This window comes from Notamacropus eugenii, chromosome 2 (assembly GCF_028372415.1).
Source record: "Notamacropus eugenii isolate mMacEug1 chromosome 2, mMacEug1.pri_v2, whole genome shotgun sequence".
Lineage (NCBI taxonomy): Eukaryota > Metazoa > Chordata > Mammalia > Diprotodontia > Macropodidae > Notamacropus > Notamacropus eugenii.
In genome coordinates, this window is record NC_092873.1 from 87,336,064 (window position 1) to 87,408,152 (window position 72,089).

A 72,089-nucleotide genomic window follows, 5' to 3' on the forward strand; every position below is an offset into this window, starting at 1 on the left:
CCTCCTTTGTAAAATAATATTTGTACTATATGATCTTTAAAATCCCTCCTAGTTCTAAATCTGTTACATTATGATCTCATATCTCCACTTCTGAGCCCAACCGTGTCTGACTACCCTGCCCTTGTCTTCTGTAATCTTGGAAATTTAACAGACATGAATTGTTTCTCATCCGTACCTAATTAGCTGTTCTCCCCATTGAAGTGAAGGGGGACCTAGAGACCCCCTGTGATTGTCCTTCAGTCCCCATCTCTGCTGCCCATTCACATCCTGGAAACTGTTCTAAAACAAATAAATACCTGGGCATGTCAGTATTAGAATCTCTTTTGTCTGTTTCCTTATTCTTAAAGGATTTTCAAAAAATCATAAGGGAAGGATTTGGGTTCTAGAGAAATTTGAGATTGTATTCATGATTGGGCCTGACAACCCCTACAAGCCTGGCCCAACCTGATGACGAGGACCTGAGGTGAAGATGGGACTGGTGTTGGATGGGTTCTACTTTACTATTATCCCTACCTCCAATCTGAAAGTTGTTGCTCCCAAGTCACTTTTTTACTTTATAGCAATCAGCCATCTATGATTTTTTTTTTATTATGATGAGGTTAGTGGTGAATATGGAATCAAGATATTTATAGTTCAGTTCTGGGACTTTAGGTGAGTGATATGGGGAGAGCTGGCTAGGGGAGGGCCAGATTTGAGTAAAACGGAATAGAAGAATAGACATGCAAAGAACACTGAACAAAGGAACAGGACACCTGAATTTTTCTGCTGATCCTCTCTGTCTTTGTAAACCTCTGTAGATCTTATTTCCCTCCTCTTTAAAATAAAGATCTTTACAGGAACTTCAGTATTGCCATTCTATCATTCCTGGCTCTTTACTTTTTTCAGTCAAGAAGGGACAGAGCAGCAGAACCTGGGGACAACCTGGGTAGCTTTGAAACAGTGAGAAGTTGGTCATTCTTCCTTCTTCACAACCCTCTAGATTGAGCAGCTATGGTTCTTCTATTAGAAAACCAGCTTGGAACCCATAGGGATTTACCCACAATATGACTTTACTGTGCATGGTCTGTGTTCTGATAAATGGATCCAAACACAAGTTTGTAGTAAACTGTTAAGCACAGAAAATAACTTCCTGAGGGAGGAGTCATATTACAACAGTACATTTACATAAGATTTTAAGGTACTCAAAACACTGTGCACACATTTTCTCATTTGGCTCTCAAAATAACCCTGTAGACAGGTTCCAAACTTCTGATTCCCAGAGCAGCCTACAATACTTCCCAGCTGTTCTAGAGAAGAACATACAGCAGAGGTTAATCAGTTTAGGCTTGCATCTACTGCATTCCTGGCATCTTGAGAAGGAAATACTGCCATTACCTGAATTGGATACATCTAGGGAGACCCAGAAAGGCCAGTAAGCCAAAGTGCAAGGGATGTTGGAATTTGCTGATTGTCATTGTCAGCATCCAGAAGCACAGAATGAGCCTTTTTTTTTTTTTTTCCATCTGTCCTGTTTTGTGCTGGAACCATCACTGCTTTGGAATAACAGAAGTTGCATCTGTAGGTTAGCGTTATAAAATCTCAAAATTAGGAGAAAATTTAGAGATCATCTGACCCAATCCCAAACAAGAGTTCTTGGATTAATCCATGGAGAAAGAGGTTAATTCTCTGCCCTAAGGGCAAATGCTCCCACAGCTACAGGTGGGATTTAAGATCAGAAGACCATAGAGTAAAAAGAAAGTGTTTAAACAATCCCAGACTCACTCTTCCCTAACCCCTTGTGTAGAAAAAGCAATATATATCCATTCTCAGAAAGTCAGCCTATTCAGTGCTCAATCTTAAAGAAGGAAAGAGGATCATTCTCCTTTTCTTCTTCTTTCTCCTCCATCGTGGTCTAAGCATTACAGGAAGAGATCTGACTTTCCTGAAGTTGTTAGTCTAAATCAAAGTACTGGAATCACTGTCAACTTCCACATGTGGGAGAGGAAGCCAGAAATGTAACCAAAAGAACAACTCCTGAAATGAAATCCATTTCTAAGACAAAGGGATAGGGCTCTTCTACCTTAGAAAAATGTGGAAATATATGTATACTTAACAGTAAAAGCTAATATTTACAAAGTTCTTTAAGGCTTAGAAGTAGATGCTGGACCTCCCTTTTACAAATAAGGAAACTGAGGCTGAAAGAGATGAAGTTATTTGCCCAGGGACAAACAGCTAGTAAGTATCTGAGACAAGATTGGAAGCAGGATTTCCTAATTTCAGGTCCAATGTTCTATCTACCTTGCCATCCATGTTGCCTCTAGGTCTTAATTGTTGAGCAGTGTGGTTAAGGTGATGGGCAGAGAAGGTGGTCCTCTAGAAAGTGTAATTTAGTTCACCCAGAAAGGTATTATCTATCCTCAGAGGCAGCTAGGTGGTGCAGTGGATAGAGCGCCAGTGTAGGAGTCAGGAGGACCTGAGTTCAAATCTCGCCTCCGACACTTGACACTCACTAGCTGTGTGACCTTGGGCAAGTCACTTAACCCCAATTGCCTTATCCTGGGTCATCTCCAGTCATCCTGATGAATATCTGGTCACTGGATTCAGATGGCTCTGGAGGAGAAGTGAGGTTGATGACCAGCACAGCCCTCCCTCACTCAAAACAAAGTCAAGTGCAAGTCATTTCATTATTTCTCTGATGGCATGGTCTTCTTCAGCAATGGACGAACACACACACCTGTCCTCAAATATCTCCCAGGCATATGATCTTAAATTTTTCAGGAGAGTAATTCTGCGCACTAGAGAGAAAAAAACACCAAGTATTAACATAATTACCCATTAACACCTCTAGAAGACCAGGGTTTTTTTGTTTGTTTGTTTTTGCTTTGTTGTGTTTTTTACCTAGCTGTTCTCTTGTAAATGGGAAATGGGACATAAAACAAGTTAGTCTGGATAAGGAAAGGGGGAGGTAAAGAGCTGGGGTATGAGGACAAAGCAGGGTAGGACACCATGGTCATAGGGCCTAGGGCATCAGGATAATAGCAAGATTTGAGGGGAGATTCAGTTAGAAATTTGAAAGGATCTTTAAATGACCAACTAGATCAAAAGTCACTGATTACTCACATTTTCTCTTTGATGTGGGTCCTGTGCGGTCATTTATTAATTCCTTATTGTTGTTGTTCAGTCATTTCTAATTCTTTGTGACCCCATTTATTTTGGGGGGTTAGGTTGTTTTTTGTTGGGTTTTTTTTGTTTGTTTTTTGTTTCATTTACTTATTTATTTTTTACAAAGATACTGAGTGGTTTGGGATTTCCTTCTCCAGTTCATTTCACAGATGAGGAACTAAGGAAAACAGGGTTAAGGTCACATAACTAATGACTAGTGACATAACTAGGCCATATTAGAACTCAGGTCTTCCTGACTCCAGGGCCAGTGGCCAGGGCCACCTATGTATCCGATTTCTTATTAAAAATCATATAATCATAGACCTAGCAATGGCTTTAGAGACTTTTCTGTCTAACTCCCTCTTATTACACTGATGAAGCAAAGGCCTCGCAGGGAAGAGTGACTTGCCTAAGTTCATACAGCATTTTGTCAAGGTATTAACTAATTGTTCCTTGGCTATTGTCCTTCATTCTCAAAGTGGACCAAAATGACATCATTATGTTAGAGTCAAGTTATAATGTGTCCATCTGTGGCAGATCAGACCAAAACAAGCTCAGAATGCTCTACCACTGGTCAGGCACAAAATCCACGTGAACATTTTGGGGTGGATTCTCTAAATCTGTGCCTCTTACATTTCTTTTGAGCTAATTCAATTGTGCTTTGCTCATATAGCACAGCATTTTCTCTGATGAAGGCATGCCATGCTAGGCAGTCCTGCACCATCGTCTCCCATGTCACACAATCATTTCCAAAGTTCTTTAGAGAGATCTTGAGTGTCCGGGTAGCTCTTGTTTGCCACCATGTGAGCGCCTGCCTTGTGTGAGTTCTCTATATGATAGTCTTTTAGGCAAGCATACATTTGGCATTCAAACAACATAGCCAGTCCATTGGAGTTGGGCTCTCTGCAGGAGAGTTTAAATGCTTGGCAGTTTAGTTTGAGAAAGGACCTCCGTGTCCAGTACCCTATCCTGTCAGGTGATGTTCAGAATCTTCCTAGGACAATTCAAATGGGAGTGACTCAGTTTCCTTGCAAGGTGTTGGCAGATTGTCCAGGTTTTGCAGGCATATAACAATGAGGTCAGCACAATGGCTCTGTAGACCTTCAGTTTGTTAGACAGTCTAATAGTTCTTATCTCCCACACTTTCCTTCCAAGCCTCCCAAACACTGAGCTAGCTCTGGCAATACCAGTGTCAATCTCAATTTTAATGTGTATATCCCTGGAAAGTATACTGCCAAGGTAAGTGAATTCATACACAGTATTCAAAATTTCTCCATTTTCTGTAACTGATGGTTCCACATATCGATGGTGTGATACTGGGTGGTGGAACACCTGTATTCTTAGTGTTAATCATTAGGCCAAAATTAGCACAAGCAGCAGAGAATGTGTTGCATCTCAGCTTCAGCGGTTACACTGAGTGTACAGTCACTGGTAAGCAAAAAATTAAGCACTAATTCACTCTCCACATTAGGCCTTTTCAAATTGAATAATATACCATCAGTGAGATAGCTGTCCTTGATGGTATGGCCCTCATTAAAGGTGTCTGATTGAACAGCATTTCTTAAAACATCATCCTAGAAAGCATGGGAGCAAGCACACTCCCCAATCAATTTAGGACTTGACCATTCTTTGAAGCAGAAGATAAAGAAAGACAAAAAATAGTTATATATTTAGCCATGCATATAGTTCCTGACAATATCATAAGGGTAATGATAATAATAGCTAATATATATTTGAAATTAAACATATGTTTTCATTTGAGCTTCATGACGACCTTCTGACTTAGATTGTAAAAAGTTAAGTGACTTGTCAACACTCAGCTAAAAAGTGTCAGAAGCAGGAATTCAAACCTGGTTTCCGACCACACCATTTAGGTGATGTTCATAACTATTCATCAGCAACCCAGAAACATTTGTTGTGGGGGGAGGGAGAGATAGGAGATTTTTACTGGTTAAAAAATGTAATTAAAAAAAAATTAAACCAAGTATTTATTAGATGACAATGAGTTGGCAGTCCCTGTATTAGTGGTAGGGATAAAAGATAAAAAGACAAACATGAAAACAGGCCCTGCCTTCTATGAATGGGTGGTATAACCCTAGCAGAGGTGTGAAACCTCAGACTTCGGGGCCACGTGTGGCCATCTAGGTCCTCAAGTTCGGCCCCCCCTGAAGCCCTCAGGCTCCCCACCCCCATAAGAACCGAGGACAATAAGGGAGAAATGCAGTGATTTGCCCAAGGGCAAACAGCTAGCATACAGCAGTGCTCTAATTAGAACTCAACTCTTCTGACTCCAAATCTGGTGCTCTTTCCCCTACACTGATTCTTCTAAATTATAAATACACACACATACGCACAGGGAGGGGAAGTTGGGAGAGGAAGTCGTGTTTTCTTGCTTCACTTGCCACAGCTTTCCCAGGACTCACTTTTTTTTTTTGAAGGTTAACAGAAGGGAGAGGCACGAAAGGGGTTCCTTCAAGTAACACTTTCACTTGGTAACTAATGATGCCGCACATCTTTGGCTCCTGATTGGTCAATATGGTCCTGCTCCATTAGAGATTGGAAAGTCCCTGATAAGAGAAACTGTAAACCTAGAGCCGAGATTCTGCCAGTTGTTAGCGCCTCCCCTCATTACTTTGAATTTATCTTGCATGGATTTTGTAGTAACTTGTCTGTGTGTAGGTCGAACCCACTTCTACCCCTCTGTCTTTGTCCTACCCCAGCACAAAGCAGGGCATAAATTTGGCACAATGTTTGTTATTGAAAAAAATATCTATCTATCTATCTATCTATCTATCTATCTATCTGTCTGTCTGTCTGTCTGTCTGTCTGTCTGTCTGTCTGTCTATCTATCTATCTATCTATCTATCTATCTATCTATCTATCTATCATCTATCTAATCTATTTATATCTATCTAATCTATTTATATCTATCTATCTATCATCTATCTATCTATATATCAACCCTGCATGAAATCTATTTCTCAGAAGCCTGACTCTCTCTTTCCAATTTTTTTTCCTGGATGTTCATTGTCTATTCCTTTACAATGAGAACACTTTTTCTTGAGAGCCAACTTTTTAAACCTACATCATATTCCCTGCGTTTTAGCTTCAATTCCTTCTCTCTTTTGGAGACAATTATCCTTTTCTGATTCATCTCCTGATGGGGATGGAGGGGAATAAGAAAGGTGATTCATAGTTTGAATATAAAGGAACATGGATTTTAGAATTAGTGAAGGTTTAATGTGGAAGGGACCTCTGAGTTCATATTGTGCAAGTAGGATTACAAGGTTAGATAGAAGAAATGAGGCAAAATGTTTTTTAAAAATTAAAATAAAAATTAAATTTTAGGAGAAAAAAGTGGAAAGAGAATAAATAGCTTAAAACAGAAGGTAGAAATTCTTACATAAGCAGTGACAAACAGAATGGAACAAGGAGAGCTAAATGAATCTAGGAGACAGGAAGAAATATTAGAAGAAAGTCAAAAGATTGAAAAATAGAAGAAAATGGGAGGTATCACCTATGAAAATCAACTGACAAGGAATACAGGTAGAGGAGAGATCATTAAAACTCAGAAGAAGCCTTGAAAACCATGAGTAAATAAATAAACTTGGAAACCTAAAAGAAAATTTATTAGAAACAGGGGACAGTGTAAAAATATGAAGAATTCAATGATTACTTTTTGAAAGTGACTTCATACTGAAAATGGGAAGGGGAACATAGTTGTAGAGGGGTGCTTAATTAGAAGAAAGGGATTTGAAGCATCCCTGATGACAAGAACTTCAGAAAAAAAAAAAAACAACAACTTTGAAAAGCAAATAAAAAGTCAGAAGAAATCCAGAAAGCTAACTACAGTTGAGCAATAGGAAGGGCCTATATGATAAAGAGTATATATACATAGGACTACAATCTTTCTAGGGCAGCTAATTGTGCAGTGCATAGAGCTAGAGCGCTGGGCCTGGAGTCAGGAAACTGAGTTCAAATCTGACCTCAGGCACTAGTTACTAGCTATATGATCCTGGGCAAGTCACTTAACCCTGTTTGCCTCAGTTTCTTCATCTGTAAAATGGGCTGGAGAAGGAAATGGCCAACCAATCTGGTATCTTTTTCAGGAAATCCCAAAAGAGGTCATGAACTGAACAACAATCTTCCTAGAATTTCCTTAGGATATTTCAGGCCATGGTAGAGAACCTCCCAAGACTAATCCAGGAGGCTGATAATCAGTTCCTCATTGTGATTTATGTGAGAGAAAATGATAGCACTTTATGAACCAAAAAAAGAGTATTGCTAGAGATTATTAAATCCTTGAGGGGGAGGGAGATACCAAAAAAAAGAAAAAGAAAATCCATATCTGCTCCTGGTTGAATACAGAAAAAGGCCAAAGAGAATGCAAATGGCTAACTAAAAAGACAGTATATTAGAATGCTATTTAAATTTTAGTACCATAGTTCAAAATATAAGAATGACAGTTTCTTTCTCAAGGATAGAGTACAACCAGAAATAACAATAACAACTGAAAATAATTATAACAGCTAATGTCTACATATTGTTTTAGGATTTGCTAAGCACTTTACAAATTTTGTGGCATTTGATCCTCATAGCAGCTTTCCTGAAGTCTCTCTCTCTCTCTCCTCTCTCTCCCCCCTTCTTTCCCCTTCTCTCTCCCCTTTTCTCCTTCCTCCCTCCCTCTCTCTTTCTCAACCCCCACTCTCTCCATCCCCTTTCTCCCCTCCCTCTCTCCCCCCATCTTCTCTTCTTCCTCCCCTTCTCTCTCTTTTCTCTGTATGGGAGTGTCTATGTGTTCATATATTAACATATATGTACATATGTATGCATTATGCCAAGCCTGATGTTATACAAAGTAACAGCTACTGAAAAGAAAAAAAGATAGGAAAAAAGTCAAAGATAGGAAAAAAGTCAAAGAAACCAACATAAATTATGAAAGACAATGTCCAAGAAGAGGGATAGTAATAAAACTCATGTCATCAGATATCTAACGTACATACAAGATACAGGGTTAAAACTGAGCTTGAGATCTGAAAATAAGAAGTCAATGTGACCTCACAGGTCACAACCACAGGGTGGGACTCAAGACTATAATTTAGTTCTGTAAGAGTATAATTTATTCAAAAGTAAAAGATTAGATGGCACAGCTAGGTAGTTCAATAGTCAGAGCTCTGGGTCTGGAGTAAAGAAGACTCCTCTTTCTGAATTCAAATCTGACCTCTTACTAGCTGAGTGAACCTGACCACTTACTAGTGGTGTGACCCTCAGCAAGTCACTTAACTGTGTTTGCCCCAGTTCCTTGGTCTTAGAACTGGAGAAGAGAATGACAAACCACTCCAGTATCTTTGGGGTCACAAAGAGTCAGACACAACTGAACAACAACAAAAAAATTAGAAAAAAATGATGATGCAATGAATTGTAATGAATTGGCCATGTAACTAAAAAACTAGAAAACTAACAAATTAAAACCTCCAACTGAATACCAGATAGCAATTCAGAAAGTCATAGAAGGAATTAATAAAAATGAAAGCAAAAATTAAAACCCTCATTGAATTAATGAATAAAAATAGGAACAGTTTTTAAGAAGAAGAAAACACAATAAAATAGATAGACCACTAATTGATTTGGTTTCAAAAAAAGAATAAAATCAAGGTACCAAGGTTAAAAATTGAAAAAAATATTAATTTATAACCAATGGAGATGAAATAAAAGAAATTATTAGGAAAAATTTCATTAAATTACATGCCAGTACAACAGATGATCTAAATGAAATGGATAACTATTTATAAAAAAATGAAATACTTAGATTAACAGAGTGAAAAAATAGAGGGTTTGAATAATCCAATCTTAGAAAAAGAAGCCAAAGAAGCCATCAATGGATTCCCAAAACATAGCACTGGTTATTAAGGAGATATATTTGTATGAAGAAATTCAGGAACAGAGAAAAGAAGCATAGTGATGAGTATTAGGGTAAGGATAAATAGGAGAAAAACATAAACACTGTTATTGTTTGGGTACAGTGCAAAACACCTAGAAGGAAGGAGGAATTAGAGGAGGAGTTTTGGAAACAGATTACAAATCCATGTGAGAGAATTACAATGATATTGTCATAGTGCATAGAGACCAGTACTTGAGTTATGTAAAACTGGGGTTCAGACTCCACTTCTGAAACTTACTGACTGCATGACAATGGGTAGGCCACTTGATAATTCCGTACCTCAGTTTTATCATCTTTAAAATGGGGATAATAATACAGGGCGTCCCAAAGTTTACTAAAGTAAACAATACTATACACAGAGTGCTCACTTCAAAGGGTTGTAGTATCAGTAAGTCAATAAACAGTAATTAAACACCTCTTATGTGGCAGGCACTGTGCTAAGACCTGGAAGCAAAAAGTTGCAAATGATGGTCCCAGACCTAAAGAAGATCACAGTCTAATAGGGGAGGCAACATGAAAACAATATTCACAAATGAGCTATATAATAGGAAATAATTAAGAGAAGGAAAGCACTAGAATTAAGAGGAGTTGGGAAGGACTTCCTATAGAAGATGGAATTAAAGTTGTCACTTAACATGAAGCCAGGGAAGCTAGTAGGTGGAGATGAGGAAGGAGAGCATCCCAGGCATTGGCGACAGCCAGAGAAAATGCCTAGAGCCAAGAGGCCAGTGTCACTGGATCAAAAAAATAGATGGTGGAGAGGAAGGTGTAAAAAGACTGGGATAGAAAGGGCCAGGTTAGGAAGGATCTTAAATACCAAACTGATACTGGAGGCAAGAGGGAGCTAGTGGAGTTTATTGAGTGTATATAGGGGGAGTGAGGGTTGACATGGTCAGACTTGCATTTTAGGAAAATCACTTTGGTGGCTGAATGGAGGATTAATTGGGGTAGGTATAGATGAGAGGCAGGCAGATCCACCAGTAGATTATTTTATTTTTTGGAATGTATAGTTTTGAAAAAAAAACACATTTTATTTATTTTTAACATTTTTTTTTTTAAAGATTTTGAGTTCCAAATTCTTTCCCTCCTGCCTGCTCCTCCATCATCCATTGAGGCTTAAGCAAGAAATGTGATATCATTTGTACATGAAAAATCATGTAAAGCATATATTTATATAAACCATGTTGCAAAAAGGAAAGCAAGAAAAATAAAGAAAGTAACTAAAAAAATTATACTCCAATCTGCAGTCAGACTTCATCAGTTCTCTCTCTGGAGATGGATAGCATTTTTCCTCATGTGTCCATCAGCGTCCTCTTGTATTTCTAGGTTACCAGCCTGGTTGACTGGAAGGATGCTGTTTCCCTTTACAGTAATAAAGAAACAAGGAACTAGAGGAGGTTTTGGGGAAAAATAATGAGTTTTGTTTTGGACATATTGAACTTAAGATGTCTACTGGACATCCAGGTCTAAATGTTTAAGAGGGACACAAAATTGAAAGTCAGCAGAGAGGTTAGGCCAGAATGTGTAGATGTGATAATTATCAGCATAAAGATGTTGATTAGTCCATGGGAGCTGAGAAGATTACCAAGTGAAATATTACAAAGGATGAAGAGAAGGGGGCCTAGGACAGAACTCATTGGGACACCTATGATTAAAGGTATGATCTAGAGAAGATCCATGACAGGGAACTAAGAAGGTGGTCTGATAGGGAGGAAGAGAAGCAGAAGAGAATAGTATCCTGAAAACCTAGAGAAAAAAGAGTATCAAGGAGAAAAGGCTGCAGTGAGGTCAAGAAGAATGAGGACTGAGAAAAGGTCATTGGGTTTGACAGTTAAGAGATCATTGGCAACTTTGGAGAAAGTGTTTCAGCGGAATGATAAGGTCAGATCTTAAGACTTTGCGAAGAGTGAGAGGAAAGAAAGTGGAGGCACCTATCCTTGATGGTCTGTTCAAGACATTTAACCAGAAAGAGCACTGAAGTAAAATTTTTAAAGCACTTCACGTACTTTCACATACCACATAAATATGTTATTATTAATAATATCTATTGAGCACTCTCTTTGCCAAAAGGCAGAGTAGTTTAAGTTCACGACAATTTCATCCTTCTAAAGATGGGGGAAAAACAAGGGATACTGTTGGTTTGTTCTTGATCCTGGTTGCTGAAGTAAAAATGATAAGAAACTTGTTGGTAAATGACCTCTGCATCATATAGTTTGCCACAGAGAATGACAGGAGAGCTATGCAACCTCAAATTTGAAAGACTGAATTTCAAAATGTTCAGAGAAAGTATTGGTAGGATTCATTAGTTTATTACTATACATAGCAAGTTGGCATGAGGGTTAGGAAACTGTCAGTCATGGTGAACAATCTATGAAATAGTGCAGTAATTGGTCCACCTTTTGCAGAAGTAATGGTACTATTGGTTTAGTCATTGTGGGCAGCGCAGGAAGTCAAAAGAGTGGGAGAAATGAGCATGACAAAATGGTCCAAGTGAATAGCCAGCTGAATGATGAATTTATAGTGAATAGATGGGATATGAAATGAAGCAGCATTTAGGGTTCATATAGCTGTAAAGACCTAAGTAAATTTTCACCTACTGACTTCACAATCCGGATGACTTGGGCCCAGGGGAGAGATTCTAAAACTAAGTGGGCTAATTTTCCCCAGGGACCTGGCATGGATTCTCCACAAGGCGCAGAGTGTGCTGGTCCAAGTGAGGGTAAGTAAGTGAAAGTAGGGCAGATCGTGAGATGTCTTGGACAGATGATTGGATGAATGGATGGATAGATATTGGGATGGGATGAGATAGGAAATATGATATAGAAGCCAGTTAGGTATAAAAGACTATCTAAACTGTACAAGGTACAGCAGAAAGTTCAAAGGAGGCTAAGGACTGATAAAATATTATTGAAATGGTTACCTTGGAGAGGAAAGTTTCAGTTCAAAGGTGAGATTGGGTGCCAAATTCCAAACGTTAAAGAATAAATTTTATTACTATACAAATGATGATTAAGGTCCCTGGGGGTTCAATGAATATCATTAATCATTCTAAAGACTCAAGATTGAAGTAGAAGATGAAATAGACCTGAATAGAATTAGGGTATAGGTAGGGAGGAAAGATCCTCAAAAAATTTTATAGGAGTCTGGCTGAATCCTCCTGAACCAGTCGGTTTTTCCAAGCTGAGAGGTGAAGGAGTTGAGCCTGAACTGAGAAAACACTGGAACATATGGAAGAAGAAGAGAAAAATCTCGAAAGGAGAAAATGACCTATATTCTTTTGTCTTGCAAGTTGTTTTTCATGTGTGACTGCAACCCTTACTGCAATAATAGCCCATTCCTCAAGACGCTCCCTCATGGCTTTTCCTGGTATATTTCCTCTAGACTTTCAGGGTGAAGGGCAATAGCCAGCAAGAGAAATAGCTAGGAGCACATGATCAACGATTGAACATATTTGGGAGAAAAGGTGTATGGATCCTTCATCCTCTCCTTAATGAACTTCTCTATCAACCACTACAAAAGAGGTAGGAAGTCATGTCATTTGTTTATAGCAGACAGAGCAGATGGGGAGGTTTTTCTGGTCCGTTTAGTCATGGAACAGTTAGGAGAAACCCCAAGTCATGAAATATGACTCTCAAGGAGCTGCCCTGATGTCACAGAAAAAGTGCTGTTCCCACCTCCAGTACTTAATGTCTCAATTTTTTTCACCAGTAAAATGGAGCTAATCATGCCTACAGGAGCATCAACATTAAAGAACTGTTCTGAGGACTGAATAAGATGATGTATCTCAAGTATACGTATTACACAAATGAATGCAATTATTTTTGTGACTGGAGCAGGCCTTAAAATCTAAAGAGCCAATCAGTCAAAAAACATTTACTAAGTGACTACTACGTGCCAGGTACTGTGCCAAGCACAGGAGATACAAAGAAAAACAAAAGACAGCCCCTAACCTCAAGGAGTTCATCATCTACTAGGGGAGACAATATGCAAACCACTATGTATAAACAGGATAGCTTATAAACAGGATAAAGTGGAAATAATCAAGAGAGGGAGGGTACTAGAGTTAAGTAGATTCCTGGAGTAAGAAGCACTGAGGATGGCAGTCTTAGCTTTCCCTGCTTCTGTGAACCTTACTGCTAGGGGGTCTCTGCTGGCTAAATCCCTCTAACTGGCTTGTGGAAAGGGAAAGTCAGAGGAAAGCTCGTGCCTAGAGCTTCCAGCAAACACAAATCTTCTATTTATGAAACAGTCATATCAGTACTCTTGAATGAGGTAGATAGAGAAGTGTGGGATTGATTGAAAGGAATGAGGAGTGCCTAGTACAAGTCCCCATCCATGCCACGGAAGCATGAACATCACTAAACTTTACAGATGAATCTGACTATACCTGTGTGCACACCTCACCTTTGTTAGACTACCCCCTGGGGCCTGTTCCTCTGAATGTTGGGTCCCATGCAGCAACATATGTAGCCCTAGTCAGGGACAAAGGAACAGAGCAATTCTATTTCAGTTGCAAAAAGGGGGTTCTGAGTTTCCAGATGGGGAAGGAGGTAGATTACAGAACTGGTTTTGGGGAAGTTGTGGGGAAACTATCTAATGTGCCTTGCAGGCTTTACCTTCTGGCCAATGGGAAGCAGAAGGATGATAGCATCATCTGTCTCCAGCAAATGGAATCACTGAGATTGTCCAAGCATCATGTCTGGCCTCAGGGTTTAGAGAAGATGGGGGAGGAATACAATGCTTGGGAGAGATGACTTAGGGAGAGAGGTAAAGAAGGAAAACATAAAGGTATAGAGGGCATTGATCTGTTCTGCGAAGGATCTGGAGGTGTAAAGGATCAGGAGCTCCACAAGTATTTAGAGAGATCTGATCTATATATGGAGCTAAGGAGAGAGAGAACTGAAAAGATACCTGGGTTCCACTGGAAGAACCCTGGCCAGAGTCCAAGGAAAGGATGTGGTAGTAACACTTTCATCTCCTTGTTGATCAGCTGTCAGGGTTTGTGGTTGGAAGATGAGAAGTGAAAGACAGAGGAGTCACTGTTCAGACCTGTCCCAGTCACCAACACCCTGGGGTCAGCAGCTAAGCGTCAACACCAGCACCAGCGTCAGCATAGCGTCCAACATTTACTTAGAGGTTTCAGTGATTCAAGGTCATTTGCCATTTCAGGGACTGAAGTGAAAGACAAGTCAAATCCTGAAGTGAAATTGACCTTGGAAATAGGAAAATTAGTCAAGACCGTGAAATCATCTCCCAGTGAGGTATCTAGGGCATATCATGTCTAGTAATAGCTTCCCCAGTGACATGGTACTAATGGTAGCTTCAGATTCACCCCTGAGGTGGATTCCAGGCAAGAATGTGCTGGCAAATTTAACAACCAGCTCTCTGAAAAAAATACTTTTTTACAAAAATTACGCAATACACTTTTAATTTTAATCTAAATTATTAACATGTTCTTCATTACTTTCTTAAGTCTATGCCATCAACAAAATAATCAACAAGCCTTGATTTGTAGCATTTGCAAATTTCCAAGTTGTAAATACACTGAACGTTTAACAATGGGCTTGAGAACAGATGTGAACCCTTGGTTCCAGCCATCTTGCTGTAATTTCTCTCCATTCCCATTTTACTTCCTCTATGTGTAAAAAGCAAACTTTTAAAATATTTAAATCCAAACCCTTATCTCTCCATACCTTCAGATCCCTCTGTTTTCCTGGACTCCAGATCTTTATCCATCCATCTACCTTTCTGTCCCATGCACCATGTCCATCTTCTGAAATAATTGGCTTTTGGGGATTTCTTGGGCTGTTTCATCCCTTCCATTTAGTTAACAAATATTTGTTAAGTCTATTATGCCCAAGGCTATATGGATGCAAAAGCAAAACAAACAAACAAAAAATAGATCCTGCCTCAAGAATTTATGATTTTTTAGAGATAAATTAAATATACATATTACGTATTCATTAAGTACAAGATAATTTGAGGATGGAGAGACTACTGCGGAGAGGGTACAGAAAAGGATTTCTATGGAAGATTATACCAGAGTTGAGCTTTGATGGCAGTTACAATGATTCTAAGGAATGGAGTGCATTTCAGTAATGCCATATGTAAAGACTTGGAAGGAGCATTTAAAATGCCAAGTAAGAGAAACAGCAAGTGGGTCCATTTGCTAGAACAAAATGGGTAAAGGGGAAGTCATTCGAAATAAGTTTGGGAAGGTAGCCTGGAGCCAGAATGTGAAGCGCTTTCCATACCAAATTAAAGAGTTTACATTTTATTTTACAAGCCATAAGAGACCCAGGTGTTTCCATTTATTAGCTGCATGGCTTTAGATAAGTCGTTTTTCTTCTCTGAGTACTTTCTTCCAAGTAAAATGGGGATAAAAACACTAATTCTTACCAACTTCACAGAAACAGTGTTAGGAGAGAATGAAATCATGTGAAACAGCACTGTGCAAACGTGAAGGCCCTCTAAAGGGGTAAAGTTCTGTGCTATTCATTATAACTGCCTCTCTTTAGGGATCTAATGTCCCTGTAAACTTTCTAAACCAGAGCCAGGGCTGCAGCTGGTTAGAGATGAGTATGTCAGAGACTGCGGTGGGAGGAATGTTAGGGAAGACACTTTATGGGACCCCTAAGAGTAGCTGTTTTCTTAAACTGGGGAGGAGAGAGACAGCTGCGGGTTCTTCAGGCACTCTTTTACCTGGTTACTAATGAAGCGTGCGGTTTCTAGCTGGTGATTGGTCAGTGCACTCCTTCCCTCAATCAAAGATGGAAAAACCCTGGGAGAACAAAGAGGTAGGAGATGGGAGGTGAGAGCTTGTGACATCAATCTAGAGTTAAAGGAATAAGTGGAAGGGTGATAACTCAAGATCCTAGGAATTTTTCCCTAGTTTTTTTCTTCATTCATTGGTTTTCTCATCTGTTTCCTGCAATAGTGACCTAGCCCTCTGATAGACAGGAAATGTTCCTCTTTACAATCTCCTTCATCAAGTCACTCTGAACAAGAGCACTCTTTCTGTTTTCACTGTGCTTCCACCCCCAAGAAATGTCCATTAGAGTAAAACTCACCTCTTTCCTCCTCTGGGAACATTCTTGTACCTTTATTCTCCTCCTCCATCTAGAAAGGGAATATTCAGACTCTGGTCATCACCTAGTTTCATTTGTCCAAATTGCTATTGATGCTGAATAAAGCTTGGGACAACTTTGGTTAAGATCTACCCTTATCTCATGAATAAATGATCTGTGTCAAAGATCAGTCATCAGGGAGGCCAGAATCAAATTCTACTTTGGAGCTGCTTCTCATCTGAGAGAAAACACATGTTAGAGAGATGGGGTGGAGGAGGGGGATCCAGCAGAAATATGACTGAAAATTTTTTCACCAATTCTTTCACCTGGGGTAAAAACATCTGGGGGTGGGTGGCTGGGGGAGCAGTGGACCACAACACATGGAGAAGAGGTAGGTCAGGGGTGGGGAACCTGCGTCCTTCAGGTCTTTTATTTTATTTATTATTTTTTTATTTTAAATTTTTTATTAAGTAACTTTATTGTATTTAAAAGGATGTTTCTCTAAAATTTTGATTCAATCAAAAGGCCACATGTAAGGATCTAGAAGGCCATGTGTGACCTTAAGGCCACAGGTTCCCCACCCCTGAACTAGGCTTTCTCACACAGAGACTAGCCTATGGGAAGGGAATGGTGGGGTACCCAGGAAAGGAACACCATAGCTGTGGAGATATGGTGGGGATAGGCAAGGAGACTAGTAAGACTACAAAGTCATATTATGTGGTATATGTCTGTGGAAGACCCTGATGTACAGAGATGGCAGTTCTAGAGAAAAGCATGGTCTAGGGAAAAGCCTCAGTTTTCCCACCCTAGTTACAACTATGGGATCTGAGAATCAAAGAAAAAAATAGGAAGCAGTCTTCCTTTCCCAATGTGAAAGGAAAGAACATTTTAGTCCCTGTAGCTTCTACTGTTAAAGGATAAAGCTGCAACTTTCCTAATGGTCTGGAAAACTCCATCATAGGAGCATATATTTAGAGCTGGAAAGTCACCTAAGCCAACATCTTAACTGCACATGAGGCAGCTGAGTCCCAAAGAGGATAATGACTTCTCCAAGGTCAAACAGATAGGAAGGAGCAGAACTTTGAAACGAAGTCTTCTAGTTCTGAATCTCTTGGTCTTTCTTTGGTACCAAGCTGCTTCTTATCAGCCTTACTTGCCTTCTGTTTCTTCTCTCTGATTCCAATTTTGTTCCAGTATCTTCAAATTAAGCCTTTTAAAATAATATCTCTAAGATCTATTCTAGCTCAGACACTCCATCCAATTCAACATTCATTAAGTACCCACTGTGTACAGAGGACTGCTTTCTGGAACTTAGTAGATGAATATGATGCCATGCAGAACAAAAGCTATAGGACAAAATGATGCATAATAATGTATTCAAGATGTGCCAATAAAGTGCTATATGAGTTTTAAATGGAGGAGATTGGGGAAGATTTCCTGGAAGAGGTGATATTTGAACTAGGTTTAAAAGAATAGACAGATTGATGATCAACTATGATTGACTTAGCTCTCTTCTCAGTGATACAGTGATTCAACACAGTTTTAAGACTCATGATGGAAATTGCTATCCACATCCAGAGAAAGAATTGAGAGAGTCTGTATGTACACTGAAGCCCTTTTGTCATGTTTTTTTTTCCTTTTGTTCTGTTTCTTCTTTCACAACATGACTAATGAGGACCCAGGTAGCTGGGTAACTCAGCTGCTCCTCTCCTGTCTGTCTCCCTGTCCCCTTCCTTCTTCTCTCCTAAGGGAGATAAAATTTGGATGGCCAGAAAATGCCCAGTTGACTTGGGTTTTACTCACTAGGTTCCTTTCCTTTTCCTTTCCTTTCCTTTCCTTTCCTTTCCTTTCCTTTCCTTTCCTTTCCTTTCCTTTCCTTTCCTTTCCTTTCCTTTCCTTTCCTTTCCTTTCCTTTCCTTTCCTTTCCTTTCCTTTTCCTTTCCTTTCCTTTTCCTTTCCTTTCCTTTTCCTTTCCTTTCCTTTTCCTTTCCTTTCCTTTCCCTTTCCTTTCCTTTCCTTTCCCTTTCCTTTCCCTTTCCTTTCCTTTCCCTTTCCTTTCCCTTTCCTTTCCTTTCCTTTCCTTTCCTTTCCTTTCCTTTCCTTTCCTTTCCTTTCCTTTCCTTTCCCAAAACCTTAAAACTACTGCACTCTGAAGCTTGGACAACACTGGGACTGCATAAGGACTCTCTTCTGGACCCTCTTGGCTTAAGACTGATCATCAGCCCTAACTGTTGCTGTTTTCCTCCCAGTCTGATATCTTACTTTTTTTTTGCCTCATTAAAGGGGCCATGCCCTGGCTACTTCTTACACAGGCCTTTTCAATGAACGACTCTTACCTCACCCTAAGTGAGTACCTAAATAGACCTTGGCCTAAAGGGGCCAAAGTCTCCCAGTGCATCCTGGGTCATCTCCATTCATCCTGATGAATATCTGGTCACTTGATTCAGATGGCTCTGGAGCAGAAGTGAGGCTGATGACCTTGCAAAACCCTCCTTCACTCAAAACAAAGCACAAGTGCAAGCCATGTCATCATTTCTCTGATGGCATGGTCTTCTTCAGCAGCGAAGGATGGATGCAACAGTGTAGAAATATGTTTTCATTACTGCACATGTATAACAAATATCAGATTGCTTGCCATCTTGAGGAGTGAGGCAGAGAGGAAAGGAGAAAAATTGGGAACTCCAAATCTTTCAAAAAATCAATGTTGAAAATTGTCTTTACATGTAATTGGAAAAAATTAAATACTATGAAAAAATAAAGAATGGACAGGGATTCAACAAGTATTTGGAGGAAGGCTATGAGGGAGAAATTGTGGAGAGTCAAAGTCATTTCAGGCATAGGAACAGTGTGAGGACAGAACCAGGAAAGTACAAGATATGTATAATAACCATGTAGTTCATAAAAATCATTCTTTCCCCTACTGTTCTCCCTTTCTCAGATATTTCTTCCCTTATCCATTGCATTCCTTCCACTTTTCAGGGAATCTTGTCTTCATATAACTTAATTTCTCATCTCCAGAGACTTGCTAAGTGCTTTGTGATCCTAAAAAGTTAATCAATCTCTCTGAGTCTCAAGTTTGTGATGCTTGAAATGTGGCTATTAATACTTGTACTAATTCTTGTAAACTATAGAATGTGAGCCATCCTGGTCAACTAGGTGCTTAATACTTTATTCATTCAATTAACTAAGCTAGCTGTTCTTCAGCATTTCAGCATCTTACCTCTTCACATTTCCTCATAATAATAGCTAGCATTTTTTGTCAGTCACGTCCAACTCTTCATGACTCCATTTGGGGTTTTCTTGGCAAAAATACTAGAGTAGTTTCCTTCTCTAACTCATTTTACAGGTGAGAAAATTAAGGCAAACAGGGTTAAGTGACTTGCCCAGGGTAACACAGCTAATAAGTGTCTGAGGTCAAATTTGAACTCAGGTCTTCCTGACTCCATATTCAGTGCTCTTATCCACTGTACCACCTAGCTGCCTCCAATTGCTAGTTCACTTAATACATGTTACTTCGTTTTATCCTCACAACCTTGGGTGGTAGGTGCTATTATTATCCTGACTTTTAACAGATGAGGAAACCAAGGAAGACAAAGATTAAAGGACTTGCCCAGGGTCACACAGCTGCTAAGTGTCTGAGGCTACATCTGAACTCTGGTCTGCCTGATTCCAGAGCCAGTGCTATATCCACTGTATCACCCAGCTACCTCTTCATTAGTCGTCCAGTCTGGACTCTTATCCTATCACTGATTCCATCCTATCCTGACCTCCTTATTCCAGACTCTCCTTTTGCTCAGTCCGGGTCATTTTCTCTCTTCTAGCTCTGTCCAAAGTCTTGTCCAGCACTTTCCCTGAGCCCCATTGATTTTATTCAGACTCTGGCCTCAACAGTGCCCTGCCTAGCCTAACAATCACCTCCCTTCCTTCTCTATTCTCACTACTTCTCAATCAAGTTTTCTTTCAAGTCTTCTAACTTTCCCTCAATATAATAATATGCCTTGGCAGGCCACATCCTTCCTCTGTAGACAGAGCCTTTTCAAATAATGGTTTCACCTGGCAACTGGTGATGTTGCAGATTTCTAACTGCTAAATGGACAGAACTATCTTTATGTTTTAAGGACTGGAAAGTCCCTGCTGAGATCTAATTAGGGAACCTAGAAGTGAATAGGGGAAGAGAAGTAAATAATCCTTGGTTTCTGCAGTCCCACACCCTGCTATCTGCTGCAGTAAGTCCCCAGCTGTTTGTGAACCATTCAGCGTCAGCACTTACACCCTGGAAATCTGCAAAATCTATTAAATCAGGGTTTGATTTATTGTTTGTTGATTTCTTAGACTTAAGAAAGGGATGCAGAAAGTATCAATGCAGACTAAATTTAAAAGTGCATCATGAGTGCACATTAGTTTTTAAAGAGTTAGTTGTCACACATTCACTAGCTCATTAGCGTTTGTCTTCCAGCTTCTTCTCACTTGGTCTCTGGTCTGTTCCAGATATTTGGAATTCATACCCATTTCAGCCCTGGTTTCTGAGCTCTCCTCAATCTGTCCTTGACCCCTTTCCTCTGCTGATGGTGCTTCTGAGTCTGAAATTTAGGGCATTAGAAAGTGGGGGAGGGTATTTTAGATCAACAGTGTGAGAAGGAAAGTGAGAGGGGAAGAGGCTCTAGAGATGGGGAGCTTCAGTTAGCCTGAGTGTAAGGGAAGCTCTTCTGTGTGGGGCCTAGCTCCACTTAGGATGGAAGTAGCTCTCTTTGGGAAGCTAGAGCAGGAGGAAAAGTCCTAAACTTGGTGACAGAAAACTTCATGGTGACGCAGATCTCCACCACTCAACCTCTGAACAAGGCACTTAACATGCTGTATCTCAGTTTACTTGTCTGTAATATAGAATGGCATAGAAGAAAGACTCCTATGAGTTTGGAAGTGTCACACTAAGGGAGCCTTCTTTGCATTACTGTCATATATAGCCAATCTGCTTTATGTCATCAGACTGACTGAGAAAACACCAATACTTGAGGTCTCTCAAGCCAGATAGGTAGGATGAGCTACTGCTGATACCCATTCAAGGCTCCTGCCCTGGACACTGTGTGTGAGGCTCCAGCCCTAACTTTTATTAGGAACTACACTTGGAAGCTTCCTCATCTCAGAATATCTTGCCCTGTGAAGAATTATCACCAACTCCATGCTCCTTAAATGAACCGTCTGAGAAAAAGCAATGATGCCATGGCCTTCTATAACCAATGAGTACTCATATATTAGGCCTCTAGCCTCCAGGATCCCTCCCAAAACCAGGGCCTCATTCACCAGGTCTGATCAGAAGCCTAGACCTATGCCACTATTCAGGTGTGTTCTAGGTGTGTACCATCCTCTGCCATCTTGAGAGGAGGACAAGGAATTCAAAGTGAGTATAGGTTTAGTCAGGGAACTGATCATCAGTGATTTAGCAAACCAGATGCCTGATTTAGTTTTACTTATTCAGGTCTTCATCCTGTTTTTTGGACCAAGAATAGACTGATACCCCTACCCTATATTATTCCCAGATGCTGAAGGATGGGAATCCCAGGCAACTGGCACTTCCCCAGTCCTATGACTTACCTGTGTTGAACTAACAGACCAGCTAATAATCAGTTCTGAAGTTTGAATTGCTAGGTACTAGCAGTCATGTACAGGAGAGATTAGCAAGGCTAAAAATGTTTATTGAAGGATTCACAGAATCAAGTAGAAATTCATTCCCCCTAGTCCTGAAAGGTTAACCCTATTAAACACAGCATTTCTCAAGCTCCAGAGATTTGCTGTCATCACAAATGATTATGAAATACGCATGACGACAGTAAGGATAGCTTCGCAACACTAAACGAGCCAATGCCTGCCCTCCAAAGGGAGGTTTTTATTCACAAAAGAAGGGATGAAAAACATAGTTGTCCTATCAAGACATCTGCAGGATTAGTCTTAGGCAAGAGTCTTTAGAGTGAAACAGGGGAAGTGGGAAAAACTCAAGACATGAGGGTATTGAATGATTCTATCTTTAGAATGAGCCTTCAGGAGCTAAGAATGACTGGCAAGTGCCTGACACAAGGGGGTTTATAGACTCAGGCCTTCCAGTCTCTACTGGTACAAAATTTTTGTAGACCTCTAAAGTAAAACATCTCCACCTTATCCTTATGTAATTCAGAATCATTATTGGCTCAGACAAAAGTCTTTCCTGCATCCACTCTCCATGTCTTCAGCCCTCTCACTCTCACATCCTCACTCTCTTCTACTCTCCTCTTCCATATGACCCTATGGAGCTCCATCATGTTATTCATGCACTTCTTTTCTAATTAGATACTTTCCTTTCACAATTATTCTGTCATTGAAACCCGAGTGCTTCCAAAAGACAGAGTATCTGTCTGCATCCTCTCCAGTACTAGACAGTGCCCTTTCTAGGCATAATGATGCATTAGACTGGAAGAGAAATGGGCAAGTATGCTCTTTGTTTTTCATATCCATTTCTAGTCCCTCTCTCTGTTGCCATAGTTTCTCTTAGCCCCTTACTCTGCTGCTATACCTTTTATTCCTTTGAGGATTATGCTGTCAGTCTCTCACCTCATCTAAGTCTCTGTCATGACTAAGTTGCATTTATCTACCAGCCTTCAAGTCACTCCTTTCTCACACATGTTTAGTGCTTGGCTCAGTAATCCTTTCTGCCTGACCCGTCTTCCTCAACAGCTTCAATATACCTATTAATGACCCCCTGGCAAAAGGGCCTCTTCAGCTCTTGTGATCTATGTCTTCATTTCACTTCAGCCACCCACAGAGATGGTCATATCTTAGATTTCACCATCCTCCCTAACCATGATATTTCCATGATCTTCAACTCTTAAGACATATTCTGATGAATGATTAAAAAATCATTTAACACTTACTCTGCACAAAACACTAGAGACACTGATATAGTGGATAGATTGCTGGGCTGGGAGAAAGGAAGATGAGTTCAAATCCAGCTTCCCATACTTTCTAGTTATGTGACACTGAGCAAGTCACTCAACCTTTGTTTTCCGCAGTTTCCTCATCTGAATTATATGGGGATAATAAGAAAACCTCCTTCCCAGTGTTGTTATGAGGATCAAATGAGATAGTAATTATAAAGCATCTAGCACAGTACCTGGCACATAGCACTATATAAATGTTACTTATTATTAATAATAATAGATAATTATTCATTATTATATTTTATATGTGATATATAACAGCATATTATATCTTATACAATATATTATTATAATAAAATATTATAATTATTATTAATAACAGGTGTCCTTGCTCTCTCCTTGAGACATTATAGTAGAAAAAAATAATACACATGAGAAGTTTTAGCTATAGGACACATGGAAAAGCCCAGTGGTCCTTTGAGTAATGCATCTTTTTAATGTCATATCCATTAATAAAATCATGTACGTTTCTTATGTTTACAATAGAACTTTCTGCCATAAGCCCAAGCCATACTATCCCATGAAATACACATTATCAATAGTAAGAGGGAGGCTTATATGAGGGGAGACTTGTGTGGAGGGGCCATTCATAATTCCAATGCTGTATCTCCCCATTGGTTCTATCACTGCTGATGCCAAGTTGTCTCCACTGGGTGGGTTGTTCCTTTGCCCCTTAGCTTTCTGAGCATGTACTCGCTTCCAGACTTTGCTTTCTACTTCTGTGTGCATCTCTTCCAAACCATCTCAGCTTCACTCTTCTAGAGTAGAGTGGACAGGACCTCTCTTAGATAAGGACAGACTTATAACACTTTAGTTGTAACCTCTACTTCATTCTAAAACAAGGTGAACCAAAGTGTCACAGACAAAGATTAATGCGTACAATTATGGAACTCACAAATCCCGTTGGGGAAGGTCAGTGTTCTCGGTCTTTATTGTGCATATTTGTCAGCTTCGAAGGCTGATTGGTTTAGTGCTATATTTTCATCAATAACAACATCAACAATAAAAATGAAATGAAAAAGCCACACAAAATACACATAAAATAAACAAAAACGTCAGGCGTCTACACGAATGAATGAATGACTTAAAAAAAAAGTCACTAACCATTTACTATGTTCAGAGCACTGTGCTAAGTGCTGGGGATACCAACAGAAAATTAAGATAATCCTTGCTCTCAGGAAGGTTGGAGACTTCAGTTGCAATTTAGACAGGAAGGTTCCATGGTCAGCAATTCATTTCTTTAATATCATTTTTACTGGTAAAATCATATTATTTTGATTTTTTATTTATTTTCACTTTTGTAAAAATGGTATTATTCTATGACCATTGGGAAAAAAAAAAGAAAGAAAGAAAAGAAAGACCTGATGAGTAAATATTTGCTTAAGGCATATAACATTAGGAGCTCACTAACTTTCCAACATACATTTAACAGGATGGGTGACCATCTATTTTCCAAGAATAGGTAGTTAACCAATACACCCATTTTGAAATTCTACTTGCTGTATATATACACCCAGACTACTACATACATATACAGGACTTGAGAAAAAGATCCTTACAGTTTGGCATTATAAGCCTTAGACACACCTCACTAATGTAATGCTCTGTAGGGATATTTTACTCTGTTCTCATTACAGTAGAACTCCTCAGTGGTGTCCAACACGTCAAAGGCAAAATGTGAAATTGCTGGCAAAGAGGAGCAGAATAGCTGCAGCCACCTCCCCCTACCTTCTCCCCATTTCCCCTCATTTATTAAAAATAGAGTCATAATATGAAGACTTTACGATTTCCTTCATAGGAGTAGCTATGAGTATAATCCAATCACTGTGGAAGATAGACAGAGCTTGTGCGTGTGTGTGTGCGTGTGTGTGTGTGTGTGTGTGTGTGTGTGTGTGTGTTTCTCTGTGTGTGTTTATGTTTGGAGCATGGGGTGAGGGATTCCTACCAAAGACAGAATTAATACTTCCAAACAGGAAAGATACTGCAGTTAACTGTATATAGACCATCTATATTAAAAGACCCAGTTTGTCAGAGGCCTCCACAGCAAAAATTAACTGCTTTGTTTTTTATCTAGCACTTATCTCAATAACGGTTTGCTCCAGGACATGTTTTTGAATTTGGAACAGTAAATGATACTGTCAAAAGTCAGTGGGGAAACTGACTGACAGAGAAGTCTAGTGGGTGAGGTGTGATTTGGGCTTACCATGTGTGTGTGTTCATCCTTTGTGCCAAAGAAGACCGTGCCATCAGAGAAATAATGATATGACTTACATTTGACTTTGTTTTGAGTGAGGGAAGGCTGTGCAGGTAACCAGCCTCACTTCTCCTCCAGAGCCATCTAAATCCAGTGACCAGATATTCATCAGGATGACTGGAGATGACCCAGGATGAGGCAATTGGGGTTAAGTGACTTGCCCAAGGTCACACAGCTAGTGAGTATCAAGTGGAATGTCTGTAATATAGCTGCTACTCAGTTGATATAAAGTGTGATAAACTGGGTTACTAAGTAAAACTGAATAGAAAGTCATGCCTAATAATTAAGCATGTATCTATTATTGGATAAATACTTATTAATCTTTTGTTAAATGAAGACATTTTCAACAACAGCCTTGTGAGCCACAGCCACTCAATGATCAGATCATGCAAATATAAATTTGACTATGTCTGGGCACCTTAGTAAGCAGAAATGTAAGTTCTTTCACCTTCAAGCACATGGTATTTAATTAGAACACAAGACAACCTTACATGCATTCTAATATAAATGGGGAAAATGTTGCTTGAACAATATTCTAGTTAAAATAACTGGGACCATCCATGGCCTTCTCCAGGTCTCATGCCTCCCTCATTACCACCTCAGTCCCTCCTCAGCCATCAATCCCTAGGAACCAGCTACACCCTACGACCTCCTCCCAGATTAGTTTTTGATGTTGAATCATTTGAGAGTGCTAAGGACTTTGGCATCAAGAACTTTCTTTTCTGGACCTTCAAAAGATGTGGTTGTGGCACCTTCAAGAGTAGTTGCCAGGTGACACCTTCCCAGGATGATGAGGGAGGACACAAAGCTGGAAACTTTGCTATTCCTGAGGCTCTTGGGTTCAGGGTCCTGGACTGTTTCTTTCAGTGTCAGAGGAGAAATGGTGGTCAAGGTGGTGATGGTAGTTTGATTTGCCTGGCACATGCTGCTTCCCTCCCTCAGAGTGCCTGGCTGTTTCAGCTAAGCTGACTTGCCTGCTCTGGGAGGACAGTTGGTAGACTGTCATCTCTTGATGGAGATGGCAGACCACTTCTCCACAGGAGTTACTTCCCTAACTATGGATGTGAAGTCTTGGGCCAAATATAAGGAAGACTGGTGGTGTATGGGATGCTGCCATTCCCAGGGCTCTTATGTTTATGTGACTGTTACATTCCCAGTAAATATTGATTGTATGAATTTGATTCCTCAATTTATAGTGCACTTCAAGTGTGTTGGACAGAGGACTCTCATACAAACAGGTCTAGGTTCTCAGGTTGTTTTGTCTGTATTGTCACCTGTAGTTTTACATTCTCAAGGTTGCTTCACACACTTGTCAAATATTTATTTTTAAGGCACATGGGACTATGTCATTCCCGGTTCAAGAAGTACTGTTGATCAGTGGGGTCTGGCTTTCACTTCATGGACTTGTCCTTGAGATTTTCTTGGCAAAGACACTGGAGTGGTCTGCCATTTCCTTTTCCAGTTTGTCCCCATTTTGCAGATAAGGAACTGATTGCCAACAGTAGTTAAATGACTTGTCCAGACTCACACAGCTAGTTTGAACTCAGAACTTCCTGATTCTGAGCCCAGTGCTCTCTCCATTGTGCCATGTAGCAAGAAGCACTAGACTTTTCCCATTTCTTTTGGATCAGTTACAAATTCCTCATTTGGCATTTGGAACACTTCACAGTATGGCTCCACTCTACCCTTTCAGTAGAATTTTCACATTATTCAGTTCACACACTGTATGGTACAGCCAAACCAGCTTATTTACTGTCTCTAATACCCTCCATTCCAAATTGTCTATCCCATATGCCTTGAATGCTCTCCTTTACTACCCCTATAAGGTGGAAAACTTTTAGAATCACTTCAAAGTTCTAGGATTACCTCCTGTATCAATCATTTCCTGATAACCTTCCCCCACCACCCCCATATTTATGCCACTCTCACCTCACAAATTGCCCTGTATTTCTTCTGGAAATATATTTTTACCTACTTGTGTTGTTTCTCCTCTAGTAAAATGTAAACTCCTTAAAGACAAAGATTGATTGACTTTGGTCTTTCTGTCTCCAGTGCCTGGCATACAGTAGGCAACTAATACATGCTTATAAATTAGTTGGATTATTGCTTGATAAGGGCTAGCTAGGCAAAGTGAATTTCCTGAATTGCCCTACAGGTCTCTTCCAGTACCTTTTTACCCAGCAACAGGGAGGTCAGCTGAAGAGATTTTTCTAATTGGTTTGCAAGTAGCTGATTCAGGCTTTGGCTCCTCCCTATGAAGTTTTGCCCTACCCCTTGCCTTCTAACTAATATCTGTCTCCCTGCTTTGTATCTCTTTACTTGGGGCTATTAGTAACTGATAAGTTCCTGATAGAATGGCTGCCAGCAGAGTGCTGATCCTAAGGACCCTGTCCCTGGTTGTGCTGCTGAGTCCCCAAGGAACTTCTCAGTCCATTGAAGGCAAGTTTGGGACAAAAGTCCCTGATGGCAGAAGGGAGGGAGGGAAACAGAGGGATGGGGAGGGAGATGTCAGTAAAGCAGATTGGAGAGACAGACGCCCTACAGGTCCCTTCCTGTGGGTCCTGAGGTTACTTAATATTTTTGACTTATGGGATTTCATTCCCTCAGGGAGGCCAGGACTGTGTCATAAACTCATCCCAGGCTCTTAAGGGGCAGATAGATATGAAGTGGTTGAGATTAGGAAAGTAGGGCACAGGAGGGTAGCTAAACTTAATTTCTAAATGGCCTTACATTCTGCCACCAGTCCTGAAAAAGAGGCCCAACATGGAAACAGGTGGGCAAGAGCACATAACTAGTATTCAATTTCCAACTTTTTCTTTGTTTTGAGTTTCATTTCATGCCCCACCTCAGCCATTCCCCACTCATGGATCATTTCTGGGTTGAAGGCATATCCCTCTAGTGGACTCTGAGCTCTATTTGAGAAGTCTTCAGTAATGACCAGTGAAATGCTCTATGTGCACAGAAGACATAAAAGACAGATTTTTTGAGGACTAATACCTTGCTCCTTAGTTTTCCACCCAATGTGTCCTCCCTCTGACTTGCACTCTACTGAGAAATATCATCCAAATAAGCCATAATAGGATGTTATAGGATGAAAAGAAAGGAGATATATGGGACACAGGATTGAAGGATCCAGAGCAAAAGAGGGAAGGGACCAGGAATAAGCATTTATATAACACCTGCAATGGGCCAGGTGCTCTGCTCAGCACTTTTATAAATATGATCCTCACAACAATCCAAGGAGGTAGGTCTAATAGTTGAGAAAACTGGGTCAAATGGATTAATGACTTTCTGAGAATCACACAGCTAGTGTCTGAGGCTGGATTTGAAATCAGGTCTTCCTGATTAATCACTAGGCCCAGAACTCTTAACAACTGCCCCAAGTCATTGGGACATGATTTATGCCTGTCCCCAGGCGATGGGTTTCTTATCATCTACACCTGTCTGGTTCAGGTGCTGTGGTAAACACCTGTCCTCATGTCCTCATCCCAGAACTTGGGTCCTTGGTATGTTGTGATCACAAGTGTAATCCAGTTTTTTTTAAATTTTCTCCCCTGTATATCCATCTTTCAGCTGACCATGTGGGGATCTACGGCACAGGTGTATACCAGTCCTATGAGTCCTCAGGCCAGTACACACAGGAATTTGATGAGGACGAGCTGTTTTACGTAGACCTGCAGAAGAAGGAGACTGTGTGGCGGCTTCCAGAGTTTAGCCATTTTAGCAGCTTTGACCCTCAGGGAGGGCTGCGTGAAAAAGCCACATGCAAGTACAACCTGGACATCCTGATCAAGCGCTCCAACAGAAGCAGGGCCATCAGTGGTATTGATCACTTTCCTTACTCTGTTTCCCTGGCTACACTTCCTATGGTTCCTCACTGACTTTAGAGCACTCTGCCATCATGGCTAGCACCAGAAGTCATCAGGCCATCCCAGACCTCCTCTCTCCATATTTCATTCATCATGCCACCCAGGCCCTGTGGGTCATCCTGACACATTCCCAGCCTCCATAGTAGGCCTCCTGTCCCAGCATTCATGCAGATTGTCTTCATAGGCCTTTTCCCTGTACAGAGCAGCATTAACAGAGGTGATGGGGAAACAGGCAAGGGGTTACAAAATGAAACCCTGGAGAAAGAGTTTTCAGAATCAGTCTTATTTAAAGGGCTCAATGGGGTATGAAAGCCCTTAGATGAGCACTTCCCCTTTCTGTTCTCAGTGCCCCCTGAAGTGACTGTGTTCTCAGAGAGTCCTGTGGAGTTGGGCCAGCCAAACGTACTCATCTGCTTGGTGGACAACATCTTCCCTCCAGTGGTCAACATCAAGTGGCTTCGTAATGGCCAGGTGATCACCACTGGTGTGTCTGAGACAGACTTCTACTCTCGGCCTGACCACAAATTCCGCAAGTTCTACTACCTCACTTTTCTCCCCAACACAGAGGACTTTTATGACTGCAAAGTGGAGCACTGGGGCTTGGAGCAGCCACTCCTCAAGCACTGGGGTATGAATCTTTTGTCCTGGTAAAGTGAAATAACTCTGGACTAGAAATCTAAAGAGCTGAATTCTAATCTTGTCCCTTCCACCAACCAGCTATATGATCTTTGGCAAGGAAATTAATTTGTCTGTGCTTAAGGGTCCTCCTTTGTAAGACAGAGATAGTGTTATCTCCTGATCTACACAGGGTCATTTTGAATGCTAATGATAAAATTATTTCTATAGATATATTACTGTAACTCCTCTTTTTCTTGTCTCTCCCTTTTTCCCTGTTTCCCTCCAAGGATCCACTAGTCCTGTGTAGCTTTCCTCCCACAAATAGCCTTTCCTATATGAATAAAGTGTCCTATATTAATAAAGTATCCCAATAATACCTTCCTCCAAGAATTTGAATTCCTGTACTCTCTACATCTCAAAGATAACATTCCTCTTGCTCGATGTTTATTTTTTCTCCTCAGAACCCCAGATTCCATCCCCAGTGCCAGAGACAACAGAAACTGTGGTCTGTGCCCTTGGTCTGGCAGTGGGCCTGGTGGGCATCATTGTGGGCACCATCCTTATAATCAGAGGCATGCGTTCCAGCAATAGGTTCCAACATCAAGGGCCTCTGTAAATCACCTGAGAGAAAGGGAGTGAGGAACTAGGGAGACTTGGAGGTAAGAGTAAAAGAAAAATTAATCCTATGATGATGGGGAGAATAAGGAATCACAATAGGAATGGTGGTGGAGGTGTTGGGGGAATTCCCATGGGAACAGAGACTGTTCTATAAATCATCTCTTACTGCAGATAACAACTTTCTGAATGAGGAGGAACACAAGAAGAGCCCAGCTCCCTGTCCCTGACCTTGGTCTGACTGAAGATACAGCCTTCTGTCACCTGTTTGAGCATCTCCTCTGTCTATTCATCCCTCCATTTAACTGCCTGGACTTCTGATTGATTCCACCTGTACCTTCCCTTTGCTGACTTCCCCTTAATCTCATCCTTTTATAAGGCCAAAGAGTTCGTCTGGTCTCTAATATCCCTGTAGACCCTCTAGGTTGATTCATGTCTAGGGATCCCCTTCTTCCAGTTCTGATATTCTCCTCAGGTGAGTAAACTTACTCATCATGCCAACTTCCCTGGGTTCAACTATCACCTCTATACAGATGATACAGATACAAATATCTATCCCTAATTTCTTACTGAGCTGTAGTTTCCAACATCACCAACTGCAAATTGGACATTCCTACTGTATATCTCATAACCATTTCATACTCAATATGTCCAAAAGCAGAGTACATTAACTTTTCCCCACCACTTCTCCTTTCCCTAACTTCTCTATTTTGTTAAGGGCACTAGCATCGTTCCAGTCACCCTGATTCATAATCCTAATCATCCTCTGCTCTTTTGTATCCCTCATTCCTCACATTCAATCAGTTGCCAAGTCTTGAAGATTCTATCTCCACAACATATGTTGTTTCAGTCCCCTTCTCGCTACTCACATGGCTTACACACTGGGTTAGGCTTTTGTCATCTCTAACCTAGATGACTGCAATTAAATTACTTTCTCCCCTTTAATCCATCTTCCACACAGTTGTGAAATTCTCCTAAATCACAAGTATGACCATATTCTTGAACTCTTCAAGAAATTCTAGTAACTGCCACCCCTAAAATAAAATACAAGCTCCTCTGGATTTAAAAGGCCTTCACAATTGGCATTATGGGCTTTACTTTGCAGCCAAAGAGGTCTTTTTGCTGTTCTTTATACAAGACATTTAATCTCTGATCAACATTTCATGTCCAGTCTCCATGTCTTTGCATAGATTGTTCCCTGTGCCTAGAATGCCTTCCCCCTCACCTTTGTCTCATAGAATCCTAGCTTCCTTCATAATTCAGCTCATGTCCTCTCCTACAAAACCCTATCCTGAAATCACCAGTTGCTAGTGCTCTCTCTCGTAGAAATTACTTTGTATATCCTTTATATTTTATTCCCTATGTATGTGGTTTTCCCCATCCCTGACCCTCCCCATCCCCAATGAGTAAAGTTTTTTAGGACAGAGACTGTTTTGAGGCTTTTGTTTTTGTTATCTTTGTATCTTCAGACCCAGCACAGTGCCTGACAGATTAAATAAATAAATTAATTCTGGTAAAATGGAGTAACTTCCTTATTTGATGCTGTTACATATACATAGGCTTCTGAGTTCTTGGTAGGGCTGGATGAGATCACTACGGCTTAGAGATGAGGAGTTCTTAAATCTTAAAGAGTTACCAAAGTAATTTATTGAGAACTAGGAGATGAGGGTTGATATCTACCCTGACTTTATCCTTGGGTGAGAATTACCCGAGGAGGCTGTACCAATATCCACGTTTTCACAGCTTCTCTGGAACCAGCAACAGTACAGGGACCTGGGGAAAAGACCATCCGCTGTCCATTGATGGATTGATATGGCATCTAGAATCCTCTCAGAGAGGAAGTTGGAAACAAGAATTTGGGTCACAGAGGGGATCAGACCTAATAAACCAATCACCTTCCCATTTAATACAATTCAAGCATTTTGAATTTCTAGGCAATAACATAACTGATGTTAACTTTCAATGACTCCATATTTGCCATCCTATCAAGTCTGACCTGGGTGCAGTGCCTGCCCTCTCCCATCATTATCTTACCTTACCCTACCTAAATCATTGCTGCCTGACACACATCTCTGTTTTCATCAGACTGCTCTCATTCTCACCCATGCCCAACTCCTTGTACTAATTCCCATCTTAGTGCCCTTGATCATGGAGTCCACTTGCCTGGAATTTTCCCTTCCTGTCTCAGTCCACTTATCCTACCCATCCCTCTAGATCCAGGTGCAATTCCACTTGCTTCCTGAAGCATTTCCTGACTACTCTAGCCACCACTAAATTTTGGAATCCTACAGCTTTTACAAAACCACACTTCATGATTTAACAATTAATTATATTTTGCATTGCATTATTTGCTATTGTTCCATCTTGGTCTTTGAGGCTGAAATCATGCTTCACACTTCTGTTTTCTCCATTGCTCATAGAATAGGATGGAGCATTAATGAGGATACTTACACATCTGGTTGATAGATTGACCTGTTTATCTGCTCAAGAGTATCTATAAACAAATAAATATCAATAGGATTTATACTTAAAACCAGGGGGGAAACCTGTATTCTGTAATTCTGTGATATGCTGTGAATGTCTTGGTAATTACACTGTGTGCCTTATATCCATACCACATGCAATAACCTTCTTTTAATATTCAGCTCAGTAAGACTGACCAGGAACAGTGTTTCTAACACAAGAACTTACCATAAAAAGGAAAGTAGAAGTATCATACTCCAAGGTCCACAGGGATAGGAAAAAAAAAAAACAATCTCTTTGGGAGCAGCACTGAAGGCAGAGAGGATTCTTGCTCTAGTGGTCACTGATAGTAAGAACTGGATTCAGGTAAAGAAAGCAGGGATAAAGGTTTTACACACGGGATATAAAAAAGAGAGGTGAATGAAGGGAGATATAAAAAAGGAGGAGAATGAGGAAAGCAATAGGTTTGGAGTAGGGGAGAAGTATATATTAAAAGGAGAGATCCTATTTATCATAACCTTGCTCATTTTTTGATAGAATTTCATGGGCTTGTACAGAGCATTAGCAGATATTCTCTGCCTTCTTATGATGCACAATGTGGAGCTCTGAGTGGCCTGCTTCCAGCCATGTATGATTCCTCATGAAAGGTCCTCTAATTGGCTGCTTAGCTGGAAGAATTGATCATTTAATTGATGGCACACCTATTAAAAGAACACATTTTCTGGTCATTCACCTCAGGACTTCAGCCATCCACATAGCAAGATATGACTCCAGTGAGGGAGGGAAAGGACAAGGTCCTTTTAGATTGTACTCCATGATGTTCTGTTCATTATGGTAACTGTGTTTTCATAAGGGGAGAGGTTGTGACATGATCAGATGAGCTTGAGCTGGGACCCATGGCTGCCTTTGCTTGCACGGTTGCCTTTCCCTTGGCAAGAAACATGGTTGTCTCAAGTCTGGAGATTTGTGAGTAATGGCACCAGGTTTATAAACAACCATCTGAGTGGCTGCAATTGCATAATGGTAAGAGCATTCTGGCATCAAAGACAACTGGTGGTACAGAAATTATTGTGTCAGCAGCAGCAGGAGAAAACTGGTGTCCAGAGAAGATTTTGTATCAGAGAGAACAGCTGCTACTAGAGCAGGCCCAAGTCTGAGGTTTTACCAGCAGTTTGATCAGATAGTACTCAGGAGGTGAAATCTGACTGACAGTCTTGGAAATTTATTAATATCCTTATAAACTTTCCAACTAATTTTAAGTTACTTCATTCTGTTTAAATCATTCTCTAACACATGATATGAGCCTTTCAGGCACATCTTGGCTTTCCATTTGCAAATAAATGACCAATCATCAATTATTTATGATTAAACACTTAGTATTTCCCAGACAAAATCTTTCACTTGCCTCATTGTGTGCATTAGTACCTCTTTTACTTTCCTCTATTTTTATGGAAATCCTATACTATAGTCAAAGGCAACATTGTCCCTAGGATTCTGAGGCATTTTTAGCAAGTGCCTGAATGTAAGAAGGAGAAGCCTAACTCTCCTAAATATAGGTCAGGGTCTCCCAGCAATGAATCCAGTAGACTGAAAACCTGAGTATAGAACAATTATGTTGGCAAATTACCTAGACCACCATGAATCCAAGTAACAGCTGGTCCTCTGTGCAATGCTTTTTTTTTTTTTCTTTTTATAAATATATTTTCTGGTTTTTTAAAAAAAAAATTTTTCTTTTGTTAATTTATTTTTTAGTTTTCAACATTCACTTCCACAAGATTTTGAGTTCCAAGTTTTCTCACCATCTCGCCACTCCACCTACCCCAAGACCAAGTACATTCTGATTATCCCTTCACCTAATTTGCACTCCCTTCTATCACATAGCTCCCTTCTCTTATTGCCTTCCCCTCTATTTTCTTGTTGGGCTAGAAAGATTTCTATATTCTATTGCCTACATGTCCTATTTCCCAGTTGCATATGAAAACAATTTTAAAGATTTGTTTTTAAAACTTTGAGTTCCAGCTTCTCCCCCTTCATCCCTGCCCTCCCACCCTCATCGAGAAAGTAAGCAATTCAATATAGGTTACACAAGTGTAGTCATGCCAAACACTTCCATGACAGTCATGTTATTAAAGACTAGTTATATTCCATTCTATCTTATCCTGCCCCTCATTTATTCTATTCTTTCTTTTGACCCTGTTCTTCCTCAAAAATGTTTACTTCTAATTACCCTCTTTTGCCATCCCTTCTATCATTCTGCCCACCTCCTGCTTAACCACATCCTCTCTACTTTCCTGTATTGTAAGATAAATTTTCATACCAAATTGAGTGTGCATGTTACTTCCTCCATAAGCCAAATCCAAAGAAAGTATGGTTCACGCTTTCCCTCTCACCTCCCCCCTCTTCTACTCCATTGAAAAAGCTTTTTCTTGCTTCTTTTATGTGATAGATAATTTACTCTATTCTATTTCTTCCTTTCTTCTCCCAGTATATTCCTTTCTCACTCCTTAATTTTATTTTTTTTAGATATCATCCCATCATATTCATCTCACCCCCTGTGACCTCTATCTTTATAATCCCTCCAAGTACAATGATACTGAGAAAAGTCTCAAGAGGTACAAACATTATCTTTCCATGTAGGAATGTAAACAGTTCAAGTTTAGTAAGTCCCTTACAATTTCTCTTTCCTGTTTGTCTTTTCATGCTTCTCTTGATTCTTGTATTTGAAAGTCAACTCTTCTATTCAGTTCTGGTCTTTTTATCAAAAATGCTTGAATGTCCTCTGTTTCATTGAATAGCCAATTTCCCCCTGAAGTATAGTACTTAGTTTTGTTGGGTAGGTGATTCTTGGTATTAATCCTAGCTCCTTTGTCCTCTGGAATTTCATATTCCAAGTCATTCAGTCCCTTAATGTAGAAGCTACTAGATTTTGTGGTATCCTGATTGTGTTTCCACAATACTTGGATAATTTCTTTCTGGCTATTTGTCATATTTTCTCCTTGACCTGGGAACTCTGGAATTTGGCTACAGTATTCCTAGGAGTTTTCCTTTTGGGATCTCTTTCAGGAGGTGATCAGAGGATTCTTTCAATATTTGTTTTATCCTCTGGTTCTAGAATATCAGGAAAATATTCTGTGATAATTTCTTGAAAGTTATTGTCTAGTATCTTTTTTTTTAGATCATGGATTTCAGGTAATACAGTAATTTTCAAATTATATCTCCCATATCTCTTTTCCAGGTCAGTTGTTTTTCCCATGAGATATTTCACATTGTCTGCTATATTTTTATTCCTTTTGTTTTGTTTAAGAATTTCTTGATTTCTCATAAAGTCAGTAGCTTCCATCTGCTCCATTCTAATCTTGAAGGAATTATTTTCTTCAATGAGCTTTTGGACTTCCTTTTCCATCTGGACAATTCTGCTTTTTAAAGCATTCTTCTCCTCATTGGAATTTTGGATCTGTTTTGCCAGTTGAGTTAGTCAAATTTTTAAGTTATTTCTGTCACCATTTTTAGGTCCCCTTTAGCAAGCAGTTGACTCATTTTTCATGATTTTCTTGCATCAATCTTATTTCTCTTCCCCATTTTTCCTCTACTTTTCTTACTTGATTTACAAAATCCTTTTTGAGTTCTTCTGTGGCCTGAGATTAATTCATATTTTTCTTGGAGACTTTGAATGTAGCGTGTTTGAATTTTTTTAATGTTCCTCAGTTTGTATTTTTTAGTCTTCCTTCTCACCAAGTAAGATTCTATAGTTTAATTCTTGTTTTGTTTTTACTCATTCCCCCATCCATTCACTTGACTTTTGAGCTCTTTGTCAAGGTAGTTCTCAGCTTCCAGAGGGGGTGGGGAGCATACTGTCAGCCACTCAATCCATTCACAATCTTTGGACTTAGAGCTCCAGAAACAACTGCTGTTGCTGCTCTATGCCATCTACCATACTCAGGCTGGGGCCAAACCACTCTATTCTCTCACACAGGTCAGACAGGTTTTTTCCACTGACCTTTGAATTTTTCCTCAGTCTTTTGGGGTCATGAAATCTGGAAACCACCAGAGGTGCTGAGATTCAGTCCTACCAAGGCCTGCTCAGGTCCCTCTGTGCCTGCATGGCCCACACTGGCCTGCAGTCTTCTCCCAGTCCTCAGTGATAGATGCTTCCATCAAATTTCCAGGCTTTTTTGAGCAGGAGATTTGCTTCACTCCATCATTTTGTGGATTCTGTAGCTACAGAATTTGTTTAGAGTGATTTTTTACAGATATTTGTCTGGGTTTGGCAGGGAGAGCTCTAAAAGTCCTTCCTTCTACTCTGCCATCTTGGCTCTGTCCCCTCCCCACACCAAGTATTTTTTCTAAGAAAAAAACTTTTCCTTCTGGCTTTGTTTTTAATATTGAAAGATTAGTGATTTTGATGAATTCATATTGTGTCATGGCATTTTACTGAAGCTGTTTTGTCAACTGATTTTTGTTCATTTTCCAGGGTTCTCTAAGAAAACGATTATATCATCTGCAAAAATGATAACAACAACAGTAGCTACAGTTTATTTTGTGCTTATTTTGTGCCCAGCACTGTGTTAAGCATTTTACAACTATTATCTCACTTAATCCTCACAACAACTCTAGGAGGTAGTTGCTCTTAAGCTCATTTTATATTTGAGGAAACTGAAGCAAACAGGAGTTAAGTGACTTGCCCAATGTTACACATCTGGTAAATGTCTGAGGTCAGATTTTAACTCAGGCCTTTCTGATTAAAACACTGGCACTGCATCCACTGCATACCTAGTTGTGTGATAATTTTCACACTGCTGCTGTCTTTCTTTTTCTTTCTTCTTTCATTCTTTCTTTCTGTCTTTTTCTTTTTCTTTCTTTCTTTCCTTCTTCCTTCCCTTCTTCCTTTGTTTCTTTCTTTCTGCCTTTCTTTCTTTCTCTCCCTTCCCTTCTTCCTGTCTTTATTATTTTTTTCTGCCTTCCTTTCTTCCTGTCTTTTTTCTTGGTTTTTCTTTCTTTTTTTTTCTTTTCCTTCTTTCTTTCCTTCCTTCCTTCCTTCCTTCCTTCCTTCCTTCCTTCCTTCCTTCCTTCCTTCCTTCCTTCCTTCCTTCCTGTCTTCTATAGCTGGAATTTTTAGCATTGTATCAAATATTAATGGTGGTGATGGACCTCCTTACTTTATTCCTCTTATTGGAAAAAAAAATCTTTAATTATTCCTCATTGCATATAATATTGGCTCTTGATTTTGGTAGATGCTAATTATCATATGAAGGAAATATAAATGTATTCCTATATGTTCCAGTGTATCTAAGAAAAATGAATACTGAATCTTATCAAAACCTTTCTTGCCTTTGTTGATATGATCACATGATAATATGTGTGTCTTGTTACTAATATGGTATGTTATGTTAACTGTTTTCCTGAGAGTAAATAACCTTTGTATTTCCCTTGTAACCTGCTTCAGGCTTAGAGTATTTTTTTTATTTTTAATCTTTTATTATTTTATTATTTTCAGTGTTCTACAATCACTACCATATAACTTATATTTTTTCCCTCCTGCCTCCTCCTGGGCCCCTTTTATTTTATATAGGTTCTACATGTACATTCCTATTAAATACATTTTAACCATAGTCATGTTGCATAGAAGAATTAAAGTGAACAGGAGAAATCAAATAGCAAACTAAAACATAATACAAAAGAAGATGATCTGCTACATTTTGTGATCAAATTCCATAGTTCTTTCTCTGGATGTGGAAGGCATTTTGCCTTAAAAGACCATTGGGAATTTTTTAGGTCCTTGCATTGCAATGAAGTTCTAAGTCTACCAGAAAAAATCCTCACACACTGTGGTTCTTGCTATATACAAAGTTCTCCTGGTTCTGCTCCTTTCACTCAGCATCAGATCATAAATCTTTCCAGGCCTCTCTGAAGTCTTTATGTTCATCATGTCTTATAGCACAATAGTATTCCATTATATTCATATACCATAATTTATTCAGCCATTCCCCAATTTATGGGCATTCCCTTGATTCTCAGGTTTTGACCACCACAAAGAGTGCTGCTATAAATATTTTTGTACATGTGGGATCCTTTCCCATTTTTATGCTGTCTTGGCAACACAGTCCTAGAAGCAGTATTGCTGGATCAAAGGGTATGCACATTTTTATAGCCCTTTGTGCATAGTTCCAAATTGCTCTCCAGAATAGTTGGATCAGGTCACAGCTCCATCAACAATGGATTAGTGTCCCAACTCTCCCACATCTCCTCCAATATTTACCATCTTCCTGTTCTATCATTTTAGCCAATCTGATAGGTGTGATGTGGTATCTCAAAGTGGTTTGGATTTGCATTTCACTAATTAATAGTGATTTAGAATATTTTTTCATATGACTATAGATATCTTTAATTTCTTCCTCTGAAAACTGCCTGTTAATATCTTTGACCATTTATCAATTGGGGAATGACTTATATTCTTTTACATTTAACTCACTTCTCTATATATTTTTGAAATGAAAACATAGAGTATTTATATAAAGTTTTTCTCCTTGGTAGACAGAATAATGACTTGATCCTGTGTGCTTGTGTGAGGGGCATTTTTGGTACAGATATATTATAAAGAAAAGACACTTTTCATTCCTTTTTCAAGAACAGACAGAAACAATTCCAGATACTCTACAGGGAGTGGACATTTGGAAAGTTGAGTATTTCTTATAATAAAAAACCACTCCAAAAGTGTTGAGAGTTTTACTATTAGCATTATTTTTTTCTTTTTGCCATCCCCCCAAAATGAACATGATATTCAGTCTGAAGAAAGGATTATTTACAGAAAACAGTACTGGTACATGGTGAACTGAGCAAGAGTAACAATAAACTTTGGAAAGCATCCTGCAGGGGAATGCTAGCTCTATCACATGTTCCTGTTAGCTAGATTGTCTCCCTAGAGACTTTGGATAATTTCCCTTGGGTGAAATTGAAATTTCATTGTCTTCGTTGACTTGAAATCTCATTCACTTCTAATGATCTCATTTAATCTGTATATTTTCTGTTATATTCTAATCTGTATAATTTATTTAATTTGTTTTATATCTCTTTGCATAAATGGCTTTATTCACTGTTCACTAATTGTGATGGTATTTTGGGTACCAAGCCTGAAGATACAAGAATGGTTTTTGGCATTCCCTTTCAATAGACAGCATCCCAAACAGTGGGGGTGGTAAGAGAGGAGACATCTCTGGTAGTTTCAGATGTTTCCAGATAGGTTCTGGAATATCTTGGATATCTTGGATAGAGAAGGTGAGATGGTTAAAAATGTTTTCATTTCAAAGTTTCTACTCAACTCTGATATTTTCATTAGAAAAGTCTGAAAGTGCTTTACTGTATTAATCATTATGTCCCAGACTACACTCAGTTCTGTAGGATAAGCTATTCCTCAGCACTAGAGTAAACACTTTGCAAATATTGTCTCATCTGATTCTCACAGCAGCCCTGCTATTATGGTCTCCATTTCACAGCTGAGGAAACTGAAGCAGGCAGTGACTCAGTGATCTGTCCAGGGTCATATAACTAGTCAATGTCTGAGGCCAGATTTTAATTCAAGTCCTCTTGATTCCGGGCCTGGCACTCTTTTTGTATCCCCAGGGCTCAGTATAATAAGTGCATAACATAGTAAATGTTTATTGACTAAATCTTTATGAAATCTCTGTTGTATGCCAGGCAATGTCCTTGGCAATAGGGATACCTTTGTATAATGAGATGGAATACCAAACTAATGAGACATGTCTGAACTTAAATTTTAATAGCAGAAGACAATATGAATTAAGGGAGGTATGACCAAGGAGCAGTATTTTGATCTGGGAAGAATGAGAGGTGAGGAAAGTATTAGGAGACAAACACTTTACTTTAAGTTATCCCTGAAGAATACACTGAGACCTCACATAGCAGAACAAAATGGAGGTGGTTGTGTTGATTCTTAACAGACTACTTTTAGCTTTTAAAAATATTCTTTGAACAAAATGAACACATTTTGTAGTTAAACACTACGAGAGAAGAAGCCTCTTCCTTGTCTGGCCTCTAAGGGAAAAGAGGCTTGTGATTGATTATAAGCACTCTAATTGGCTAGAAGCTCCTTGAAGGCAGAAATCTTTGTGTCTTCTGAAATCAGGAGCAATGCTTTTAAAATAGGGATAGAAGTTCAAGCTGTGATTTTGTTATTATAGACTCCTGGATGAGAGAACTTGGCAACTTACAGCCTCAGAGTATGGCCTAGCAAAGGTGTCAAACACAGCCCATGGGCTTCCAACCATATTAAAATGGAATTAAACATAAATAACATTACACTTAAGTAACTAAGTCAATATGTCAAACACTAAACCTTATATATGAATTAGTAGTATGTTTCTGTTTGAGTTTCACACTGCTGGTCTAAAAGTATAAGTGACTTGCCCAGAATCCCACAGGCAGGAAGTGGTAGGACTTGAACTCTGGTCTTACCATATACAAGAACAGCTCTCTACCCTCTGCAGCTAACTCTCTAGGCTTACTGGCTTTCATATTATATACCTTCAACATAATATTAATGTCCACTGAATAAATGAATGAATGAATGCCTGGGGAAGGGGAAAGACCACAAAAAGTATTTTCAAGTAGTAGTTTCACTTGGTAACAGATGACATTTCAGAAGTTTGGTAGGTAATTGGTCAACACAGTACCACAAGGAACTGAGCTTGGAAAGTCCCTGCTGATGCTGACTTCAATTTAGGAAAAAGAACAAACAACAATTCACCCTATTAGGAAGGGTTCAGGGATAGGAACTGAACTTCCAAGAACCCACACTAGAGTGATTGTCCCTGCCTTCTGTTTCCACTTCCCATAAGAGACCAGCCATCAATTTCCCTGTGACAGTAATATAAGTACCTGAGAAACGGCTATTTTCCCTAAACTGGTAGACATAGGTCACCATGTATAGTATAAATAAAATTAGATGATATCAGAAGGATGATGTCTTGAATGGCAAGTGAATTGAATTTAAGTGAGGCAGAGCTGTGGGAAGCCATCTCCTTACTTTCTCCTCCAGAGAGTCTTCCAGGAGTCATCCAGGAAGAAGAAAAATGTTATTTCATCAAATATTCAGTCTGGTGTCTAGCCTTGGGCCAAAGGGAGTAACTCCATTTCTTTAGCTCCCAGCAATTTTCCCCCATCTACCTCAGTCCCTTGATTGCTTCTGGTTATGAGAGAACTCCAAACTGAGGTAAAAATCTGACTCATTCCTCAGTGCCTGACAATGTTGCCCATACTTTCTTTAACTCAATAATTCTGAACCCCAGCTGGTCAAGCCCCATCCTCAGTCTCCCACTGTCTGGTACCTTATTCCCACTCTCGTCGGCTGGGGATGCACTGGAACCCGCTCTTATGACATCATGAGATTCAATTGCTAAATTTTCAATGTAACCATTTACCCCTTTGGAAGTCAGAATTCTCAAAATCAGAGCCTGATTTGCTTTGTTGGTTGTCTAGACTTAAAGTGATGTAGAAAATGTTCATAATGCAGTTTAAACTTAAAAGTATATTGTCCAGCATACCTCATTCCAGTCTACTGAAATTCCTACTCTTAAGTGACACAATGTGCTTTGCCTTCAGGTGAAATCTTTTTCTTGTTACTCCTTCCATCTTTTGGTTCTCACTGAAACCTGGCTCCTTCCTGGTAACACAGCCTGCATGACTTTCATTTTAAGCACTGGCTGCACTTTACTCAACCTCTTTAACTCACCAGTTGAAATAGAAAAGTTAGAATACTCCATTTTCCCTATAGCTACTTTCAGGTTCTCTCTCTACCACTATCCTCTCAACCTTTGAGGTTCACTCAATCCATATCTACAACCTAATCAAAGTTCTGGTAGCTGTTGTTTACCAACCTCTAGAACATTCTCCTTTTCTACTCAGTGAGTTCAGTGCTTGTCTCAGTCTTTCTCTCCTCAACATCTGCCCTTCTATGGGGGAGACTTCAATATACATATTGATATTCCCTCAAGAACCCTTACTCGCAGTTATTCATTGTACTAATTTCACATAGCCTACTCCTCCAACCCAGCTAGCCAAACACAGAGATGGTCCTGATCTTGCAAGTGATTATTCATTCCAACCCATCTTCTCCAGCAGAATGCCTTCTCTCTCATCTCCATTCTGTTACATGTCTTCAGCTCTCTGTCTGCTCTCTGTATCCTCATGGTCTACAAACATACTCATATATCCTCTATCCTCAAAAAGCTCTTGTGTGATCTGCACATCACTGCTTGATATAATTGTGTACTTCTCCTCCCTTCTGGTGCTAAACTGATTGAGAAAACCCTTTACATAGGTACTTTTACTTCCTTTCTTTTTATTTTCTTCCTAACTCTCTACAATATGGCTTTTGATCTAAACATTCAACCAAAACTGCTCTCTCCAAAGTTACCAATTGCCTCTTAATTTCCAGATCTAATGATCTTTTCTCAGGCTCCATCCTTCATGAGCTTTCTGTAGTCTCTGACACTGTTAATCACCCTCGCCTTGATATTTTCTTCTCTCTAGATTTTCATGACAACACTCTCTCCTGTTCTCCTCCCAAATGTCTGCCCATCCCTTCTCTCTTTTGCTGGTTATTTACCTTTCCCTTGCACTGATTTATTTGGAATAATCTATTTGAGAAATCCACCAAATGCAGAAAATTTAGGAGGATATTTTGATTACAAATGAGTTTGCTCAATGATTCTCATTATTACTAAGGAAAAGAATCTTTTTTTTTTATGATCTCAAACACTCTGAAGCATTTTGGCACTCGAAAGCCAATGTGTTTGGAAGTAATAGAGAAGTACCTTCTGTCCTTCCCTCCCCCTCATGTAATCACACAACTTGTCTATTTTGAAAAATGAATTTTGCTACTCTTGTAATAACTTGAAAAGCTAGGTGTGGCTCCTTATATTTCTCAAGACAAGTGACTGTCAGTTAAAATGGAATAAGTTTGTAGTATACAAGGAGATCATATGAAAAAATGGTTGCTGTTATTCTTTATTTAATGTTTTAAGATTTTCATTTTAAATATACAATCCCATTTTTTTCTTCACAACTCTTTGAAGAAGCTATTACTATTATCCCTATTTTGCTCATAAGAAAACTGGGGCTAATTATTTAATTCATAAATTATTATTAAATGATCCAGGAAGAGATTAATCAGAAAACTCCCATGCAAAAGCAGAGTGGTGGTGGAGAGTGGCTCTGTTAAAAAGCTCCAATTCAGAAATAAAGTTGGAGAGATGAATAAATCAAAGGAAAAACTGAACAGTACCAAATATTACTGCAAATCTAGAGATTCCTGCAAATGGAAAGTGACGGAAACAACCACAATTAGCAACTCAAATGACGGGAAAAAGGGATTTTTCCATAAGCACTACAACATTATTTAGAAGAAATAAAGGAAAACATTGAGAATGAAGTAAAATCTGGGCAAGAAAGAATGGAAAGAACAAGGAGCTAAGGGGAAAAAAAGAGTAAACCATATATATAACAGGACTCTCATAAAATTAGATTAGCTGAAACAGAAATTAGCAGAAAAACATTAAAAAAGTAAAAAAATTCTGTTTCATAGACAACCCTGTTCTTATGTCCTTCTATGTGCATGGAAATGTTTTTCTTTTGGTACCGAATTTGGCATTTTAAAAATTTTAACATCTAAAAACTACATTGGATCTGACTTATGAGTACAGTCTTTAGGAATATGTGGAGTATGCTCTCAGGACAAAATCATGATGGGGAATTGAGTAAGCTTGGATATTCTGTAATTAATACCAAATTAATAGCTAGGCAGTGGGAAGGAAGCTTTATGATTGGTTGTATCATTGAAAGTGGGGTGCATTCAAAAGTCTCCAGTCCCCCAGGGCCTGTGTCTCTATCTTTCTTTCCCCTCTTTCTTGCCTTGCTACTATTGAAGGAGAAACAACAATATAGGGGGAAGTTTTGGGGCCTTTTCTTACCAAGGAAGTTATGTGACCCATGGAAACTAGTCTTGATTCCTTGCCTTAGTGTTTTTTCATCTGGGTTTGAAGTGAAGGAGATTAAAGAAACATAGGATCTTATGAACTTTGAAAGGTCAAGAGATTAAGCCATTAGAGTCCTGGTGCCAGAGTCCATGCCAGGGTTTGCATGCCAAGGTTATAAAGAAAAAGGTTATAAGGAAACACCTTTGGGAATTAACCCAGAAGTACCAGAAATGGAGATTCATCCATCCCTCAACAACGTCACATTTAGAAGTGAACTTGGTGAGGTAAATAGTGTGTAAGTCTAAACCCACTCTTTCAAGGAACTGAGGACTTACTAGGGAACATGCGCCCTAAAGACTTTGAGGGTGTTTGTATGTGTACATGCGTGTGTGTGTGTGTGTGTATGTGTGTGTGTGTGTGTGTTGGAGAGTAATATGCTTACTTCTGTTCTATCCTTGTAGTGAAAATGTCCCTTTGAAAAAGCAAATGAATGATCACTGAAGAAAAAAAACAACTGGGGTATTAATTATGCTAGGAAGAGAAAAATACTGAGAAACATGGTTGAAACTATATGATTTCTAACTTCACATGAACATTGCTCAATTTCAAATTGCAGTCCCCCTTCAAATGCAACTAGTAGCCTACAATAGTTCTCAGGAATATTATGAGCAAACCCTGAGTAGGGTTTGCATTGGCCAACAAATCCCATCATTATTAATATACACCAGCTCAACTTTCACCAAATTATTGAATAATGTATTAAATAGTCATTGGACTGCATTAACTTTGAATAAATGTATTGTATCAGTCTTGAGTATGTTGAATTTTATTTGAATTTTGTTTGCATTGATAAAAGCGATAAGGAGGATATTTATATACATATTTATGTATATACCAGAAATGTGCAAAATGTTGACCATTGTTTTGATTACTCCAGTTTCTATACTAGAGTTTGGAAAACTTTGTTCTACATTACTTCAAAACTCTGCTCAAGATCTTTTCTCAAATGAAGCTTTTTCTGATGTTCCCAGATGCTAGTGCCCCCCCTACCATTTACTGAAATTGTCCTGTATTCCTTTTATATATATTTGGATTTAATTGATATGTGTATGTCATGGGTAGAAATTATGAGGCCCTCTAATGTGCTCTGATTAGAGTACCCCCCCCATTTATACAAGAAAGGAACTGAGCTGGGTACTCCTGGCCACTGAAAGGGACATATGTTGAAAACTAAAGAACTTTACAATGACACAGATATCTCTTTAATGGCATCAGAGAGACAAGCTGTCTCAAAGAAAATTGACCACTGAGTAGGGAAGAACAGCCCACTCAGAAGAATGGAAAAGCAAGGACTGTATTGCCTGACATTCTCTCTTCCCATTAAGCAACATGTAGGGGCTGTTTTAAGTCTCTCTTTTGGACTTCCCATGGCGGTAAGAAGGTATGCTTTTCCTTTCCACACCTGTCCTATGACAACTGCTTTCACATGACAGAAAACACAAAAGCTGCCTGGAGGCAAGGGGCTGAATGGGGACTGGACCTCCTGGCATCCTCTGCTTCTGTGTTTCTCTGTCTAAGCAGAGGTGGGGGAAAGGTGGAGCCAAGAGGGTGGAGTAGAAAGTTACACATGTGCTAGCTCAGAAACCCACAGCCCATAAAATACCTGTAAAGAAGAACTCCCAACAAATTCTGGAGCAGCAGAAGCCACAGAACAATGGAGTGGAGGAGATTTCTGTGCCAGAGAGGCCTGAAAAACTGACCTGAAAGGTCTGTCATGCACTGGACCCAGAGCAGAACCCAGCCCTGCCTTGGCCCCGAGGCACTGAGAGGAACAGATCTGAGCAAGCTTCAGGGATAGAATCTCCAGAGGCCACGCAGGTCCTTCCACCCACAGCTGCCAAAGGTCAGCGAGAGAGTCTTTTCGGTTTGCTGAGAGGGGAGCAGGGTGTCTCCATAACTCAGGCCTCCTGGGGAGGCAGCAGCAGAGGCAGCAGTGGACAAGGGCTCCCAAAGCAGGCAGGAGCTGGGATCCATTGTTGAAGGTCTCTGCATAAACCACCTGAGGAAACTGAGCCTTGTGTGGCGGCCCTGCCCCCAACTGAGTACCTGAACTTAATCTCAACTGAATAGCAGCCCCGCCCCCACCAAGAACCCTGAGTCTGGGGAGCAGCATTTGAATCTCAGCCTGCAAGCACTAGCTGGGTGGATCTGGTGGCAAGGTGGGTGTGGAAAGGAAACTCAGAAGTCAAGTTACTGGCTGGGAAAATGCCCAGAAAAGGGAAAAAAATTAAGACCATAGAAGGTTACTTTCTTGGTGAACAGATATCTCCTCCCATCCTTTCTGATGAGGAAGAACAATGCTTACCTTCAGGGAAAGACATAGAATTCAAGGCTTCTGTATCCCAAACATCCAAAATAAATATTCAGTGGGCTCAGGCCATGCAAGAGCTCAAAAAGGATTTTGAAAATCAAGTTAGAAAGGTGGAGGAAAAACTGTGAAGAGAAATGAGAGACATGCAAGAAAAGCATGAAAAGCAAGTCAACACCTTGCTAAAGGAGACCCCAAAAATGCTGAAGTAAATAACACCTTGAAAAATAGGCTAACTCAATTGGCAAAAGAGTCTAGAGAAGAATGCTTTAAAAAGCAGAATTAACCAAATGGAAAAGGAGGTTCAAAAGCTCACTGAAGAAAATAGTTCTTTCAAAATTAGAATGCAACAGATGGAGGCTAATGACTTTATGAGAAACCAAGAAATCACAAAACAAAACCAAAAGAATGAAAAAATGGAAGATAATGTGAAATATCTCATTGGAAAAATAACTGACCTGGAAAATAGATCCAGGAGAGACAATTTAAAAATTATGGGCCTACCTGAAAACCATGATCCAAAAAAGAGTCTAGACATTATCTTTCATGAAATTATCAAGGAAAACTGCCCTGAGATTTTAGAACCAGGGGGCAGAATAAATATTGAAAGAATCCATCAATCACCTCCTGAAAGAGATCCAAAAAGAGAAACTCTTAGGAACATTGTGGCCAAATTCCAGAGTTCCCTGGTCAAGGAGAAAATACTGCAAGCAGCTAGAAAGAAACAATTCAAGTATTGTGGAAATACAATCAGGATAACACAAGATCTAGCAGCTTCTACATTAAGGGATCGAAGGGTGTGGAATATCATATTCCAGAAGTCAAAGGAACCAGGACTAAAACCAAGAATCACCTACCCAGCAAAACTGAGTATAATACTTTGGGGGGGAAAATGAAAAAGCTTGAAACTTGGGAAGCAGAACTCTATTTTCACAAAGAATTAAAAGTCAAGAAATAGACTGGAAAATGAACAAATAATAGAAAAAAATCTAAATGTAGAGACTTACTATGGTGACAACGAAGATCAAAACACACTCAGAAGATAACAAAGTCAAAATTCCTGAATCCAAAGCCTCAAAGATAAATATGAATTAGTCTGAAGTCATGGAAGGGCTCATAATGGATTTTAAAAATCTAGTAAGAAGTGGGGAGAGAAATGAGAGTGATTCAAGAAAATCATGAAAAACATATCAAGAGCTTGGTAAAATAGGCACAAAAATACAGAAGAAAATAAAACTTTGAAGAACAGAATAGGCCAAATTGTAAAAGAGGCACAAAATTCCAATGAAGAGAAGAATGTCTTGAAAAGCAGGATTGGGAGGGCACAGCCAAGATGATGGAGTGGAAGGATGGACCTGAGCTCTACCCCCTAAAATATGACTCTAAATAAATTCTAGTGCAGAAGAAGTCCCAAAACGACAGAATGAAAGATATTTCCAGCCCAAGACAGCCTGGATGGCTGATAGGAAAGCTCTATCGAACTGGCTGTGGGGCACAGGCAAGACTACAGGAGGTTTCAGGACACCAGATCAGGAGTAGCTGCTGTGGTTTCCAGATTTCTCAACCCACAAATGCCAAATATAGCTTCAAAGGTCAGTAAGAAAGCTCTTTCACCCTGGGTGAGGGGGGGCACAGTCTGGCCCCAGTCCTGACCCTAGGATGGTGGCAGCCATTGTAGCAGCAGCATTCACTTTTGGAGCCCTCGGGCTTATGACCCTAGGGGAATCAAGGGGCTGATCTGGGTCTAAGTATTGAAGTCCTGAATGGCCGTCCTGGGTTGAGAAGGAGCAGTGCCAAGTTGGAGCTGGTGGCAGCTGTGAAGAGGGAATTCCACTCATAGTTCCAGGGCAGAAAAGAGTGTTTTTGTGTGCTCACAACCCAGAGTGCAGTAGGCCAAGAGAAGAGTAAACACCTCTTCCTGGATTGTGCCACCTGGGAGGAATTGAGAACTTACAGGTCCCTAGAGATATATCAGAGAACAGCTGCACAAAACCTATGAAGCCTAGAGTAGTATACCCTCTACTTGACAAAAGGACTCAAAAGTCAAGAAACTGGCCTGGAAAATGCCCCAAAAGGGGAGGCTAGTGGAAATAAGGCTATAGAAATTTACTCTCTTGGTGAAAAGGAATTTCTTCCATACTTTCAGATGAGGAAGAGCAAAGCATACTATCAAGAACATGTATAACTTTAGTCGAATTGTTTGCTTCTCAGTAGGTATAGAGGGGAAGGAGGGAGAGAATTTGGAACTTAAAATTTGAAAAAAAATAGAATGCTAAAATTGTTTTACATGGAATTGGGAAAATATAAAATATTAAACAATACTAAACAAAGGCAGGATGTACTTTTGTAGAGTGAGACACCTGGTATAGAAGTGAGGAGAGCTGTCAATGAATACCTGCATATTATCATGAGGTTTAAACCCTTTTGAAAGTTTGTACACAAAACAACAAAAGTCATCTTTTGTGAAAGCCATAATTTTGTATCTCTAGAATAAAACATTTCTCCTTAATATATCTATTATGCACAAATATCATATGAACTAGAAAGCATTATAAAGACCAGAGAGATTAGCTGTTCCAATTTCGTCTATAGAAGTTCTGACCAACATATCCTGCCCAGTGCTGAGAACATTGACAAAGGCCTGGACAGGCATGTACTCTCACCTCAGGACCTGTTGCCACTGGAGACAAGCTCCCAGTGTGGGACTTCTCACAACCAGTTTTTTCCAGCATCAGCAGGATGAGGTTGTAGGGCTGCCTTCTGGTACTAAATCTCCTTGGTGACTGAAACATTGACTCTTGCCAATAATTTACACTTTATTTTACGATCATAAAAAAGCAGCAAGCCCATGACTTCAGCATGTCTAGAGCTGCTGTGTCAATTCTGAGTGTACCTTTAGAAGAGCCTCTGGAACATGTTCAACCTTTACTGGAGAAGTTGATCAGCCATGCTTGAGATGAGTGGTCAGACCCTGGCAGGGCTTGTCTAATGACCTGGGACTTAAAGATTTGTTTAGCTGTGCAATTAGGAGTCTTTATGTTATAATCATTTATTTTGCATGAAGGAAATCATTTCATGTCCTGCATCACATGAACATTATACACTGCATGCCATATTTCACCACATAATTATTGCAGATTTTATGATAAATTTTGGGGTGTGACCATTATGTGAAGCTTTAAAATTGTGTCTGTATTACTTAAAAATCATTTTTTACTAAACTGCCTTTGGTGCAAGATTAGGATGCACAGTATGCTCATGAATATACATTAGAACTGAATATTTATGGCAACTTTGCCTGCTCACCTGCTTCTCTTGGGCTTATAGCTCTTCAGTGAGTTGAGTGAAAACTGCAACACTCTAAACAAACAAAGCCTATACAAGTAGGCTTTTAGAAATATACTGAGAATTTATGTGCACTGAGAATTCTAGGCTTGTGGCTCTCAGTGTGGGAGAGATAAATGCAAAGCCGTAGCCACTGGTGAATCCGTTGTTGCTCTGCTTACCTTTTAAGTGACATGAACAGAAATATGCTATGTGATAAAAGGTTATAAACCAACTTTTGAACTAAAAAAATCAGAGTGTGATGACTATGTGGTGGAGACAATTACATAGTGAAATATATTACTTTCTGCTCTTTTGGAGGGAGACCCTTGACTTATGTAAAACCTAAGTTTGAAGTGATTTTACTTTGGGCTCCATAATGGAGCTTAGAGGCAGGGCAGTGAAGACCCTGATTCCTTCTTTCAAGGCTACACTACCCCAGGATCATACCTAGTACCAGCCCAGATTATGTCATATCATATCATTATATCATATCACAGCCCAGATTAGAGGGGCCCCTTTCTAAGAAAGGGCATCCGTAGGCTGCCTTAGCTCAGGTCTGTGGTTACTTCATCACGTTGTTTCCTAGATAAATTAGAAATTTCTTCAGGACAGGGATTGCTTGATTTTTTTTGTATCGTTTTATTTATGGCAACTAGCATAGCAGAAGGAACACAGCAAATATTTAATAAATGCTCTTTTATTAATTTGTGTTCTGGTTCTGTGAAAATCTACATCCTTTCTCAACAACTGAAAGAACTGGGGTCACAGAAAGTCCAAGACCAGAGAAAACATTTATTGTTGTGACTTTCCTGAATGCCTTACAATAATACATTATTAACAATTTTGCTTAAATTGAAGGAATTAGAATAGACAATAAGGAAACAAAGCCATCACTCTTTCAGATGATATACTTGGAAAATCAAGTAAAAAACTACTTGAAATAATTAACTTCAGCAAATTTGCAGGACAGAAAGTAAACCCCCTTAAATTATTGGCATTTCTATATATTACTAACAAATCACAGCAGAAAGATGTGGAAAGAGCAATTTCACTTAAAATAAATGTAGACAATATAAATTATTTAGGAGTCTGCCTGCCAAGACAAATCCAGGAATTGTAATCACAAAGTTACTAAATATTTTTCACAAAAATAAACAGATCTAAATAATTGGAAAAATTGGAATTGCTCATGGGTAGGCTGAGTTAATATGATACAAATGACAATTCTATCTAATTAATTTACTTGTTCAGTGCTGTACCAATCAAACTACCAAATATTATTTATAGAACTAGAAAAAATAAGAAAATTCATCTTGAAGAACAAAAAGTCCAGAATATCAAGGGAATGGAAAAAAATTCAAAAAGAGGTGGCCTAACTGTACCTGATCTAAAACTATTATACAGAAGAAATCATCAAAAGTAACTGGTACAGGATAAGAAATAGAGTGGTGGATTAGTTGAATAGGTTAGGTACATAAGACACAGTAGTCAATAACTATAGTAATTTATTGTTTGATAAACCCAAAGAATTCAGCCTCTGGGATAAGAACTCACCATTTGACAAAAACTGCTGGGAAAACTGCAAAATAGTATGGCAGAAACTAGGCACAGACCAACATCTTACACCACATACCAAGATAAGGTCAAAATGGGTGCATGATTTAGTCAAAGGGTGATACCATAAGCAAATTAGGAAACAAGGAATAGATTGCCTGTCAGATCTATGGAGAAGGCAAGAATTTGTGACCAAACAAGAGACAGAGAACATCATGAAATGAAAAACTGGATAGTTTTGACTACATTAAAATAAAAAGGTTTTGATTTTATGAAATTAAAAAGCCAATACAACCAAAATAAGAAGGAAAGTAGAAAGCTGGGAAATAATTTTTACTGTCAGTGTATGTGATAAAAGTCTCATTCCTAAAATATATAGAGAATTGAGTCAAATTTATAAGAACACAAGTCATTCCCCAGTTGATAAATGGTCAAAGGATATGAACAGGCAGTTTTTAGGTGATACTAAAGCTATCCATAGCCATGTGAAGAAGTGCTCTAAATCACTATGAATTAGAGAAATGCAACTCTGAGGTATCATCTTACACCTACTTGATTGCCTAATATGACACCAAAGGAAAAAGATAAATGTTGAGAAGAAATATAGGAAAATTGAAACACTAATGCATTGTTGGTGGAGTTGTGAACTTATTCAACCATTCTGGAGAGCAATTTGGAATTAAGCCCTGAGGGCTATAAAACTGTGCATACCCTTTGATTCAGCAATACTGTTACTAGGTCTTTATCCCGAATAGATCATAAAAAATAGAAAAGGATTCACATATACAAAAATGTTTGTAGTAGCTTTTTGTGATGGCAAAGAATTGGAAATTGAGTGCATGTCCATCAAGTGGGGAATGTCTAAACAAACTGTGATATATGAATGAAGTGGAATACTATTGCACGATAAGAAATGAAAAGCAGGTGGATTTCAGAAAAACCTGGACTTACATGAAGTGATGCTGAGTGAAATGAGCAGAACCAGGAGAACATTGTACACAGTAATAGTGATACTGTGTGATGATCAACTTTGATAGATTTGGTTCTCAGTATTACAATGCTCTAAGACAATTCCAAAAGACTCATGATAGAAAATGCTATCCACATCTGAAGAAAGTGCTTTGGAATCTGAATGCAGACCAAAGCATAGTATTTTCACTTTTTTTGTTGTATTTTCTTTCTTGTGGTTTTTCCCTTATGTTCTGATTCTTCTTTCACAATATAACTAATACGGAAATGTTTAATAAAATTATACATGTATAACATATCAAATCGTGTGCTGTCTTGGGAAGGGGGGAGGAGAGGGAAGAAGGGAGGGTAAAAAAAAACTTGGAACTCCAATCTTATAAAAATGAATGTTCAAAACTACCTTTACATTAATTGGAAAAAAATAGTATTGCGGATAAAAAAATAAAAAAAAATTTATTTTCTTGAAATGAATTGATTACCATAACTGCCAATAAGATATTAACTTTTCAAACATGTAAAATTTGGGGCATGAGGGCCAGTCCTAGACAACATGCAAAACTTATTTGTCTTTGACTTTACCCACACTGTTCAGTCTCCTTTAGTAGAAGTAACCTTAATTAAGGTTAATTTAAGATGGGTTAAAGTGAGAAATCTTGAGTAGTTTTTCATCACCTACTATAAATGAATGAAATGGCTGACTCCAGACAATCCAGGTCTCTAAAATATAGTCCCAGTATCTTTATACCTTGATCATATACCACTTCTCAAAACTCTGTATTCTAATCAAACTGGAAAACTTTTTAATCCCTCATTTTTGTCCTATTCACAGGAAAGGCCATGTCAGTGTCTACACTGTTCTCCTTGGAGTGGATGTCACCTTCCCTTCTCTCTGATCCCTACCACCTAACCCCAACATATTCCCAAATCCATCTCTCTTCCTCCAAAAATCCACCTCAGATGCCTCCTCCTTCATGAAGTTGGCCCCAATCTCCCAGATAAAAGTATCCCTTTCTGAAGGCAAAGACTGTCATTTTAATATGAGAATCTCTAAGACCTTCCTTCCTAAACTGAGCCTGAACAGTAGGTGCTTAAGGTTGACTAGATTTGAACTAATTCTATCAGTGGGGCAAAAGGCCCCACCTAAGGGAAAGGAAGACTAAATAAACAAGGAAAAGATAGAACTTGAGCTAACTGGCCAGAGAGAGATGGTTCACTGGTTTTACACATGAAATCCCATGTCCTAAGAGAACAGTTAATGAGACTGGGAGCATTCAGTTGAAACAGGGATGTGAGAGAGAAAAATTTTAAACCAACTTGGGTTTACTCAGTCCTCCCCATTTACGGCATCCCTCCCAATTTCACAGAATAACAAGGGAAATGTGGACAGGCATAAAAGGGGGGCCGTCTTACAAAATCCTTTCATTCAGCTAGCAATTCTTAAGCACTGACTGTATACAAAGCACTATGCTAGGAAGTATGGACCAAGGCAGGGCCAGTTGCAGCTTGTGACACTTGAGGTAGTCCAAGTCTCACTTTCAGATTCCTTTTATCAGATGCCTCTTCCCTCTCCTTGCGTAGAGCAGGGCCTGTTCCTAGCTCTTCCTCCTTATTTTTTGAATACGACTCCTTAGCCGTCCCAGAACACAATGAATGATACAGATGACACCTTATTTATTAAGGACAAATACGAGAAAAAAATACAGTAAATGCAGAAAGGATAGCAGTATAACTAAGAGGGAGTCTGTATGAGGACAGCAGAAGCAGACTTCCTTCTCCCTGAGGCCCTGTACCAAGGGAGCGTAGAAAACATCCAGAACAGGAGGTGGAAACTACAGGGTCTTTTGGGAGGAGGATGGTAAACAGCCCATAGGTGCAAGAGAATGCTGGCTCCAGGACAATGACTGAACTGCTTCTTCCTCTTGGATGCCTGGGGTCCTTGGACAGGAGAGCAGGGAGAGGGGTACTCTCTTTGAAGGACAGAATCCTAAGGTTCATCTCAGCAGGCCTGCAGAGGGGAAGAGGGTGATTACAGGCTACAGGATCTATAAGCAGTATGTCTTCTACGAGGACGAAGGAAAGCCTGACGATGCCTTGGATGTAAAGTCCCTATTAATCTTTCCTGTGCCCTCAAAAAGAGATTTACTCATTTTTCTTATTAAAATGTAGATTTTTCCCTCTTCCCCTGCCCCCTGGATTCCTGAGGATTTCTCTGAAAATTATTATCCCAAAGGGAAGGGATCCTGCCATTCTGTTGAATCATGGGACATTTGGAGAATAGTACTGGAAACTTCTTGGAGCAATAGGGTAAAATATCACAGATTCTACCACTCCCCCTCCCATCCTAAGGAGCTGGGAATGCCCCAATTAGGGAGAAAAAGAGCCTAGTAAGAGAGAGACAGAACCAAAGTCACACCCATTCCTATAGTCTGTGAGTTCAGGGATGGAGAATTATGATTCTTGGTCACAAAGAAAAAGGAATATTACCTGTAGGCTGAGGCCCAGTGTGTCCTAAGGAGGCAAAGGAAGAATGAGAAAGAGAAAAATATGAGGTCACAAACAGTGAAGTTCTAAGAGTGGGAAGTTTTCTACCCTAGAGTCAGGATGCTCACCTACCACTCCAACATGAGGGATCCTAAACTTTTACCCCATTGTGTCTGAGGAATTCTCATCATAAGCAAAAGGAAGGAACAGTTCAGGGCTGTAAAAAGCCTGAGGAATCTCCTGTTTGTCAGCCCAGCACTTGGCTCTCAGTCACCAAATCCTCCTACTTCAGGTTGGTTCTGGTTGGGGAAATGTTGATAGCAATATCTCCCACCCCTTGGCTTTGCATCTGACCTCCTGGGAGAAGTTCCCTTTTTGGGGTAAAGGGAAGGAATGTGTTCCAGAGCCAGAGCCCCTAGACTAGTGGCGATGGATCTTCCCTCATGGCCTGAGTTCTATGGAGCCAAATCCTCTTACTATATGCTCCTCACCTTTCTTGTTCTTCAGGTGGATTATTGATCCTACACTGAGGAAGATCAGCCCCAGGACAAAGCCTCCAATTCCACTCAGCAGTTTGCTCTGGGCAGATTCAGACTGTGCCCCTGCAGAGAACATGCCTTGGATCATCACTTATCAGTCCTCTCCATCCCATCCTCAACCAGTGACCTCAGAGCCCAGCCTGGTTTGGGGGACCCTAAGACATGGAGAGGTAAGCAGGGGCAGAAGCCTGGATTCCTGCTCCAACTCCATCTGAAGGAAAAAACGCCAAGGGTGTTTGGGAGTGAGGTGAGAGAGAACGATTGCTTTTTTGAGGACACTTCCCATTCCTTGACTTCCAGAGACATATGTGAATTCCCAGAGGTAAAAATTATCTATCTCCTAGGGTAAGGGATAGTCAAGGGAATTTTGGATCCCCAGGAGAGGACTGTCTAAGATTCTGCAAGTTCCTCCTGCTGAGGAGTACGTGTTTCCAGAAAGCACCAGGGTTCTGTGGATGCTAGCCCAATGCTGCAGTCAGGAAGCTATGCTGGGAGAGGGAGGAGGATGCATATAATCCAAGGCATAGAAAGGGGGTCTGTGGGAACATTCACTGAGGGACCTCCAGAGATTGTCCTGGGGTTAGAGGGAGGGGACAGGCTGGGGACAGGGTAAGGGAGTTGGCTCTCACTCCATTCCACACTGATGGGGCTCTGTAGGCTGGCATGCTCCACACTGCAGGTGTAGACATCTCTGCTCTGGGGAGTCATTTCCAACATGACCAGGGTCTGGTAGGTCCAGTCTCCATGTTGTATCACACCCGTGGACACGATCCCAGCTGTCTCCTCCTGCCCATTCTTGAACCAGGTGACCTTGATCTTGCTTGGATAGAAGCCAGTGACAGAGCAGACCAGCAGGTGCTGCAGGGCGTCTGTCTTGGAGGGGGCGATGGTCACTCTGGGCTGGACTGAGGGGGACAGAGAGACAAAGTGTCAGGAGAGGGAGATCCTCCTACCTTGTGATGAGGGTCCCTGTGGCTGTCTGGCCCTGAAGGCCTCTCCCAGAGGTGTCCAGCACAGGCTCGGAGGTGCTCTCCCTTGTCCAGGGTTGGGGGTGAGGTCCTCCAGGCTCCCATCGTCCCCATCGGGCCTGTCCAGTCTGCTCAGGGTTCCCTCGGCCCTGGCTTTGGCCCAGCTCCTTTGGACGGTCCTGTCCGGGGTGGGGCAGAGGGAGGGAGGCTGCGGGGCAGATGGGCGGGGGTCCAGCCTCCTCGGGGTCAGCTCAGGACACACGTTCAGGTCCGGGATCAGGGGGTGAGGGTCGGGGTCACTCACCTCGTCTGTCCAACGTGAAGGGCTTGTCTACCTCGTAGTTGTGTCTGCACAGCGTGTCCACCTCGGCTCGTGTTTTCTCCAGGAGCTCCTCCTGACCGTTCCTATGCTCAGCATCGGGCCGCCCCAGCTCCGTCACCGCCACGAACTGCCCCACGTCGCTGTCGAAGCGCAAAATCTCCTCGCCATTGTAGATGTCTCTAACCACAAACCGCACCCGCTCCGAGCCGTTGGTGAAGTAACACTCAGCCTTGTACTGATACACGAAATCCTCTGCGGACGGACCCGGAGCAGCGTCAGCCGGGGACAGACTGACCGACCACCGCCCCAGTGACCAGGCCGGGACCGCCGCCTGCGGTGCCTGAGGGATCACCTGCATGGCCTCGGCCACTGAGCCCTTTGCTCCCAGCTCCCCCTCCCCTCTAAGAACCCGGGGGAGAGGTCACTGGTCCTGTCCTGGGACAGCGAGGCCCCGCCCCTCCCCTCCCTTCCCTTCCCCCTCTCTGTGGCAGTAATTGGGGGGCTGTCCTTGAGTCTGGAGGCTCAGAGAGCCCTGTCTCTCCCTGGAAACATGATCCCGGAAACGTGGCTTCCTATTTCCGGCCTCACCCAAGACACACACACAGACACACACACACACACACACACACACCCTTCACATACACACACCATACTCATGTACACACGCACACACATTCACACAGACACACACACAGTCACTCATACATACAGTCATCTCATGTAGAGAAGGGGGCAAAGGGAAGTGAGGGGGGCCACAGAAAGTTGTATCTTAGAGGCACAGGCTGAGCCCCTTTCTCCTCCTGGGAAATCCCCATCAAGATCCTCCTCCTGCTGCTCCCTCTCCTGGGCAGAGCTGCCCCTCCCAGGTCATCAACACCTCAGTCCCTTCCAAGATCTTCCTCCTGCCTGCACCAGCCCCCTGGGTCCTTGTGACATGAGCAACTTGCCCCTATTTCCCAGAACAACTGCACAGGCCAACAAATGTCCTTCACACTGAGACACCTGCCCTACTCCAACGGTTTCTGTGCTACTTGAAAATTTTCCTACTTATCAACCCAAGTTCAGGTTCACCTAGCCCATTTCCCCACTTTTACACAGGATGGAACTGAGGAACAGCCTGTTGAGATGACTGACCCAAGGACATTAGGCTGGGAATTATCACAGCTGGGGGTGTAGCACAAGTCCTCTGACTACAGGCTCAGTTATCTTTTCCCCAAAGCCACTTTGCTGAATAACTTCCAGTCAATATCCCACATTGTACAAAAATCAGCGAAGGGTTTAAAAAGGAAAAATTAGTGAAGTTCAAGAAATGTCTTCATCAATGAGTGACTAGTGAAATGTAAGGCCAGTGCTCAAGAGAAGGCACTTTCAACCCAGAGTGATATCATTAAGTCCCTACTATGTGTGAAACATTTTTAAGCTGTGGAAATACAAAAACACCCCACAGAACTTTTTCATGTCATCATTACAGTCCAAAATGGGGAGAAAGACATCTAGGTAACAATAATACAAAAAAAGGAGGCAGGCAGAGAAGAGGAAGGGAAAAACTGGTAAGAGAAATTTGAGGAGAATCACTTCATTTGTTTAAAAGTTGAGATTTTGGGGGTGGAGTGGGCTGGACCTAAATATTTGGAAGGAGGATCCAAGATTGTCTGGAAACAAGGAATCTTGAAGAAATTCCCTAGTTCCAACATGCTGTATATTCCAGGGCCCTGGATGGGTCTGTTCCTCCCTCCCTGCACCTGAGTTTCTTTTCACAGTCCTCACATCTCACTTAGATTGGAGCTATGTCACTGCTCTGTGAACAGACAGAACAGTTCAGGTAAGGAACTAGGACACACATAAACAGGGAGAGAAGTGGACAACGGGATCTTCACACTCATCTTTGGCTTCCTCTCACCTGGTAGCACCAGAATACTCCAGGTACAAGGACAATGAGTATAGAGTGACTCCCCATTAGATGTATTCCAAAGACAATTATATGAGGGAATCTGAGCAAAGAGAGAACCTGGAGAGATCAAGGAAGTTTTCATGGAGCATGAGGCATTTGAACTGTTCTTTGAAGGAAGTCAATGCTCTGAAGGCAGAGATGAGGAGGGAGTACATTCTAAGGATGAGGAGTAGCTTATACAAACACTTAGAGCAGAGAGATGAGGGTTAAATTCAGGGAAAAGCTGATTGATTAGTTCAACTGGAATGGGAATTGTTCAAAGGAGAGTAAAATGAACTGGAGAGTTGGATTGGGCTTTAAATGTCAGGTTGAGGAATCAGGCATTGATCCTAGAGGCAAAGGGAAGACACAGAAGGCTTGTAAGAAGTCTAGGAATATTGTTTGATATTGGTGTGAGTGAAGGATTTAAGAGAGAAATCAGCAGAACAGGGCTGACCTGAGCATTGAGAAAGTCACAGATGTTGTAGTGCAGGTGAGAGATGAATTTTCTCAAGGGAACCTCCTCAGGCCTCAAACAGTCCCCTCAGTCCCACTATCTTGCTCCTGACCACAGAAACACGTATTGATGCCAAACCAACCTAAGGATGGCCTGGGTATCTATAACTCTGACATAGCTCCCTGCTCCACCATCTACCCCAAATGATCAGCTTGTTTTTCTGCAGAAGGAGCCCTCTCCAGCCTCACCAGGGGCCTCTATTCCACAATAGGAGTAATTTTCCACCCTTTTTTTGGAAGATCGAGGACTCCCCCCGGCCCCGTGCAGATGACTCAGGAATTTCTATTACTTCACTTACCTGGGATGTCCCTGGCCCAAGATGCAGATAAACTCAACAGCATTGATGTCATTAACAGACCAACCTTCCAGCAGCCAGCAGAGATCCAAACATCAACCATGTCAGAGATGAGCAGGAAATCAAGGGAATGAGCAAGCAGGATGGATGGTCTCTGAGCCAATCAATAGCACTCAGCACCTCACTTGTTGGAGAAAAAGTCTAGGCTGGTGTCTTTAAGTCCTCTAACATTGAAAAGTGACTAAAAGAGGAACCAATAAGTTTTCAAAGCTGACCTGTGTCATCTGTCTCCAGGCAGAATGTTATTGTAAAGGGCCTGCTAGAACACTTCTCTTGGCAGGAGAAACAAGTGCCCTAGATCTAAACCCTTACAGCCTCCTAAATGTACTTCCTCATTCCTGCCTTGCTTTGCTCATATCTTCAGTTCTCTTTTATCTTTAAAATGCATCCCATTAGAACTTGAATTCTCTGAGAGCAGAAATGTATCTCCAGCCCTTAACACAATGCTTGGCACATATTAAGATGTTTCTAATTTCTTTATTTATATAGCTTTCAATAACATATAGATTTATAATAATAATGTTTTACATGCACTAAATGCTTTTATATTACAAAGTGCTTTGCTTATAGTAACATCTCAAAAATTCAATGATACTAGGAGAATTTTAGCACAAATATTCCATATATAGCATGCAAGATGGTTCAGAATTCTGCCATCATAGCTTTTCTGGAACACTCAACTGGGATTTCCCTTCGGGACTACCCATCCATATGACTATAATCTGTTGCTGTATGTTCCTGAGACACTGGTCTAGACACAGAGATGGTTTTACTCTCTGTCTTTACCTGGTAAAAGCTCCATTAGTTTATATTCATCTGTCATAGAGAAGAAAAGAATCTGGGCAATTGTCTTAGGTACTCAAATATTGATGAGTGTTAGTGAGTAATTAAACATGGCTTTAGATATCTTCTTGCATCTGATCTGATAGTAAGCTTCTGAGATTTTCTCAAGTACAATTTGGAAAATTCTTACCCAAGAAAGGAAACACCCCTCATGAAATATTGAAACATCTACTTCTCTAGAAGTTACTTGAAATCTTTAAAATGTTCTCTTACAGAGAAACAATAGTAAATACACAAAATAAAAAAAAAATGAAAAGGAGTTACCTGTGAGGTAGATGGAGTTGCAAGTCCTCAAAAAGGTGGGAATACTAGATCATCTTACTTGTTTCCTGAAAAAAGTTGAATGTGGATCAGGAAGCAACAGCTAGACCCAAGCATGGAACAAGTGATTGATTTAATATTGGAAAAGGAGTATGACAAGCCTGTATATTGTCACCTTATTTATTTAAGTTATATTCAAAGGACATGCAAAATGCTGTGCTGGATGATTCAAAAGATGAATTAAGCTCGCTGGGAGTAATAGTAAAAAAAAAAATTCAGTTATTCAGACAATGCCACTGTAATGGCAGAAAGTGAAGAGGAATTAAAACATTTCTTGATGGGGGTGATGAGGAACGTGTAAAAGCTGGCTTGAAGTTTAAAATAATTAGTACCATCATGTTCTGGCAAATAGAAGATAAGAAAGGATGCATTTTTATACTCTTGGGCTCAAAGATCACTGAAGATGGTCACTGCAGCCATGAAATTAAAAGTCATTTGCTCCTTGTAAAGAAAGCTATGGCAAAAATGATCAGTGTACTCAAAAGCAACAATATAAATTGGTATAGTCAAAGTCATGGTTTTTTCCAGCAGCAATTCAGGGCTGTGAGAGCTGGACTATAAGGAAACCTGAGTATCTCAGGATCTACACTTTTGAATTGTGGTGCTAGACAAAACTTTTGAGAGTCCCTGGGACAGAAAGAAGGACAAATCAATCAATACTTAAAGGAAAATAATTCAGGCTATTTGCTGGAAAGTCAAATATTAAAGCTGAAGCTCAATTATTTTGGCCATATAGCGAGAAGATGGGACTCATTGCAAAAGACCCTGATGTTGGGAAAAATTGAAGAGGGCAAAAGGAAAGGGGGATGGCAGAGGATGAGATGGATAGATAGCATAGTGGAAACAATGAACATGAACTTGGATTGATTTTGAGAGATAGTGGACGATTAAAGGGCCTGGTATTCTATGATCCATGGAATCATAACAGAATAAACAGCGACAACGACAACAATTTCATTCATTCATCTGTAGAGAAACTGATGGTTTCGAATTGTCTAGAAAGTAGCACAGAAAAGCAGTGGTTCTTTGAGGGGGATGAATGGGGAAAGTGGGGCAAGGTTCACAATCTCTTTTCATCTTCTTCCATTCTTTCCAGCCCTAATGATTTTCACAGAATATGAGAGCCATCAGGGGTATCTGTGAAAATGCTTTCCCTCATAGGATCATCAAATTATAAAATTAGCACAATAAGGGATCGTACAGGTTAGCTAGTCCAACTTCTTAATTTTAATAATAAAGTAACTGAGACTCAGAAAGCATGTGACTAGCCCAAGGTCACTCACATTACATTCAAATTCAGGTCTTCTGATTGCAATCCTGTGTTATTTCTATTTTACTACAAAGCTTCCCATAGGACCCTTACTGATCTATTTTGCTATTTACTAAAGTGGAACCCAGGCCCAAGAGATTGATAAAACTATAAAGTACATTTGACTCAGATGCAAATTAAATAGAAAGAGCAGACAATGGAAAGAGTACTGAATCATAACCTAGGTTGTTCTTTGCTTTGTTTTTAATTTTTTTTAATTTATGGAATAAAACATTTCCATAATGTAGTACAATAAAAAGTTTTATTTCTCATAAAACTGCACATATGCTACGCACAACTTGCTCTTCATTTCAAATATACAACCAAATTATCAAGTAAATTTCTTTTTTATTATTATCAGTCGTTCTCTGAATGCAGATAACAGCTTTCTTCACATGTCCTTTAGAGTTAATTCAGGTGTTTATAATATTCTAAGTCACCTATTTCCTCAGTCATCCTTCGAACAATTTTGCCCTTTCGGTACACAATGTTCTCTCTATTCCACTCATTTTCCTCTTTGTTATTTTGTTCAAGTCCTTCCATGCTTTTCTAAAATCACTGAGCTCATTATTTTTATGGCACAGTAGTGTTCCATCACAATCGTATAGCACAACTTGTTCAGCCATTCCCCAATTAATGGGTATCCCTGCAATGTCCAGTTATTTGTCCCTACAAAAGCAGATGCCACAAACCTTTTTGGACATATAGGTTCTTGCCATTTTTCCCTAATTATTTTTTGAAATAGACCAAGTAGTGGCATTACTGGGTCATTTTTGAAAACACTAGTCTATGTGTCACTGGTCAGTATCCTAGACTACATACTTAATAAAACCTTGGCTCTCTCCTGCAAGAAAGAGTCTGACCAGAAGATGCTGTTCCTCCAGTAGATGGTAGCAGAGAGTAAAAGATACACTGAATTAGCTAAAAAATAACCAAGGAGAAGAGTGCTCTACACTCTTACAGGATATTTTCAGCTCTGAAGCCTCACGACTGTGAACTGCTTCTGCATTATGTTTGCTTTGAAGGAATGTGTCTCCTGAACATGTACCCCTTCTTATAAGTCCTAGTCACATGTGTCCCTTATATGGATATCTCTCCATGGGTATTCATCTTCTCTACTGAAAATGTGGTAATTGGGCCCTTGTGTACATGAGAATATTTCTTTGTCATTTAATTTGATATTCTTTTAAATGAAATGTCTTTTGGTTTAAGTCAGTGAAAAGTACTTTTGTGTTTTGGGAAAAACACTGAATTTGAATCAGAGGATGTGTGTTCCTATTCCAAAATTTTGATTCCAACAATTGTCCTTCCATCCTTCTGGGACTCAGTTTCTGTTCTTTAAAATGAGAGGTTTGTACTATATTATCTTTTGTCTCTTAATCTACCATTCTGATGAATTCCCCCTGGTTAGCCTAGCAAAAGTGAATATATTGTTGGGACTTGTGATCAGTGGTTTTAAGTGGATGACACACAGAATTCCTAGAGGCACGTGTGTGAGGGTTGATTCAGCTGAAACAAACCCTTCTCTTCCTTCGTTCCTTCGTTCCTTCGTTCCTTCGTTCCTTCCTTCTTTCCTTCCTTCTTTCCTTCCTTCCTTCCTTCCTTCCTTCCTTCCTTCCTTCCTTCCTTCCTTCCTTCCTTCCTTCCTTCCTTCCTCCCTTTTTCCTTCCTTCCTTCCTTCCTCCCCTCCCTCCCTTTAAAATCATTGAACTTAGAATCTAGAAAGTTTGAGTTTGAATCTCATCTCTGACACTCGATATATAACACTAGGACCTTCATTCTGCCCATAACGTGGTTCTACTCATAAAGGCATTGCTTTGGGCATAAATTTGATAATGAGTGAATGAATAAAAAAGAAGTGAATAAGCGCTTTCCATGTGCCGAGTGCCAGGGCAATGAACAGAAACTGCAAGACAGTCCCTGCTTCCAAGGAGCTCCCATATTTCTTGGGGAAAACAACCCCTAAGTGACAGTTCAGATGCAGGTTGAGGACAGTGCTAGAGGTCTGCAGGGCAAAGAGGCAGGGCAAATGGTAAGGCCTGGAGGACCGTAGCAGTCAATGACACAACAACTGCTGAAGCCTACTGGTTCTTGAAACTGTTTTGCAAGCATTAAAGTATATAAATACCACTTATTTTTCTTCTTCCCCATGACTGCCTCAGTTCAAGGTGATCATCCCCAGTTACTTCAGTTGCTCGGTGTGTCGCGTGGTCTCCGATCTATTCACTGCTTTTGTCGTCTTCTTCTGGACATGTGCCAGCCTGTTGATGCACTTCCTTGGATGAGGCTCCAGAACTGAGCACAGTATTTCATATGTGGTCCAACCAGGACAGAGAACAGTAGAAATATGACTTAACTCATTTGATCACAAGTTTATTTCAAAACATTATCTGCTAAATGTCTACTGTGGGGAGAACCATTTTACAGGTACTGGGAGAGATGCAAAATTTTCTTTTATTTTTTCTACTTAATTGTATTTTATTTTTGTAATTACGAGCAAAGACAGTTTACAACATTCATCTCTATAAGATTTTGAGTTCCAAATTTTTTTCTCCCTCCCTCTCCAGACCCCTGCCTAAAATGACAAAAAATACAATATAGGTCATACATGTACAATCACATCAAACACACATACACATTAGTCAAGCTGTGAAAGAAGAATCAGAACCAAAGGGGGAAAATATGAGAAAGAAAAATAAAGAGGAAAGAGCACGCTTTGATCTACGTTCAGACTTCATAATTCTTTCTCTGGATGAGGATATAACATTTTCCCTCATGTGTCTTTTGGGATTGTCTTAGATCTTTGTGTTGCTGAGAAGAGCTAAGCCTATGAAAGTCGGTCAAGATGCAAAATGTTAGTTAAGATGATACCATCTTTGTTTATGTAATCCTTATAGTTTCCTAGAGGAATAAGATACATATACTTGGATAATTTGATGGATCTGTGCTCCTAATAATGCTAGTACTGGTCCACTAGTGCACAGTGATACTCATTCATGACTTCATTCTGTGTGATTTCTGTCCATATTTCTCCATAAATGCTATATTGAAGTTTGACCCAATATGCCAGAGACCTTCTGTTTTTAACATTTCGTGACAAGCAATCAGGAGCCTGGCTGTTTATCTGTAATATGAATGACCACAGCTGACATTTCAAGTAACATTTTAAATTTAGTCAAGTGCTTTACATGTGTTATCTCATGTAAACTCCTTATGGGTAGGAATTGTTTCATCCTTTATATTTGTATCTCCAGTGACTAGCACCTGGCACACAGTATACGCTTAATAAATGCATATTGATTTGTTGATTGACTAACTGATTTTATCATCACAATCACCCTACAAGGTAGCTACAATAGATATTATTATCCCCCTTTACAATATGCAGAAAATGAGGCCCAAAAGTTACATGACTCAGCCATGTCTATATTGCTAATCATTGTCAAGGGCAGGATTGGAGTCATCCAAACCCCAAATTCAACATGTCCTTATTTTCACTATTTGATTTCTGGATATGCATTTCCTTAATGATATCTTTTACACTGTATTTTGTGTTTATTTGTCAATAAATCCCAACCTACTTATACCCACCATTTATCTCACTATTTTGCCTTGGATGACTCACAATTCTGATCATCCAGAGACAAGACATGTCATGATTGGTAGCCATTACTAGAAGAGCATTTTGGCTAGAAAATGAGAGGTTTTAAGCATATTTGGTGGTGTATACCTATAATCCCAGCTACTAGAGAGGCGGAGGTTAGCAGAGCTTTTTAGTTTGGGAGTTCTGACCTATAGTGTTAGCAGGGCCATGCTGATACACTATCTTCACCAAGTTCAGTATTAATATGGTGAGTTCTCCAGAGCTATCCTGCCACTCCAGAGTCTCTTACTTTCTAGGCTTTTGTTCATCTCTAATTTATTCAACTAGTCTTCTTCTAATATAGACTCAAGGTCTTTCCTCATTCTGGTTGCCTTCTTTTGAACTCTCTGTAGCTCTGTCTTTTGAAAATTGTGGTATCCAGAATTGAACACAATTGTCCAGATCTGGTTTGGCAAGGACTGAGTATAGTGTGACTATCATCTCCTTATTCCTGAAAACTATACTTCTCTCAATATAGCCCAAGACTGCAATAACATCACATTGATGACTCGTATTGAACTTGCAGCCTACTAAAAGCTTCCAAATTTCTGCAGACACTCTTTAATCAGCGTATACCCCATCCTCTACCTGTGATTTTATATTTTATCCCTATTAAAATCCAATTTTTAAAGATTCAGTCCAATGCTCAGGAACTTTTTTGGATCTTGAATCTACCTGCCCTTTGTTGGCTCTCTTGCCCAACTTTTTGTCACATGGAAATTTGATGAGTGTATCTACATCTTCAACTAAGTCATTGATACAAATTTTGAATAGTGAAGGACCAATCCTCAATCTCTTAGAAACTCTACTGGAAGCTTCCTTCCAAGCTGATATTGAAACGTTAATGACTATTTTTAAATTTTTTAAATTTAAATTTTATTTTTTGCAAGTTGCATGTAAAAATGTTTTACCGTTCTTTTTTAAAGTTTTGAGTTCAAAATCTATCTTTCCTCCCCCACCCCAGGAAGGTAATTTAAATGGGGAGATCTTTCCCATTCTTTAATAGGCTCGTGTAACCTGCCGGGGTTATATGGAAGCTAGAATCACATGAGTCTAAGTCACATGGAGCCTGTGGTGGAAGAAGTTTGCTGAATAGGTGGATTGGGAAGGGTGGAACAGGAAGGAGTAGGGCTAGAGTAGAGCTGAGAGGAAATTAGTGAGAGAGCAGTCAGAGCTAGGAAGGATTCAGGCAAGTATGCTGCTGGCTAACATGAGTGAAAATGATTGTGTTTTTTTAAAAAGCATCTGCTTGTGATTTGTTTAATGGAGCTGGTTTGTGGGAAACCTAGCAAGGGGAAGAGTTGAGGATGGAGTTGTTCTCTGCATTGTTATTGTGTATAGATTTTTGTTACAATGATGAATTTGGTTTCTAGTGTCTGAATAAGCATTTTGATTCTGTCTTCCATGTGGAGAATCTGTTGTATTTCTTGATTCAGAATTGCACCAGGATATTGATGGCCACCATAGGCGTTGTGAATATCACATTGGCACTATACTCTTGCCCTGAGTGGTAAGCAACCTCATATAGGTTATGCATGTGCAATAATTTAAAACAAATTTCCACATTAGTCAATTTGTGGAAGAATACAAGAAAGAAAGAAAGAAAAAAAGAAAGAAAGAAAGAAAGAAAGAAAGAAAGAAAGAAAGAAAAAGAAAGAAAGAAGGGAGGGAGGAAAGAAGGAAGGAAAGAAGGAAGGACGGAAGGAAGGAAGGAAGGAAGAGAAAAATATTATGCTTTGGTCTGTTATCGAGATACCATCAGTTCTTTTTCTGAAGGTGTATAAAATTTTTCGTCATGAATCCTTTGTTACAGCATTGCTCTTATTGTGGATAATGTTCTCCGTTTTTCAAGGCTAGTCAATCGAACGTATCTGAGTGAATTTAAATGTATCTTCAACTAATATCTGTCTAGCTTTTTCACAAGAATATGGATTTTTCTTTCAAATGCTTTGTGCAAATGTAGGTAAACTTTACCTACTACAGTCAACTTATGTTTAACTATCTGGTAAAAAGGGAAATATATTTGATTTAAGATATTATCAATAATAATACTCATTTATGCATTGTTAAGCATAAAGTAAATACAAAAGAAATTAAAGGGATGAATACAATTTTAGAATATATATACATATATAATGGATAGCACATATATAATAGATGTCCATATAATAGAATTCTAGAGATAATTAAATGGGAATAGAAAGTAACATATCTTTTTCTCAACTATATATGATACCTTTACAAAAGATGACCATGTGTTAGGCCACTAAATCTTGACAAAGGCAGAAAAGCAGAAATATTGATTGTACCCTTTTCAGACCACAATGCAATAAAAATACATTCATTAACAGGCCTTGTATTGCTGAGCCTTGGAAATATAGTCAAAAAATTAACTTGAAATTAAACTAATCCTAAACAATGAATGAGTTGAAAAACAAATTGTAGAAACAACCAAAATTGTCAACGAAGAAAACAACAATGAGAGAACATACCATAATTGATGGGATTCAACCAAAGGAATATTTAGAGGAAATTTTTCTGTCTCCAAATCCTTACATTAGTAAAAAAAAAAAAAAAAAAAAAAAGGTGCAAAGCAGATCAATAAAACGGGCATGCAACTTAAAAACAAAAAATATTTTAAATCCTCAGTTTTTCACCAAGATAAAAATCCAGAAAATCAAAGGAGAGGTTAATAAAATTGAAAGAAAAAAAATTGAGCCAATAAATAAAACTAGAATCTGGTTTTATGAAAGAATAGATAAATTGATTTTAAAAGCATAAGAAAATCAATTAATCAATGTTAAAGTCACTATCAATGAAGTTGAAATTAACAAAATAATTAAAATTTATTTTGCTCAATTATATTTCAGTTAAACAAAATGATGTAAATGATGGATATTTTAAAACAATAAATTGCCCAAATTAACAGAAGAAGAAATGGAATATTTAAATAACCTATCTTTAAAAAAGAATTTGCAAAAGCCATAAATGAGATTCCAAAAAAAAAAAAATACTTCCTAGGACCAGCTGAAGAACCTTTAAAGAACAGTTAATTCCAATGCTGTATAAATTTAAAAAAAATAATAGAAAAAGGAATTCTGCCAAATTCCTTCTATGACAGAAATATGGTCTTCATAACTTTAGCTTGATATCTTCTACTTTAGCAAGAGATCAAAAATAGAAAAAGAAAATTAGAGATCAATTTCTGTAATGAATATTGATGTACATTTTTAAATAAAATATTAGTAAGGAGATTAAAGTAAAATATAAAAATGATCATACACCATGACCAGGTGGGATTTATATCAGTAATACAGGATAAGTTTGAAATTTTAAAAAAAGTATAACCATGATTGAGCATATCAAAACAAAAATGGCAAGTAATATAATGTTATCTATGGAAGCAAAACAAAAAAAGCTTTGGACAAAATACAATACCCATATCTATAAAAAAATCACTGAATATTACTATGAACACTTGCTATGTTTACTAGCACAGGAATAAATTAAACTTTCCTTAAAATGACAAATACTATCTATCTAAAACCAAGTGCAAACATTACATTTAATGGTAATGTGGTAAAAGCCTTACCAATAAGATCAGGGATGAAGCAAGGATGTCCATTAGCGTCACTATTATTCAATAGTGTACTAAGAATGGTAGGTATAGCTATAAGAGAAGAAAAAAATAAAGGACTTAGAATAGGTAAAGAAGAAAGGAAGCTATCAGTTTTTGCATATGACATAATGATATGCCCCAAAGAAGTGAAGAGAATCAACTAAAATATTCATTGAAACATTAACTTAGGGAAGTTTCAGGATGTAAAATAAATCCACACATATTATCAACATTTCTATATGATACCAACACAATGCAGCAGGAAACAATAGAACAGAAATTCAATTTAAATTAACTTCAGACCATATAAAATATTTGGGGGTCTACCTGGCAAAAAATCCAGAACTATATGAACATGTTTACAAAACCATTTTCACACAAATAAAAACATATCTAAATAACTAGAGAAATATCAATAGCTTATGGTTTGGCCAAGCCAATGTAATAAAAATAAGAGCTCTGCCCAAATTAATCTACCCATTCAGTATCAGTCAAACCACCAAGGAATCAGAGTTCAAAAGAATAATAACAGAATTCAAATAGAAGAGAAAAAAGATGAAGAAAATCGATGAAATGAATGAAAAGAATGTGAAGGAAAGTCGCCCAGCAGTATCAGATTTCAAATTGTATTACAAAGAGGTAATCATGAGAACAATCTGCTTCTGGCTAAGAAATAGAGTGGTGGATCAGTAGAACAGCTTGGACATACAATACATGCAGTAGAAAATGACCATAGTAATGTAACATTTGATAAATCCATAGATTCAATATTCTAAGGCAGGAACTCACTGTTTGACAAAAATTGATGGGAAAACTCAAAAGCAATTGGGCAGAAACCTGACATAGGACAATGTCTAACATTGTATACTAATATAGGGTCATAATGGGTTCATTATTTAAATATAAAGGTGATATCATAAGCAAATTAGGAGAACATGGAAAATTATAACTTTCAGATCTCTGGATAAGAGAAGAGTTTCTGAACAGATAAGCAACAGAGGAATGATCATCAATTGGCAGCATATTGATTATGATAGAATACTACTATAAGAAATAATGGTGGTGGTTTCATAAAAAAATAGGGCAAGACTTATATGAACTGATGTAAAGTGAAGTGAGCAGAAGAACCAGGAGAACACTGTGCACAGTAACAGAGAAATTATAAAGAGATATTTATGAACTCTGAAAGACTTAGTTACTCTAATTAATACAATGATCCAAAACAATTCCAAAGAGCTCATGTAGAGAACTGATGCACTCAGACTACATTTTGAAACATACTTCTTTTCACTGTATTTTTCTTCCTTTATTTTTTGTGACATGGCTAATGGGGAAATATATGTAGTGTGATGTCACATGTAAAACAGATCTTTTACTTCCCTTCTCATTGAGGGGGAAGTGACTGGAGGGAGGAAGAAAATTTGGAACTCAAAATAAAAAAGGAGAGTTAAGACAGATTATAATATAATGTCCTAATAAAGATAAATGTCATTTTTTGAACTCTTTCTACACTAACTTGTTCAACATCACTGGAAATACTATGTATCCAAAAGGACACTCTATTGTTAAAAATGGGTATCATTCCCAACTTCTGAATGGAACCATCTCCACATTTATACCAGACAATTTCTTCATCACATGGCAAAGTCAATTTTTCTTTAATATATGAGAGACCTCTTTTTTGGTAATTTGACAGTTCACAGAACTTTTAAAGCTTCAAATATTTTCTACTTTCTTGTTTAGCCACAAAAATAAATGAATCAATAGTGCCTGTTTTTAAATCTTCTACTTCAGAAGTGAACAGGTTTATCAACATAGATTTCATGTTTGGGTTGAAAATGTTGAAATAGAAGAGATGTTTTTAAGCTGATATTTACAAGAACTTTACTATGAATTTCACATTGTGGTTGTGGATATTATCCCCAAATAAAACAAAATTAAATTAATAACTTCTTAATTATATTTTCTGTTTTTTATACCCAACATGAGGTTTATCTCAAACAAAGTTTGTGCCAGTATTTCAGAACTGCCATCAATTAAATAATATTTCAATAGTTTCATTAGCTCAGTGTGATGAATCTGGATGACTATTTTGAGAGTT

General features: G+C 39.4%; 3 protein-coding genes across 5 annotated transcripts in view; 2 read left to right on the forward strand and 1 right to left on the reverse strand.

Annotated features, from left to right (window-relative positions):
* Window positions 1-317, forward strand: part of LOC140525879 (mamu class II histocompatibility antigen, DR alpha chain-like) — a 7,105-nt gene extending 6,788 nt beyond the window's left edge. The window contains exon 5 of the mRNA XM_072641650.1: window positions 1-317. This exon is cut by the window's left edge and continues 419 nt beyond it. The gene's annotated coding sequence lies outside the window, so the exon portion shown is untranslated.
* Window positions 318-27,624: 27,307 nt separating this feature from the next.
* On the forward strand, window positions 27,625-31,989 carry LOC140525890 (H-2 class II histocompatibility antigen, A-F alpha chain-like). Its single transcript, XM_072641655.1, has 5 exons — window positions 27,625-27,807; window positions 28,942-29,190; window positions 29,584-29,865; window positions 30,317-30,514; window positions 30,645-31,989. Exons 1-4 carry the CDS (start codon window positions 27,723-27,725, stop codon window positions 30,469-30,471), a joined length of 771 nt encoding a protein of 256 aa, XP_072497756.1. The 5' UTR covers window positions 27,625-27,722; the 3' UTR covers window positions 30,472-30,514; window positions 30,645-31,989.
* Window positions 31,990-54,795: 22,806 nt separating this feature from the next.
* Window positions 54,796-72,089, reverse strand: part of LOC140525894 (DLA class II histocompatibility antigen, DR-1 beta chain-like) — a 79,886-nt gene continuing 62,592 nt past the window's right edge. The window contains exons 1-6 of one of the 3 annotated variants that reach the window (XM_072641658.1): window positions 60,197-60,543; window positions 57,434-57,703; window positions 56,791-57,066; window positions 56,114-56,224; window positions 55,626-55,649; window positions 54,796-55,146 (exon numbers count right to left, since the gene is read on the reverse strand). In XM_072641658.1, coding sequence (XP_072497759.1) covers window positions 55,133-55,146; window positions 55,626-55,649; window positions 56,114-56,224; window positions 56,791-57,066; window positions 57,434-57,703; window positions 60,197-60,296 — 795 coding nt within the window. In that variant the 5' untranslated portion in view covers window positions 60,297-60,543 and the 3' untranslated portion in view covers window positions 54,796-55,132. Of the gene's footprint in view, window positions 55,147-55,625; window positions 55,650-56,113; window positions 56,225-56,790; window positions 57,067-57,433; window positions 58,076-60,196; window positions 60,544-72,089 lie in introns of those variants that run through there. The other 2 variants (XM_072641657.1, XM_072641659.1) reach the window with 2 other exon arrangements.

What these genes read in the sequence shown, in the direction of transcription:
- LOC140525890 (XM_072641655.1), top strand. Translation starts at nt 27,723, where the DNA reads ATGGCTGCCAGCAGAGTGCTGATCCTAAGGACCCTGTCCCTGGTTGTG. An exon ending in AACTTCTCAGTCCATTGAAG is followed by an intron (nt 27,808 to 28,941) that starts GCAAGTTTGGGA and finishes TCCATCTTTCAG; the next exon opens with CTGACCATGTGGGGATCTAC. An exon ending in CAGAAGCAGGGCCATCAGTG is followed by an intron (nt 29,191 to 29,583) that starts GTATTGATCACT and finishes TTCTGTTCTCAG; the next exon opens with TGCCCCCTGAAGTGACTGTG.